General features: G+C 42.9%; 1 long non-coding RNA gene across 1 annotated transcript; it reads right to left on the reverse strand.

The window, feature by feature from the left end:
• Positions 1-23,832: 23,832 nt before the first annotated feature.
• LOC115460726 lies at positions 23,833-39,437 on the reverse strand. Its single transcript, XR_003940545.1, has 3 exons — positions 39,427-39,437; positions 37,439-37,446; positions 23,833-23,904 (listed from the first exon to the last, which is right to left on the reverse strand). It is a non-coding gene; the product is annotated as an uncharacterized LOC115460726 (long non-coding RNA).
• Between the last annotated feature and the right edge of the window lie 22,221 nt (positions 39,438-61,658).

Raw genomic sequence — 61,658 nt, forward strand, 5'->3', positions numbered from 1 at the left:
CCTGTTTCTCCAATATAGCATCCTTCGTTACATTTTTTACACTGAATGATATATACCACATTGGAAGATGAGCAAGTGAAAGATCCCTTTATGTTGAATATCTTTCCTTTGTGGATGACTTTGGGGTCCTGTGAAATATTTTGGCATAGTTTGCAACTGGATAAATTACAGGGAAGTGTGCCCTTCTGTTCCTTTTCAGTCTGTGAAGGAAGTTTACTTCTGATTAGCTTGTGTTTTAAATTGGGTGGCTGTCGGAAGGCCAGTACTGGTGGGGATGGGAATATCTCTTTCAGTAATTCATCCTCCTGGAGTATAGGTTGTAGATCTCTTATGATTTTCCTCAGTTTTTCCAGCTCTGGATTGTATGTCACTACAAGCGGGATTCTGTCTGTGGATTTTTTCTTTTTGTACTGTAGCAGATTCTCCCTGGGTGTTTTGAGGGAGGAGGCAATATTCTTGGAGATTATTTTGGGGTTGTAGCCCTTCTGTTTGAAGGATTCAGTCAGGGTTTTAAGGTGTCTGTCTCTGTCCCCTGGGTCAGAGCAGATACGGTGGTATCTTGTGGCTTGGCTGTAAATGATGAATCTTTTTGTATGTGAAGGATGGAAGCTGGAGTTGTGGAGGTAGCTACATCTGTCTGTGGGTTTCTTGTATATAGATGTTTGTATACAGCCATCACTGATTGAGACCGTGGTGTCCAAAAAATTGACTGCCCGCTGCCAGCGCTGATTCTCCCCCACTGCCACCGAGACTTCTGATGAAGTCTTGGAGGCCGCCCTTGTAAGTCTCGGCGGCCATTTTGAAGCACGATCCGGCAGCAGGGGAGAGTCAGCGGTGGCAGGGGGCAGGCAAGACTGTCTGCCCCGAAGAATTTGAAGGACAAGGCAGGGTGACTCAGAGTCAGGTCAGTGAGGGACCAGATCCAGAGGGAGGGAGGAGGAGGGAGAGAGGAGAATTCGCTGAACAACTCGGGAGGGGGTGGCAGGGGAGAGAAGGGTCACTGGGTATGGGTGCATGCAGGGCAGGAGAGAGGAGGGTCGCTGGGTATGGGTGCATGCAGGGCAGGGGAGAGGAGGTCACTGGACATGGGTGGATGGAGGGCAGGGGAAAGGAGGGTCACTGGGTATGGGTGCATGCAGGGCAGGGGAGAGGAGGGTCACTGGGTATGGGTGCATGCAGGGCAGGGGAGAGGAGGGTCACTGGACATGGATGGATGGAGGGCAGGGGAGAGGAGGGTCACTGGACATGGGTGCATGCAGGGCAGGGGAGAGGAGGGTCGCTGGGTATAGGTGCATGGAGGGCAGGGGAGAGGAGGGTCACTGGGTATGGGTGCATGCAGGGCAGGGGAGAGGAGGATCACTGGACATGGGTGGATGGAGGGCAGGAGAAAGGAGGGTCACTGGGTATGGGTGCATGCAGGGCAGGGGAGAGGAGGGTCACTGGGTACGGGTACATGGATGGCAGGGAAGAGGAGAGTCACTGGGTATGGGTGCATGCAGGGCAGGGGAGAGAAGGGTTGCTGGACATGGATGGATGAAGGGCAGGGGAGAGGAGGGGACAGAGAAGGAATGCTGGACATGGATAGAGGGGAGGGAAGAGTGAGGAAGGAGATAAGATGAGGGAAAAGGAAGAGAGGAGGAAAAACTGCTGATGGATGAAGAAAATAGGCAGAAGCTGAGGACCAGAAATGAAGAAGAAAGGAGGAAAGGAAAGAAATAAATGGAAAGGAAAGCCTTGAAACGGAGTTAAGAGGACAGAGAGCAGCAGAATCGGATACTGGGCCAGTATGATCAGAAAAACAGTCACCAGACAACAAAGGTAGAAAAAAATCATTTTATTTTCATTATAGTGTTTGGAATATGTTCACTTTGAGAATCAGGTGCTCAACATTAAAAGTTTATATTTATTTACTTATTTATGGCATTTTATCGCACATTAAACATGAATTAGTTTGGAACCTGGGATCATTTATTTTTTTTTCCTGGAGTAATGCATTGCCACCCCCCCCCCCCCAAGCTCTCTCCTCGGCTATAGCCAGCTCTGCAATTTGGGGGGGGGGGGGGCGCAGAGGGGGACCGGGGAGAGAGCCTGTTGTTAAACATTTACCAGCACACCCCTGGAAGTAACTAACTTCTTAGTCTCACTCACACACACAAAGAGTGACTCGAGCTGCATATACAGCAGCAGGACTTGTTTATCCATTCCTACCCTAGCTGAGATAATATTTAACCATCTCTCTGACCTCATGTGCAACTCTCTTTAAATCAATCACCTTACTTTCTAACTCTTCCTACTTTCTTACCTATCTATATGTTACATATTTGCTTTATCCTTCACTATCAATTATAATGTTCTATTACGTATCGTGTTGACACTGTAAGTAGTATACCATGCCATACTTTGTATTGTTTTTTAATATTTTTACCTATTGCTCATGTTTGATCTATTCTGACTGTACACCGCCTTGAGTGAATTCCTTCAAAAAGGTGGTAATTAAATCCTAATAATAATAATAATAAATGACTCAATGGTGCTAAAAAGGGCAAAGCACCAAAAAAATAAAGAGGGCAAAAACCCGACCAGGTCTCAGGCCTAAATGTGGCCTAGCAAGCACAGTAAAAGAAAGAAAACTTTAAAACGAGGAAAAAAATAATCTAAGAAAATACAGGGAAGGAATTAAATGGAGAAATTCCAATAGAGGTATAAAAATAACAAAAAGAAAATGGGAAGGCATAAAAAAAGAAAAAGACCGAAGGCCGAACCAGCTATGAGGACTGGGAAAAAACGCGTCCTCTCCTCACTATGGAAAAAAAGAGAACTGCCGGTTCTGAGCTCTCACGGTAGGCTGGAAGGCACTTGCCTATGCATAGTGGAGCATGTCTCGCGCTCAAAGACCTGTTTAAAGCTTGGTGCAACTCCGGACCGGCAACATGGACCTGCATTCCCACATGTGAGAACAGTGATTGCCAGATAAATCCTTTATTTATTTAGTTTTCTTTTTGAACAGATTCTCTGCACAAAATAATGTTGGAGGATAAATGATGAAAGTCTATTTTTAACATGCTTTTATGTAAAAATGGGGACTTATGATTACAACAAGGTAAAAACAGTTTCTGTAAGTGAAAGTGCTGAATTTATTGGGCATGATATATTGCCCCTTATATGATGGTCCCACCACAATAAATAAAATATAAAATAATTTGTATAAGCATTATTATGATTATGAGGGGTTTTTTTTAATAGCACATGTTTTATTTTTTGGAACTTTAATATGGCTATTTATAGCCCCCATAGTGCATCGATATCAATGCACATATTTACACCTGCACTGAAAATGGTGTAAGTTTATATGTGTACTCTACAAGCATATATGTGTATTTTACAAAATATTTTTGTATAGTACAGCTATATCTCCACCCTACTCAAACACTTGAACACCAAGACACAACACATAAAAATCATCACACCCTTTCCATGTACATACTTTTTATGCATGTATGTGGTCATGCAAATATAGAAAATCCTTTTCTATGTGTAAAACAAGTATATACAGAAAAACATTTATAAAATTACCCCTGGGAAAAGCCTTATAAAATTAAACACCACATGCGGATACCTTAGCTTTTTTAAAGTTTATGTGCAAAAACGATGCCAACTAGATAATGAGATGCAGAATTAGGGAAAACAGCTTATAATTTAGTAGCACAGTGATAAAGTATGTACACTGACTGCTTTGCAAACGCCTTATCAAGAGAAAATTAACTGCACCTCAGGAGGTATGGTAAGGTTTTATGTGATAAAGTCTGTTGGTAAAGGCTGAATATATTTTACTGTCAGGATTCATTTGCATGTCATTAACATCGCCCATTTATATGTGCAATAAATGCACATTTATATACATTTTAGGTGACATTAATCACGATATAATATACTGACCTCAAAAGCTCCTGCTTGCAGCTGAGGGATGGACTGAAAGAAAATGTTTTTACTACTTTGAGAATAACAAAAAAAAAACAACAATTAAAAAGCATAAAAAAGGTTCTTCCTAAACATCTCAATTTCATAATATTTATCTTATTCTCTTGGTGCTACAGGTATTGTGCAAAACATAATGAGAATTCTGTGCTTTAATTTGATCATATTTTATGTTTTCAATGCAAAATGAATCCTATTATGTAAATATTTCTCAATCTGACGTAGTAAATAAACTAGGGCTTACTCTGCAAATACTTTTCAGTTTCTTCACAGGCACTGTGGTTCTAAGGAATTTCTTGGTGGTGATTAATCCTTTCTATATTTATCACAGAAACAGAAAACAAGGTGGCAGATAAAGACCATTCGGCCTATCCACGCCAACCACTCAGCTTTATAATGCCTTCCTCTCCCTCTAATCTTCTTCCATACTTTCTTAAATTCAGGTACTGTCCTTCTGTCCACCACTTCCAGTAGGAGACTGTTCCATGTATTCACCACACTTTCTATAAAGAAACATTTTCTTAGATTTTAGATTATTCCTGAGTCTGTGTCCCTTCATTCACATCCTAAAACTGCTTGTCCTAGAGCTTCTTTTCAACTGGACGATGTCCAGCTCCTGTGCATTTATGCCATGGAAGTCTATAAAAAGCACTGTTGTGTCTATCTTAATTCCAGAGTATACACATTTAGATCTTTAAAGGGTGTAGTTATCAACATGGGCTAGTATTACTGTTAACCCCAGTTATTAGTAACTATGTCTTACTGCATAAAATGAGACTTAAGGTAGTGGTAAAATAACACACCTTAACGGTAGCCCTAGTTGATAATTATGCCCTTATAGCTGTCTTTTTGAGCTTTATAATGAAGACCACAGACCATTTTGGTAGCATCCCCTGGACCAATTCCATCGAAATATATATCCTTTTGAAGGGTGGTCTTCAAAATTGCACTGGCTTTGTCTTAGGGCGGCCCCCGACATCATTCCAATTTGTTTTTGCTGTTGTTGTTTTCGGTTTGGGGTTTTTTTTGGGGGGGGGGGGGTTGTTGTTTTTTTTTGCCACTGGATGATGCCGTGGGTCTTGCATTGAAGAACACTGCAGCAGTTCGCTTCCTCCGCCAGCTGGCATGCCTCAGGAGTAGCAGGTACATCTGCAGGCCAGGCCGCTCCTCGGTTTCATCTGAAAAAAATGTCATGCTCCACAGAGACACACTGCATGCTACGCAGGACTGCCTTCTTCTTGTGGAAGATAGGCCCAGGTTGGGGCTATGCAACTTGACTCCTTGTGAGTACTCTACTGTGATCAGTATCACATTGCAGCCACCTAATAAACGCTTTTCCCCCAGCATTTCACATTTCCTTTGTTCATGCTATGCATGCAGATTTAGGAGATCAGAGATCTAAGTGGCTGCTCAGACTTGCTGCTAATGTTTGGCTTGGGGGGCTGGATTTGGGGCTCAGAGATGCCAAGTCTCAGGCATTATTGGGGTAGGATGTGATGGATTTAGGGGAAAAGGCAGATTTATTTTATTTTTTGTTACATTTGTACCCCCGTGCTTTCCCACTCATGGCAGGCTCAATGTGGCAGGCAATGGAGGGTTAAGTGACTTGCCCAGAGTCGCAAGGAGCTGCCTGTGCCGGGAATCGAACTCAGTTCCCCAGGACCAAAGACCACCACCCTAACCACTAGGCCACTCCTCCACTCCAGATGAGGAAATCATCTGGAATTCAAGTGTAGAGGCCCATACACAAAAACCTGATAATTAGAACCTGATAGTTAAAAACTAGAATAAAAGTGAAAACTAAGAAGCAGCTCTGCAAGTTGTGGTAACCGTAAAGAAGAACTATATTAAAAAAAAACACCACTGATATAGAATACTGTGTGAAAATAATCATGAATATAAATACCACACTGTCACAGACAGCCTTTTTAAAAATATGTTGTGACAATAAGGTATTCATGTTCATGTTTATTTTCAGACAGTATTCTATACTACTGGGGTTTTTTAAATATAATTCCTCTTTAGGGTTATCACATCTTGCAGAGCTACTTCTTAGTTTTCACTTTTATTCTAGTTTTTAACTATCAGGTTCTAATTATCAGGTTTTTACCAACCGGCTTTCTTTTTTTACCATGTGGTTTCACAATCTATTTTATTACCTGCCATTTTGCCTTTTTCTTTTAAAACATTTTTGGATCAGCGGTGCTTTAAACACCATGGCATCACCTTCATAACATAGTACACTTAAGTTTATATTGTTTCACCAAACAAGAAGTTCAGTGTTCTTTCTTATTTTATATTCATTTACAGTATTCAATACATTTCCTTTTGGGGGGCACCACTGATTTCCAATCCATTCAGCAGCAGGTTTCATTTATAGTCAATGTTCTTTTTCAGTTACAACCTCTATCATGCCCTTCATACATGTGTATCCCCAGCCACATTTATTATGATATCACATTGCAGACAAATGTTGTCTTCCTAATGTATGTTAATGTCTCTTTTTTTTATCCATCTGCATGGTACCTTTTCGTTTGTTTTTTTTTTTTTATTTATTTATTTATTTATTATTTTTCATTTAAACATCCATCTATTAAAACAATAAATGTTGGATACAGAAATATAGTAAAATAACAAACTTATTGGAAAATATTAGTTTCATTTAGACCACAACAACTTGAGACAAGATACAAGGTAAAAATAATAAAAAGAAAAAAGAACAAAAACTAATTAGAGCAGGATCAAAGAGGCAATCCGCAGCCAGACTTCAGCGAGTCCTTCTACCCTATTAGGTTACCTGGGTCGAACATGGTACACTTTCTTTTGAAATCAAAAATTCCTTCAATTTCTTGGGATCCATAAACATATATGTAACAGATTGTAATGTTATTATACAACGACAAGGAAAAACTAATTTAAACAATCCTCCCAAAGCCAAAATTTTGGATTTTAAACCGAGGAACTCTCGCCGACGGGCTTGAGTCTCTCTGTTTAAATCTGGAAAAATTCGAACGGTATGCCCAAGAAATTTACTGTTCAAAAATTTAAAATAAAGCTTAAAGACATTTGTTTTATCCATTTCCAGTGCAAATGAAACAATAAGAGTAGTTCTTTCCGTAATTAGTTCCAATGAGTTTTCAAGAAACTCTGTAATATTAAATTCTGGTTGCTGTAGCTGAGGGTTCAGCGGATTCACTGTTCTCCCAGTTATGTACTGTGTTCGGGTAATAGGCGGAAATCCCTCTGCTGGTATACCCAGAATTTCTCTAAAGTATTTTCTTAACATGTCCATAGCTGAAATTAATGGCGATTTGGGAAAATTAATAAACCTCAAGTTGTTTTTTTTCCCCTGATTCTCAAGAAATTCTAGCTTACGTGCCAGAATCTCTCTGTCCTTCGCCACATTTCCCGCAAAATTTTTTAAAGTGGAAAGTTCAGTTCTCAAAGACTCAATTTGCACTGCTTGAGTTTGAAAATTGTCCACAAGTTGATTTTGCTGGTGCTTTAATTATCAATATTTTGTGAAAAGTTACTCGTTACTTGAGAAAGCATAGCGTTCATTCCCTGGATAACATCCCATAGGGCATCTAAAGTTACTACTTTAGGTTTTTTTACCTCCAGTAAAACCAGGGTATTGCTCATCGGAGAAGGGGTAGAGGTCATCAAACCCTTTTGCTGTTCCGCTCCGATTGGGGAAAGACCACCGTCGAGGCCTCCTGAGGGCAGGGGAAAATCAGCCACTTCGGACGTCCCTTCCGCTCTCACCGTCGGGATCACTCTACTTCCTGGTTGTGGAGGATTGGTGTTCCCAGGCGGACTAAGCGATAACGCCTCCTCGCTGGTCTCCGGCGATGTTATTGCGGAGCATTCTGTGGCGGGTTGCCGCATGATCAGTGGCTGAACCCCGAATTGTTCCAGAACCGTTTGTCGCGAGGAGGGAACACTCCCAGGGAGTAAGGAGGCCGACTCCCTGGGTTTTCCTTTCCGCTTCCCCATGTCCTGCACAAGGAAACGAACCTCCTAACGTTCAACGGCCTGGTAAGTCAGGAGCTCAGACACATGCGTCTGCTCTGATCGGCCATCTTGCCCCCCTTTTCGTTTGTTTTAATGCATATGCTGTCCACTATTTATTCATTTATTTATATTTGTACAATATTTTTTATTCATTTTTTATTTATTTTTTGTTTTGTTATTTGATCAACTCATGTTTATTGTATGTATGTACTTTTTGACAAATATTGTGCTTTTTTACAGATATTATATATTTGACTCCTGAGGCAGGCGGTCCCTACCACCGAAAAACGGCCCCGTGTCGGGTCTCCGGTGCAATAAAGGAATTGTGATAGACACTCCCTGTGTTGAAGCTTGTGTCACACTCTCTATTTCTTCATTCTTCTTATTTTAGTGCTGGCCACAGCCTTTTACAAGACACGTATTGTCATGGTTAGGTGGTAGTGCCGAATATATGTGAGTGCTCCCCGCCAACAACATATGGTGACAATATTCAGCCATTCTGCATATAGCTAAGCACATTAATTTAGGACAGCTGTTTTTTCCCCTATTCTACATTAAACCACTCAGCTCAATGGATAGCAGCTGATTATCACTGTTACTGTATATCTAGATGAATCGCCCTCACTCCAGATAGTGGCAGAGTGTTTTGAGGAAATTTTCAGCAGCACTCTCCATATAGCGCTGCTGAACACTTACAGATGGGGACTTATATTTAGCAGCTGCCATTAAATATAGCCCCTTCTAATACCAGTCCACTCGTTTGTTGTGCAAGGGGAAAATCCTAAATCTTACAGCAAAAGGTAATAAGTATATCTCACTTCTGTACATCTGCACAAGTTAGGACAGAAAAACAAACTGTCCTAAGTTATATCTATAGGTTCCTGCCTGGTTAAACCCCACTGAGCTAGTTGGCCGCCGATATTCAGCGGCACTTATTTGGGTTGTTCTGTTGCATCTCTCTGCTACCTGGCCATTCCCTAACTGGCTACAATATGAGCAGTCCAGGGAGGAGCTTGGGTGGAGCTAGCACTTAGCCAGTTAGTGGCCATATTCAGTCCACTAATGGGCTAAGCATGTGCATTAATTTAGGACAGCAAAAAGCTAATTCCTTGTTTAGTGCACAAACCCAGATATTCAGAGACGAGAACCGCTTGTGCCCCAGCACTGAATAGGCTGAATATTACCCCCATAGTGGCTAAATACTGCCACTATACTTATACCCCCTCATTCTTTTTTCTTTATCATATTTACAAAGAACAAAGTCTGTATAAGTCACAGAGCACAATAATCAACAAGGCCAACAAAGCACAGAATCAAATACAAGAAACAATAGTTTTTGTTTAAATGCCCCCTACCCCCCCCCCCCCCCCCCCCCCCCAAAGAACAAAACAAACCACAATCTTAAGCATTCAGGATGTGGCTGCAGATCATCAGTGTCAAAGCGTCCCAGAAGGGTGCCCAGACCAGAAGGAAAAGTTCTCCTTTAGAGGAAGCTAAAGCCGGGATACCTCTGAGTTCCAAAACACAAAGCTGAATATAGTTGCTCTTCAGTGAGATACTGCGGGGGTATGCACAGGAAGCCATAATTGTAGGAAGGCATGCATCCCTGAAGGAGGATCCCCCCACAGCCAAAAGATATCAAACAACTGGCAACAGGAAGGAGTCCAACAAAGTTTCCAAAAGGAGGCAACATGGGAATTGAGTTGAGTCCAGAAGCGCTGTATGGCCGGGCAAGATCAAAACATATGTCCCAGGTAGGCCTCACACCCTTGACACTTAGGACACAAGTCATCCTTCTGTACTGTCACTCTAAAAGCCTGGTATGGAGATATATACAGTCTCAGAAAATTTATAATAAAGTTCCCATAAAGAGGCACTGTTAGTAGTACAATAAACATTCAGTAAACAAGTCTTGACCTGGTGAAAGTTGAGTGACATCAGCAGTTCCCCCGCTCACTTAACCACTAGAATATTATAATCACATTCGGGGAGATGCTCTCGAAAGTGCCCATGATAATATTTTAATGAGATAGAAAGTTGTGCATCCAAACCATACATTGTATCTAAAAGGTCCCAAACATTTTCGAGGTGGCTCTGATTGAAGAGGAGGGAGGCCACCTCCCTCCTCCAACAAAGGTAGGGGTGGGGGTCGGGAGGTCACTGGGTCACTCTCTCTCCTTCCAACCCCTCCCTAAAGGGTCCGGCCCGGAAGCCTTCTCTCTGCAGTGAGTGACCTGCCTATGTGGAAACAGGAAGTCACAACAGAGAGAAGGCTTCCGGGTTGGGCAAAAGCAGCATGCTTACATTGCTAACACTGCCGGCAGCCCAGAAGATAGAAAGGCTGCAGCAGGAGTAGAGCAGAGAGGAGGAGTGACACCAGACCTTCCCACCACAGTAGCTCTCTTATGCAGCAGCCAGCTGAGCCAACAGCGATCTCCACAGGTCTGCTCCAAGACCTTCTCTCTGCTGGAACCTGCCTTCTAATGCAACTTCTTATTTTCGCTAAACAGGAAGTTGCATCAGAAGGCAGGACCCAGCTGGCAGAGATAAGGTCCTGGAGTGAGCTTGTGGGGGTTAGCTGAGCTGCAGGCACAAAGATGCCGGATCCATAGGAGGGGTAACTGCAACTTTTTTTTTTTTTTTTTTTTTACTGAGGGAGCAAATATTTTTACCATTCCCACAGAGCAGTAAAATGTTTGAAATGGTTGAAAGATAGGAAGCAGAGAGTAGGATTGCGTGGCCAGTATTCTCAGTGAAGGAGGGTAGTTAGTGGGGTCCCGCAGGGGTCTGTGCTGGGTCCATTGCTTTTTAATGTATTTATAAATGACCTAGAGATGGGAATAACTAGTGAGGTAATTAAATTCGCCGATGACACAAAATTATTCAGGGTCGTCAAGTCGCAGGAGGAATGTGAACGATTACAGGAGGACCTTGCAAGACTGGGAGAATGGGCGTGCAAGTGGCAGATGAAGTTCAATGTTGACAAGTGCAAAGTGATGCATGTGGGTAAGAGGAACCCGAATTATAGCTACGTCTTGCAAGGTTCCGCGTTAGGAGTTACGGATCAAGAAAGGGATCTGGGTGTCGTCGTCGATGATACGCTGAAACCTTCTGCTCAGTGTGCTGCTGTGGCTAGGAAAGCAAATAGAATGTTGGGTGTTATTAGGAAGGGTATGGAGTCCAGGTGTGCGGATGTTATAATGCCGTTGTATCGCTCCATGGTGCGACCGCACCTGGAGTATTGTGTTCAGTACTGGTCTCCGTATCTCAAAAAAGATATAGTAGAATTGGAAAAGGTACAGCGAAGGGCGACGAAAATGATAGTGGGGATGGGACGACTTTCCTATGAAGAGAGGCTGAGAAGGCTAGGGCTTTTCAGCTTGGAGAAGAGACGGCTGAGGGGAGATATGACAGAAGTGTATAAAATAATGAGTAGAATGGATCGGGTGGATGTGAAGCGACTGTTCACGCTATCCAAAAATAATAGGACTAGAGGGCATGAGTTGAAGCTACAGTGTGGTAAATTTAAAACGAATCGAAGAAAATTTTTCTTCACCCAACGTGTAATTAGACTCTGGAATTCGTTGCCGGAGAACATGGTACGGGCGGTTAGCTTGACGGAGTTTAAAAAGGGGTTAGATAGATTCCTAAAGGACAAGTCCATAGACCGCTATTAAATGGACTTGGAAAAATTCCGCATTTTTAGGTATAACTTGTCTGGAATGTTTTTACGTTTGGGGAGCGTGCCAGGTGCCCTTGACCTGGATTGGCCACTGTCGGTGACAGGATGCTGGGCTAGATGGACCTTTGGTCTTTCTCAGTATGGCACTACTTATGTACTTATGTAAAGGGGTCAAATTTTTTTCTTATACAGTGGATTTGGTTTACAGCAGCTCCCTGTCCCCGGGTTATTCTCTAATTTGGACGTGGTGTGATCAAATGTAATGGAACTTTGCAGGGACCATTCTCTCATTGTGGAGGAGGTCAATGACTCCTTTTGGTTGAAAAAACAGTGGTTCCTGCCTGCAACAGCCTGCCTATCTCTCTGACTAATCAGACTGTGGCATTCAATAGTATACAGAACTACTGAGCAGCTGATTGTGAACAAGCAGAAAACATGTACCTAGGATTTCTCGAGAGTGCTCAACAATCCATTTGCCTCAAAATCTGATTGAATGCAATATCACAGTTCCAGTGCAATGCTGGGTACCTCCACTACTGTCCAATAAACATTTAGCTTTACTTGACTGGTTTATTCAGTCTGAAACCAGCACTAGCATCGAGTTGATATTTGAATATTTAGGTTTACACTTGTAATGGTATCTGGCATTTTAATCATATTCTATGCGTCATCAGACAAAACAAGAAGTAATAAGATCAAATGGCATTCACAGTTTGAGGAATATGTCAGAAATGCAAATAATTCCACTATTCTACATTAGAATTAGATGGCTTCAGGTATATAAGGAAAAAGAGGCCACAGGAGGAGACTGGCAACAGGTGATTTATTGACAAGAGACCCAGGTACATAAGTACATAAGTACATAAGTAGTGCCATACTGGGAAAGACCAAAGGTCCATCTAGCCCAGCATCCTGTCACCGACAGTGGCCAATCCAGGTCAAGGGCACCTGGCACGCTCCCCAAACGTAAAAACATTCCAGACAAGTTATACCTAAAAATGCGGAATTTTTCCAAGTCCATTTAATAGCGGTCTATGGACTTGTCCTTTAGGAATCTATCTAACCCCTTTTTAAACTCCGTCAAGCTAACCGCCCGTACCACATTCTCCGGCAACGAATTCCAGAGTCTAATTACACGTTGGGTGAAGAAAAATTTTCTCCGATTCGTTTTAAATTTACCACACTGTAGCTTCAACTCATGCCCTCTAGTCCTAGTATTTTTGGATAGCGTGAACAGTCGCTTCACATCCACCCGATCCATTCCACTCATTATTTTATACACTTCTATCATATCTCCCCTCAGCCGTCTCTTCTCCAAGCTGAAAAGCCCTAGCCTTCTCAGCCTCTCTTCATAGGAAAGTCGTCCCATCCCCACTATCATTTTCGTCGCCCTTCGCTGTACCTTTTCCAATTCTACTATATCTTTTTTGAGATACGGAGACCAGTACTGAACACAATACTCCAGGTGCGGTCGCACCATGGAGCGATACAACGGCATTATAACATCCGCACACCTGGACTCCATACCCTTCCTAATAACACCCAACATTCTATTCGCTTTCCTAGCCGCAGCAGCACACTGAGCAGAAGGTTTCAGCGTATCATCGACGACGACACCCAGATCCCTTTCTTGATCCGTAACTCCTAACGCGGAACCTTGCAAGACGTAGCTATAATTCGGGTTCCTCTTACCCACATGCATCACTTTGCACTTGTCAACATTGAACTTCATCTGCCACTTGCACGCCCATTCTCCCAGTCTCGCAAGGTCCTCCTGTAATCGTTCACATTCCTCCTGCGACTTGACGACCCTGAATAATTTTGTGTCATCGGCGAATTTAATTACCTCACTAGTTATTCCCATCTCTAGGTCATTTATAAATACATTAAAAAGCAACGGACCCAGCACAGACCCCTGCGGGACCCCACTAACTACCCTCCTCCACTGAGAATACTGGCCACTCAATCCTACTCTCTGCTTCCTATCTTTCAACCAGTTCTTAATCCATAATAATACCCTACCTCCGATTCCATGACTCTGCAATTTCTTCAGGAGTCTTTCGTGCGGCACTTTGTCAAACGCCTTCTGAAAATCCAGATATACAATATCAACCGGCTCCCCATTGTCCACATGTTTGCTTACCCCCTCAAAAAAATGCATTAGATTGGTGAGGCAAGACTTCCCTTCACTAAATCCGTGCTGACTTTGTCTCATCAGTCCATGTTTTTGTATATGCTCTGCAATTTTATTCTTAATAATAGCCTCCACCAGGTATTGCTGCAAAAGAAATGGATTCTTTACCTCAATGTTCACAAAGATAGAGGTGAAAGCAGATACATGACAAAGACATAAATTTCTCAAGGGGAGTACAGAAAACATGCAATGAAATCAGACTGCCTCAGAAGAGGTAATCGAGAAGTTACAACATCTGAGAACTGGCAAAGCTGCGGCCCTGATAATATTCCTCCAGGAATTTTGAGGAAAGCAATAAAAAAAGAAAACACAGGAAAGAAATACTTCAGCCTTCCGGGATTGTCGAATGAGAATTCTGTCTGTCATGTTATTTATGGCCTGCTGATAACATGGCATTCTTTAATAAGAATGGGCTCTCGTTTGGATATGACATGAAATTACTAATACTTGTTTCTTTTCGTGTCATATCCAAAATGTGTTAATTAGAGGTCTGGAGATGCCTCTCCTAGTTTATAATTGGAAATTTTTGCTCCCTTGTTACTCTCCTTGGAGTAGAAGTTGGTAGGCCTATGCCTACATAAAGCAAAGTATTGTTTTAATGATGCTGTGGCCATTGTGATGTGAATGAATGGTTTGGGCATATTGTTCAATAAAGATCTCTATAATTTTTTTTTTTAAATCAACAACAAATCTTTGCTTCATTTTTTCATTTGAGGGCACGCTAAAATGGCAAACTAAACAAAGTGAAAAATAACCCCAAAGCAAAATGGCATAATTTTTCCAGCACACCTCTATGCTTTAATGATGCATGTTATTATTTCAATTATCATGCATTGTTTTTGCACAGTTTTATAGTCCTTCCACTCCTTCTTTGCATTATTCTCTTGCATTTAAGATCTGTCTTCCTTGTTGATCCACCCTTCGGTGTAAAGACTGATGCATTTTCCCATTTCTGCCATCCCCCAGGCATAATTACAGAGCACCGCCGCCACCCCCACCCACTCACCGGATTGTTTTTTCTTAGGACCTCAGCAATGGGAAAAAAAAAAAGAAAAAGCCTTTTCTTTCTGATAGCCCAGCTTGTGTGGTCACAAATTATAATTCACTGGCTAGGCTTTAAAAGTGAATGATTCTCATCCCCCAAATTCTCTGATAAAAACAAAGTGGTATCTGTTGGGCACAATTTGACAGTCCATTAAAGTCCACCTTTAGCTACCAGCAGAACAATATCTTCTATAGCCAACCTTATGTTTAAAGAAAATGTAACCCCCCTCCTCCCAACCTGCCAATGTCTGTTGCTAGGAGTCACAGATAACCTTGGGGCTGTTCATGCTGTAATGAACATGCTTACAAGCTCACAATTTTCATTGTCCCTTAACGTTTCCATTATGTAAATCCAGCCTTGGCTGTTTATCATGCCTTGACACCTACCTACCAGCTGTTCCCATATGGAATCAAAATGTATTGTAAAAACATATTTTTAGAACTGTATGTCTTCAAATACATCTGACGTTTACAGGTTTATTTTCCGGCATGCACTGCAGTTTGGGGAAAGAAAAGATAGATACTTTAAATATATATATATATATATATATATATATATATATATATATATATATATATATAGCATAAATTGTTTTAAAATTCAATCAAATGAATGCTGAAATGTAACACAAATAGATATATTTTTTTTAATATCTGAGAGAAAGGCCACCACATTACAAGACCTGAAATTCCACATTAAGGCAATAAGGCCCACTTGTCTGTATGACTATACAGGGAAAAATAAGAACCTAAACAATTACCTCTCTCACAAGCATGAAGAAAAAGAAGATCCTCAAGTATAGACAGCAAATGCATAGAAAATGAGGTAGAAAAATACAGAAAGTCTCCCAATTGTACTATGCAAAACCAGATTAACTAAAAAGAATTTCCAAGCACATCTTGATATGTGGCCTCTGCATATTGTGAGCCAAATGTAAGTGTTGAGATGAGCATTAGTATTGGATTGGAGAGCTTGAGATCGTCTATAACGTGCCCTGAGATACAGATATGAGGTTCATTCTTGTCATGAAATGTGCCCTATCAGATATAAAAATAAACTCCCTGGTGTCTAGTGCATTCCCTCCCCCTCCCTCCCTCCTCTTCTCCCAGTCCCTGGTGTCTAGTGGTATCACTCTCTCTCACCCCACCCTACTTGACTTAAAAAAAAAAACTCCCTGGTGTCTAGTGGTCTCCGCCCCACCTACAAACCCTCCTCTAGGCCCCTAAACCTCCGCACCTTAAAGAGGTAGAAGCAATGCCCACTTGCTTCTTTCTCCACACCTCCATCTTGAAAAATGGTGTCACCCAGTCCAGGACGGTGTCTCTATTTGACATCCATATAAGGGAAAAGTATTCCTTATATAGCAGACTGATCCCACATGGTGCATCCCAGAATGCACTATGCAGGTATGAGTTCTGTTATTTTCAAATATGGCAGCACCAAGGCAGGAGCAAGTGGGCATCGCTCCTGACTCAGGCACAGGGATCTGGGAGGGGGTAGGGGGCCACTAGAAACCAGGGAATTGGTTTAAGTCATCGGGGTTGGGAGGGAAGGGTGCCACTAGATACCTGGGCTTTTTAAAGTCGGGGAGGGCAGAGGAAGGTGCCAGTGGGAAGGAGGGGTGCCACTAGACACAAGGGAAGTAGGAAAAGAGGGGTTGGGTTGGGTCAGGAGGGTAGAGAAATCAGGACCAATGCAAACCAAAAGGGACTTTTTTTTTATATTGTCACCCTTTTTGTCAGTGCCTGATCTAATTACCACTCAGGCACTGGCAGGAAGGGGGACTTTTCGCAATGAGCTCCAGATTACTGCCTCCTTTTTAATATGGCAGTAGTTTGTATGCTCATTGCTTACAGCATCCTGTGGTAATTTTAGGCTGGTAATTTCATGGTAGAACTGGTGTGTTGAGCCGGCTCTACTGTGTGTCTTTCTGCATTGGTTCCAAAGTGCCAGCAGGGTGCCTAAGTGCTATTCTGTAAAGGCATGCATATGTAGCATAGTGCATAAATACAAGGGGGTATATACAGGGGCAGGACATGGGTAACTCCCACTTTCACATGCAAACACCCCCCAGGTCCTCTACTTGCGTTGGAATCATTGGCTGGCAGAAAGCAGCGATCGAGAGAGACTGCTCTGCTGGCCATGGGTCCTTCTTCCTGCCATGTCCCGCCTCCTGTCCTTCTTCCTGCCACATTCTGCCTATGTGGAAACAGGAAGTTACTTCACAGGAGGCAGGAGATGGCTACTGAAGCCTATGTTCACACCCGGGAAAGCAGCAGAGAGTCTGGCACAGGAGTAGGAGACTGAGTGAAGCTGCTAATCTCTAGGTACTGGCTCTTCTCTATATGCAAAAAAAAAAAAAACTTACTTTGTAACAGGATATTTATTTATTTAAAATGACATTTGTATCCTACATTATCCCAGAGTTCAAGTTTAATGTGGCTTACAATCCAGACATATTATAGTTATAAATCTTCTGATAAAGAAAAAATGTTGAGTAAATCTTCTATATATAGCCATATGAAACTTTACAAAAATTAGTTTATGAATTATTTTACAAGACTGCATTGTATAACAAACATTAAATTATAAGCAGTTTTACAGGATAAAGTTTGAAACAGCATTTTCCATAAATGTGGTTATTCCTGTCTTCAATTATCTTGGTACAGGAACTTTTTGAAAAGAAAAGTTTTTTTAATAATTTCAGAAAGCAACTGAAATCATGTACAGATCTAACAGACCTTAGAAGAAGATATAAAGTTCTGGACCATTCTTTTAGGAGTTAGTGTCAACTGACCGGGGGAGGGGAGAGGGGCTCTTAGGATTATATCGCCAGGGCCGCAGGAAGACAAAGCTGGGTCCAGGGTAAAGAAAGTGCTGGTGCCTGCATAGCTAAACATCCAGATAGGATCACACAAAAGGCTGTCCTACCTTTGACTGCTTATCTATGCAGGTGCTGGCACTGAATATCGGCTGTCCCCGCATAAGTACATAAGTACATAAGTAATGCCATACTGGGAAAAGACCAAGGGTCCATCGAGCCCAGCATCCTGTCCACGACAGCGGCCAATCCAGGCCAAGGGCACCTGGCAAGCTTCCCAAACATACAAACATTCTATACATGTTATTCCTGGAATTTTGGATTTTTTCCAAGTCCGTTTAGTAGCGGTTTATGGACTTGTCCTTTAGGAATCCGTCCAACCCCTTTTTAAACTCTGCTAAGCTAACCGCCTTCACCACTTTCTCCAGCAACGAATTCCAGAGTTTAATTACATGTTGGGTGAAGAAAAGTTTTCTCTGATTTGTTTTAAATTTACTACACTGTAGTTTCATCGCATGCCCCCTAGTCCTAGTATTTTTGGAAAGCGTGAACAGACGCTTCACATCCACCTGTTCCACTCCACTCATTATTTTATATACCTCTATCATGTCTCTCCTCAGCCGTCTCTTCTCCAAGCTGTATAGCCCTAGCCTCCTTAGTCTTTCTTCATAGGGAAGTCTTCCCATCCCCGCTATCATTTTAGTCGCCCTTCGCTGCACCTTTTTCAGTTCTACTATATCTTTCTTGAGATGCGGCGACCAGAATTGAACACAATACTCAAGGTGCGGTCGCACCATGGAGCGATACAACGGCATTATAACATTCTCACACCTGTTTTCCATACCTTTCCTAATAATACCCAACATTCTATTCGCTTTCTTAGCCGCAGCAGCACACTGAGCAGAAGGTTTCAGTGTGTTATCGACGACGACACCCAGATCCCTTTCTTGGTCCGTAACTCCTAACGTGGAACCTTGCATGACGTACTGTAGCTATAATTCGAGTTCTTTTTTCCCACATGCATCACCTTGCACTTGCTCACATTAAACATCATCTGCCATTTAGCCGCCCAGTCTCCCAGTCTCGTAAGGTCCTCTTGTAATTTTTCACAATCCTGTCGCGATTTAACGACTTTGAATAACTTTGTGTCATCAGCAAATTTAATTACCTCGCTAGTTACTCCCATCTCTAAATCATTTATAGCTTCTTAATACTGTAATTTATGCACACTGTCCATAGCTACATTTCCACAGTTATGCCAGTTGAATGGCTGGTGTAACTGTGGGGGTGTAAATGTAAGGCACACTGATACCGGGTTATGCTAGTATTCCATAATGGATACATTATAGAATTAGATCCCACCATGTGCACAAAAGTGGAGACTCCCACTTATAGAACTGCCCCTAAATTGTTCTCTTGTCCCTCAAGCACTGGAATGTTAATACCAGAAGGTTAAATGATTATTTTGCTCATTGGCAGCCACGGATAGGTGAGCAGGGCCGGTGCTAGAGAGGGGGCCCCAAGCTTGCTTGCAGGTCATTTCTCTTTCAACTTCAGGCAGGTTTGGGGCCCTCTATAACATGGGGGCCCTGTTTGCCCTGTAGGTGGGCATTAGCTTCCCTCCTTTTTCCTATTACTACAATATTCTGAAGATTTCAGCCAGATTAGTACTTTCCCAGGAAGACCAGTGAGTGACTCTATGATCTCTGCACGCATTGCTAATTGGACAGCCACCTGATCTAAAAATGACCTCAGCTAATTGACCAAATATAGCTTTAGATAAGCATGATGAAAACCCACAGCGACCCAAGACTCCAGTGGATCATTAATGATCACTTCTAGCACACAGGTTCTTAGCTTCCTTTATACAAGGAATCATTATTCACTCCATCGTAGGTCTTACTCACACCCAGCCTGCCAGTCCATCAAAGTGAGAATCACCTTCAAATTATGTACCTTTATCTTTGAAATCCTAAATGGCACAGTTCCAGACTATATGGTACCATTAATAAACTTACCTCAAAGAAACGCTAAATTTGAGGCAAGAAACTATCTCAGACTACACCTCCCAAATTGCAAAAAAGTGATCTACAAAACTGTCCACTCTGCAGACTTCACTTACCTAGGAACCAAATGGTGGAACTCCTTACCACCCAAAACAAGAAATATACAGCAATATAGTAGAATTCACAAAATCCTCAAACCGTTCCTATTCAAACAAACCCTCACAAAGAACGACCATATCTCAAACAATTAATTATGACCTGAATTGGTTATTACTCTATTTACCATTAACTTTCTCTTTGCTTCATGTACAATTTCTCATTCATAATAGATTTTCTAAATGTTAAACATCCATAGCTACCCCAGTACGTTTATGATACTGTATTGTAAAATTGGATTGTTACAACAAATTACTTTCTTATGCATTATTCTTTGTTATGTATCCTATACTGTTTATTGTAAGCCACATTGAACTCAAATTTGTTTGGGATAATGTGGGATATAAATGTCACAAATAAATAAATGAATAAATCTTACCCACAAAGAAAGCTTAGGACTTAGCAGTGTTTGCAGTTAGTTGACTTCCCTTTAACCATATCGCTACCTCCTCCAAACAAGTGTTTAACCTACCCACTACCAGATCAGGATGTTTACACATAGGGGCTATAGCCTATAAGTCATCTGCACAGACATAAGAAGCAGCTCCAGAATACTATATGGTCTTCTCCCAAGAATACAAAACCAAGTGGTAAAACAGCAGTGGGGATAAGGAGGAGCTCTGGAAAACACAGCAGTGCATTTCATTCCACTCCGAAATCACAACATTCACTTTTACCCTCTACTTCCTTCCAACCAAGAAATGAGCTAATCCAGTGCAACATTTCAGCAATATAAAACTCCTCCATTGTATCTAAATAGTAACAGATCTCAAACATTACAGCAGTGAACTCTGCTCCAAGGCAGACCCTGCCTGAAAACCAGCCTGGCGCTTACCATAAGGTATGATGCAATACTACATATTTATACTTGATCTTGATCTGCCCTCACCATTTTCAGGGCACAGACCGTAGAAGTCTGCCCTGCACCTCAAGACTGCTATTACTTTCCAAATATTCCCCCCTGCATCAGCTTTGAGATCTCTATTGCCCTCTTAGTCAGAAGTAGAACCCAAGAGACATTCAGATAACCCAAAAAAGTTCCTCCCAGGTTGGGGATACAAGAGAATTCTTTAAATAAACTACTTTGGGAAGATTTATATTGGTGAAAAGGAGTGTGCCCTTTGGTTTGGTTAAAATAGTATCAGAACTGCTGTTGGTTTGAAAACTTCTATGTCACTTCTTTGACACTGTTCTAGATTAGCTCCTGTGAGAAGCTGTGGATTGAATTATATGATGTATGAGCCATTATCAAGAGAATGCATTTGAAGGGATCAATGTATTGTGCTATAGTGTCAAATATTTCAAACTTAAAACAATCAATTCAAGACCAGTGTCTGAGGGAGCCAGACTCTTAGCAGAAAACTAGCTCTGAAAAAATATTGTTTATCTGTGAAAAGCTGTTACAGAAGCTCCTTGGGAGAAAATCAAGCTGCAGTACTGGTGTCCTCTTTGGAGGACTCATCTTTCTGGGGAGCAGCAACTTGCGATGACACTAGCACAGTGGGAGTGCACAGGGGCTGTTTGCATTACGCACTTTGAACAGACAATGCACAAAGTGGACCATGTAACACATGAAGAGCAATTCTATGAACTAGGCACTTCCATTTATGAGCATGATATGTACTTAAATGTTTAGAATTACATATACACATGTATATACCAGAAAGCTGCTTAAGTGCAATTCTGCAAATAGCTGTTTAACTTACATAGTGCATGTTTGCAAGGGGGGATACATAAGGGTATAGCATGGGTGGTACATGAGATGGTTTTCAAGGGTTATGATGCAGAGGAAATGAAATAAATCTCGGTGAACCTGGAAAATGTACTGAGCCAAATCAACAAATTAAAGAGTAGTAAATCACCTGGCCCAGATGGTATGCACCCTACAGTACTAAAAGAACTCAAATATGAAATTGCATATTTGCATATCTGCTGTTAGTGATCAGTAACCTGTCGTTAAAAATCATCTGTAGGACCTGAAGATTGGAGGGTGGCCAATGCAATGCCTATTCTTAAAAAGGGATCCAGGGATGGTCCAAGAAATTATAGACCCAAAAGCCTGATGTCAATTATGGCCAAATAGTGGAAACTATTATAAAGAATAAAATCACTGAACACATAGACAAATGTGGTTTAATGGGACAGAGTCAGCATGGATTCAGCCAAGGGAAGTCTTGCCTCACCAATTTGCTTCACTTCTTTGAATGCATGAATAGACATGTAGATAAAGGTGAGCCGGTTGATGTAGATTTTCAGAAAACATTTGACAAAGTCCCTCATGAGAGACTCCTGAGAAAATTTAAAAGAGGGTAATGTTCTGCTGTGGATTAGGAATTAGTTGATGGATAGAAAACAGAGAGTATGGTTAAATAGTCAATTCTCTCAGTGGAGGGAGGTGAATCGTGGAGTGCCCCAAAGACCTGTACTTAGACCGATGCTATTTAACATATTTATTAATGATCTGGAAATGGGAACTACGATTGATGTGATTAAATTTGCAGACGACACAAACTATTCAAAGTTGTTAAAACACATGTAGATTGTTAAAAATTGCAGAAAAACCTTAGGAAGCTGGAAGATTGGGCATCCAAATGCAGATGAGATTTAATGTGGACAAGTGCAAAGTGATGCACATTGAGAAGAATATTCCAAATCATAGTTACCTGATGCTAGGGTCCACCTTGGGAGTCAGCACCCAAGGGACAAAGTTATTCAAAGTCGTTAAATCACGGGAGGATTGTGAAAAATTACAAGAGGACCTTACAAGACTGGGAGACTGGGCATCCAAATGGCAGATGACGTTTAATGTGAGCAAGTGCAAAGTGATGCATGCGGGAAAGAGGAACCCGAATTATAGCTATGTCATGCAAGGTTCCATGTTAGGATCTAGGTGTCGTCGTTGATGATACGTTGAAACCTTCTGCTCAGTGTACTGCTGTGGCTAAGAAAGCAAATAGAATGTTAGGTATTATTAGGAAAGGAATGGAAAACAAAAATGAGGATGTTATAATGCCTTTGTATTGTTCCATGGTGCAACCGCACCTCGAATATTGTGTTCAGTTCTGGTTGCCACATCTCAAAAAAGATATAGTGGAATTAGAAAAGGTGCAGAGAAGGGCAACAAAAATGATAAAGGGGATGGGACGACTTCCCTATGAGGAAAGGCTAAAGCGGCTAGGGCTCTTCAGCTTGGAGAAAAGGCGGCTGAGGGGAGATATGATAGAGGTCTATAAAATAATGAGGGTGAGTGGAACAGGTAGATGTGAAGCACCTGTTTACACTTTCCAAAAATACTAGGACTAGGGGGCATGTGATGAAGCTACAATGTAGTAAATTTAAAACGAATCAGAGAAATATTTTCTTCACTCAACGTGTAATTAAACTCTGGAATTCGTTGCCAGAGAATGTGGTAGCGGAGTTTTAAAAAGGTTTGGACGGCTTCCTAAAGGAAAAGTCCATAGACCATTATTAAATGGGGAAAATCCACTATTTCTGGGATAAGCGGTATAGAATGTTTTGTACTTTTTGGGGATCTTGCCAGGTATTTGTGACCTGGATTGGCCACACTGTTGGAAACCGGATGCTGGGCTTGATGGACCTTTCCCAGTATGGCAATACTTATGTACTTATCGAGGTGGCTAATGCCAGTTTCCAAGCTTTCTATCTTGCTGCACTATGTGCATGGAGCAGCCTTCCAGCATTGGTGCATATTACTCTAGCTCTGTAACATTAAGCGTGTGTTTACTATAATAGTTAAGTAATTACTTTAAATTATTTTTCTTGACGTGTATCTCCACTAGCTTGTAAGCTCCTGGATGTTATATATCTATACAGCACTGTAAACATCTAGTAATGCTACAGTACTGTTAAATAGTAGTAACAATAATCATCAAAGGGAATATATGAGCATAAAAGGGAGGCAGAATATGCAAATGCTTTTCAGGCATATTCATGGTGGATATCCTAAAAACGTGACTGGCTGGTTGTGTACTGAGGACTGGTTGAGAACACCTTCTCCAAAAGATGGATTATTCAATTTCCAAAACCAATCAAAATGTACAAAGAGAAATCAGGGAAACAACAAAAAGGAAAACAATGGTAACCCCAACCCTCCCTCAGTCCCTGCACCAATAAAAGGGTTACTACCTTGGTGAGGGATCCTAAAGCTAATAGAAAGGACAATGGGCAACAGGCCAGTAGCAGTAGATCTCAGCCAGACTGAGGGAAAAGGATCCAGAGGACAGATTGTGAGCCTCATAGACAGTGGTGTATCTAGACAAAAATATTTGGGGTGGCGACAGGGAAGCCAGCCAGATAAGTGGAGGGAGAGAGCCAAAGTGACATTTTGATATATCGTTATTATCTCCCTACACCTTTAAACCAGCCATGAAAAGACACTATAAGTTCCAAGGGACTTCTATGCATAAAGAATCCTGCCAGCTAGTATCAGCCACCCAGAAAACTACCATTGTAAATGACATTGCCAAAACACAGTCTGTGTTGGGTTGTTCTCATTGAATAAAGACCTGCTGCCAACTGTCATTCACTTCGCTGTTTTTTGTACATCATTTGTATTGTGCGGAGTGAGTTGCCTTGGTTTTGTTGTTTACCCTGGAGGCACCCCAGCCAGTCAGGTTTTCAGGATACCCACAATGAATACTCTTGAGAGAGATTTGCATGCAAATCTACCTCATGAATATTCATTGTGGATATACTGAAAACCTGACTGGCTGAGTTGCCTCCAGGACCAGGTTTGGGAACCACTGCCTTATGGATAGAAATTCCATGTGTGAAGGAAACAAGTACACTGGTAAGGCTATACTACCATTTTCCAGAACATAATGAAAATAAAAGATGAAAAAAATGTTAACAGAAAATAGGAAAGCTGGCAAATTAGGCAACAGTATCATAATGGCTGATTAAATTACCCCACTATTGATTGGTTAAATGTCACATCAGAGAGTACTAGGGAAGTAAAACTCCTACATGTAATAAATGACAAGAGGGGGCACTATTTTAGATCTAGTCCTTAGTGAAATGCAGAGTTTAATACTAGAGGTAATATTGTCAGGTCTGCTGGGAAACAAAGATCATAACATGATCAAATTTGAGCTAATATCTGGAGCTGCATTTAATTTTCGAACTATGAAAAAATGAGAAAATGGTTAAAAAGAAGCTAAAAGGATCAGCTGCAAAGGTTAGGACTTTAAACAGACATTGTTTAAAAAGATCAACTTGGAAGATCAGATGTATTCCACGTATTAATAAAGGTGGAAAGAAAAGCAAACGACAGCCAGCATGGATTAAAGGTGAAGTGAAAGAGGATATTAGAGCCAAAAGAACAACTTTCAAAAAATGGAAAAAGGATCCAAATGAAAGCAACATAAGCAGTGGCAAGTTAGATGCAAAGCATTGATAAAGAAGGTAGAAAGAGAACATGAAGAGAAATTTGCCACAGAAGCAAAAACTCATAGTACATAAGAACATAAGAGTAGCTATACTGGGTCAGACCAATGCAGTGACGTTCCTAGGGCGGCTGACACCCGGGGCAGATCGGCGATGCACCCCCCCCCCCCCCGGGTGCAGTGCCCCCCCAGCAAAAGGATGAGGCAGTGTGTCTGTATTGAGTTTTAGTTGGAATGCGTTTGCCCATGAGCCCAATTTGTCAGAGCCACAAAGAAAAGTAAACACATTCACTATCAAATCAAGTTTTATCTCTCTCACTTGAGCTTGGGCATAGGCCGGGGCTGGATAAAAGTCCAGAAGGCTGTAGGGTTTTGAGCTGGGGCTTTATTTCTCTATACTCTCTTCTCTTTCCATTGCCAGTCCAGGAGCAAATAAGTTTCACTCTCACTCAAAGAAAAAACTCCAAACCAGAGTTATGAAAAATAAACAAACTTTACTGAATATTCTGCAACAGGCAGTTCAAATCCTCTTTCAACAAAACAGCCAATTTTGTATTCCAACTTGATAGAAGATGCAAACTGTAAATCCAGAGCAAATTTAGGGATATGATGTATCTTCTTAAATGCCATTTATAATCCTACAGTTTGTACTTATTTTCAGCTCCTCCTGCCAATACCTATCCCTTCTGGGTGAAACAGTCTAAGGCTGTGTCTGCAAGCAGATCTTCTTTTGGATCAGGCCTCCCTGTCTGTCCACACTCTTCCAAAGGAGTACTTCTCCGGGCTACCACCTTTGGCTCCAAACAGCTCTTCACTGTTCCTGCTCCCAGGCTGGGATCCCCTATTTCCCACCTGGAGTACTCCTCCTCATTCAGGTTAATGCTGGAATTTGCAGAAACTACCACCAGGACTCCCCCTTCTCCTCCAAGGGTCCCAGTGGGGGTACAGGCAACCAAAGACCTCGTGAACTCCCCATCAAGATTATTTATTAACTCCTAACTCCTCCCATTCTGTCATTCAACAACCAGAAACATTTTCCTCTGCAACTTACCCAGGAATCCACCCCCTTGGACCGGATCCTTTACCACCCACAACCTCAGAACCTTCCCCTCAGTAACTCTGGAGAGTTCTACATTCTATCACCTAGTAATCCCCATTATAATGGGGGATTACACATGTTTCTCAGTCTCCAGTTTCTGCTTTCCTCTGTCTTTTCTTAATTTTCTTTCCAGGGTCTCCCCATCTGCCACTTCTCCTCTCTTTCCATCCTCTTCATTTCCTCTCCTGCATCCAAATCTGATTTTGATCTTTTCCTTTCAAAATTTTCCATTTTTCTGCCTATCTGCTTAGATTTCTTTCACTCTTACTAATCAGTCTTCAATCTTTGTTTTTACTACATCTACCTGCAGTTTTTCCATCTCCCTCACCCTAACCCTCCTATTCTTCATCCTATGATTCCTTAGTTTTTTATACTAACACTCCCCTATCCCCCTCCTTCCAGCATCACCTCTCCCTCCCCTCCCCTCTATCTAGCACCTCATCTCTCTCTCTCTCTCTCTCTCTCTCTCTCTCTCTCTCTCTCCCTCTCTCTACAGTACCCCTCTCTTTTCCCTCCTTTGCCCAGCCTCTCCTACCACCCCCCCCCCCCATCCAACATCTCTCTTTCCATTTTGGAATCCCTATGGATTGAAATTCCACGTGTAATGGGGGGAAAGGACAGTGATAGGAGTGTATAACTGTCCACCTGGTCAGGATGAAGAGACAGATGTAGAAATGTTATCAGAAATTAGGGAGGCTAACAAACTGAGGAACACGATAATAATGGGTGATTTCAATTTCCTTGATCTAGACTGGATAAATGTAATATCAGTGCATGCTAGAGAGGTGAAATTCCTTGTTGGAATCAAGAACTACTTTATGGAGCAGCTGCTGGTTCAGCAGCCATCAAGAGGAGAAACAATTCTAGATCTAGTCCTTAGTGGAGTGCATGATCTGATGCTGGAGGTAATGGTGCTGGGGCCTCTTGATAACAGTGATCATAACATGATCAGATTTGATATAAGCTCTGGAGTAAGTACAAACAGGAAATCCAATACGTTAGCATTTAACTTTCAAAAAGGAGACTACAATAAAATGAGAACAGTGAAAATAAATGTAGAAGAGCAGCTGCAAAGGTCAAAAATTTACATCAGGCATGGATGCTGTTCAAAATACCATCATGGAAGCCCAGGCCAAATATATTCCGTGTATTAAAAAAGGAGGAATGAAGACTAAACGAGAGCCGGCTTGGTTAAAAAGTGAGGTGAAGAAAGCTATTAGAACTAAAATCCTTCAGAACATGGAAGAAAGATCTGACTGAAAATAATAGGAAACTGCATAAAGATTGGCAAGTCAAATGCAAAGTGCTGATAAGGAAGGCAAAGAGAGACTTTGAAAAGAAGATTGCTTTGGAGGCAAAAATGCATAGTAAAAACTTTTATTAGGTATATTAAAAGCAAGAAGCCAGCAAAAGAATCAGTTGGACTGCTAGATGAGCAAGGGGTAAAAGGGGCACTCAGGGAAGACAAGGCCATAGGAGAGAGATTAAATGAATTCTTTGCTTCGGTCTTCACCCTGGAAGATGTGGGAGAGATACCGGTGCCAGAAATAATATTCAATGCTGACGAGTCAGAGAAACTGAATCAAATCTCTGTAAACTTGGAAGATGTAATGGGGCAATTTGACAAACTGAAGAGTAATAAATCACAGGACTAGATAGTATACATCCCAGAGTATTGATAGAATTGAAAAATGAACTTGCAGAACTATTGTTAGTAATATGTAATTTATCTTTAAAATCAAGAATGGTACCGGAAGATTGGAGGGTGCCCAATGTAATGCTGATTTTTTTTAAATGGTTCCAGAGGTGATCTGGGAAAATACGGACTGGTAAGCCTGACGTCGGTGCTGGGCAAAATGGTAGAGACTATTATAAAGAACAAAATTACAGAGAATATTCAAAAGCGTGGATTAATGAGACAAAGAGGGGCATAATCGAAGGGGACACCCAAGTTTTTCTGAAGACTTCCTCGAAGGACGTCCCCATGAAGGGGCGGAGAAACCTGTATTATCGAAACAAGATGGACGTCCATCTTTTGTTTCGATAATATGGTCGGGGATGCCCAAATCTGGAAATTTAAGTCGACCTTAGAGATGGTCGTCCTTAGACTTGGTCGTTTCTGATTTTCGGCGATAATGGAAACTAAGGACGCCCATCTCAGAAACGACCAAATCCAAGCCCTTTGGTCATGGGAGGAGCCAGCATTCGTAATGCACTGGTCCCCCTCAAATGCCAGGACACCAACTGGTCACCCTAGGGGGCACTGCAGTGGATTTCAGAAAAAGCTCCCATGACCTCACATCGGGCTTTGATAACAAGCTTGTCAGGTACGAATGCAGAATCAGTGGGTCACATCGAGATCATGTGATCTCACACCAGGCTTGGAAACTGGGCTTCTCAGGTATGAATGCAGCACAAGTGGGTCATGTTGGGGGGGGGGGTCATGTGACCTCACACTGAGCTTGAAATTGGGCTTGTCAGGTACAAATACAGAACTAATGTATTGCGTTGAGAATCACGTGATCTCATACTGGGCTTGGACATCAGGCTTGAAATGTATGAATGCAGAACCAGTGGGTCAAATGATCTCACACCAGGCTTGGAAATTGGGCTTGTCAGATATGAATGCAGCACCAGTGGGTCCCATAGGGGGTCACATGACCTCACACCAAGCTTGTAAATTGAGCTTCTCAGGTACGAATGCAGAACCAGTGGGTCACATCGGAGTCACGTGATTTCACACCAGGCTTGGAAACTGGGCTTCTCAGGTATGAATGCAGCACAAGTGGTTCGTGTTGGGGGGGTCACGTGATCTCACACTGAGCTTTAAATTGGGCTTCTCAGGTACAAATGCAGCACCAGTGGATTGCGTTGGGAATCACATAATCTCATACTGGGCTTGGAAATCAGGCTTGTCAGGTACGAATGCAGCACCATGGGTCCCATATGGGGTCACATGACCTCACACCAGGCTTGTAATTTGGGCTTGTCAGATACAAACGAGCCTAAAAATACAGTATAGCGTTCAAAATAACATACTTGCAGATAGTAGTGTCAGCATTTCCTCCTGTATCATGCAAAACACAGATATGAAATGATGCAAATTCAGATTCCCAAGTTGGCATCATCATATCAATAAACCTAAAATTAAAAAAAAAATTACCTTTATTGTGTGGACAGATCAGTTTCTGTAGCCCATGTTTCTCACATTTTGCAGGAGCTGAGCTATTATATTCTGGCTGCAGAATGTGCCTTGAGGTCCTGCAGGGACTTGTTGATGACACTGCTTCTCCCTTGGAGGCATTTTCTATATGTGTGTAATCCTCCATTGTATGGGGAATACTGAGTGGTGTCAGTTCTCTAGATGTTACTGGGGGGCAGAGTTGGGATGTCCCTGAGTGGAAGGAAGGTCCAGGCCAAGAGGAGTGGTGTTGAAATAAGTTGCAGAAAGAAAATGGGTTTAGGAGTTGATTGAAAGGGGAGGTGGAGCTACTGTTAGAAATATGCAATCTGTCCCTAAAATCGAGTGTAGTACCGGAAGACTGGAGGGTAGCCAATCTTACTCCGATTTTTAAGAAGGGTTCCAGAGGAGATCCGGGAAATTATAGACCGGTGAGTCTGACGTCGGTGCCGGGCAAGATGGTGGAGGCTATTATTAAGAATAAAATTGCAGAGCATATACAAAAACATGGACTGATGAGACAAAGTCAGCACGGATTTAGTGAAGGGAAGTCTTGCCTCACCAATCTAATGCATTTTTTTGAGGGGGTAAGCAAACATGTGGACAATGGGGAGCCGGTTGATATTGTATATCTGGATTTTCAGAAGGCGTTTGACAAAGTGCCGCACGAAAGACTCCTGAAGAAATTGCAGAGTCATGGAATCGGAGGTAGGGTATTATTATGGATTAAGAACTGGTTGAAAGATAGGAAGCAGAGAGTAGGATTGCGTGGACAGTATTCTCAGTGGAGGAGGGTAGTTAGTGGGGTCCCGCAGGGGTCTGTGCTGGGTCCGTTGCTTTTTAATGTATTTATAAATGACCTAGAGATGGGAATAACTAGTGAGGTAATTAAATTCGCCGATGACACAAAATTATTCAGGGTCGTCAAGTCGCAGGAGGAATGTGAACGATTACAGGAGGACCTTGCGAGACTGGGAGATTGGGCGTGCAAGTGGCAGATGAAGTTCAATGTTGACAAGTGCAAAGTGATGCATGTGGGTAAGAGGAACCCGAATTATAGCTACGTCTTGCAAGGTTCCGCGTTAGGAGTTACGGATCAAGAAAGGGATCTGGGTGTCGTCGTCGATGATACGCTGAAACCTTCTGCTCAGTGTGCTGCTGCGGCTAGGAAAGCGAATAGAATGTTGGGTGTTATTAGGAAGGGTATGGAGTCCAGGTGTGCGGATGTTATAATGCCGTTGTATCGCTCCATGGTGCGACCGCACCTGGAGTATTGTGTTCAGTACTGGTCTCCGTATCTCAAAAAAGATATAGTAGAATTGGAAAAGGTACAGCGAAGGGCGACGAAAATGATAGTGGGGATGGGACGACTTTCCTATGAAGAGAGGCTGAGAAGGCTAAGGCTTTTTAGCTTGGAGAAGAGACGGCTGAGGGGAGATATGATAGAAGTGTATAAAATAATGAGTGGCATGGATCGGGTGGATGTGAAGCGACTGTTCACGCTATCCAAAAATACTAGGACTAGAGGGCATGAGTTGAAGCTACAGTGTGGTAAATTTAAAACGAATCGGAGAAAATTTTTCTTCACCCAACGTGTAATTAGACTCTGGAATTCGTTGCCGGAGAACGTGGTACGGGCGGTTAGCTTGACGGAGTTTAAAAAGGGGTTAGATAGATTCCTAAAGGACAAGTCCATAGACCGCTATTAAATGGACTTGGAAAAATTCCGCATTTTTAGGTATAACTTGTCTGGAATGTTTTTACGTTTGGGGAGCGTGCCAGGTGCCCTTGACCTGGATTGGCCACTGTCGGTGACAGGATGCTGGGCTAGATGGACCTTTGGTCTTTCCCAGTATGGCACTACTTATGTACTTATGTAAGGTGATGTGGAGGGGCATAATCGAAAGGGACGCCCAAATTTTGCTGAGGACGTCCTTGCAAAATTGTCCCAATGGAGAGGCAGGGAAGCCCGTATTATTGAAACAAGATGGACGTCCATCTTTCGTTTTGATAATACGGTCGGGGACGCCCAAATCTTGAAATTTAGGTCGTCCTTAGAGATGGTCGTCCCTAGACTTGGTCGTTTCTGATTTTCGGCGATAATGGAAACCAAGGACGCCCATCTCAGAAACGACTGAATGCAAGCCTTTTGGACGTGGGAGGAGCCAGCATTCGTAGTGCACTGGTCCCCCTGACATGCCAGGACACCAACCGGGCACCCTAGGGGGCACTGCAGTAGACTTCATAAATTGCTTCCAGGTACATAGCTCCCTTACCTTGTGTGCTGAGCCCTCCAACCCCTCTCCCAAAACCCACAACTGTACACCACTACCATAGCCCTTATGGGTGAAGGGGGCACCTAGATGTGGGTAGAGTGGGTTTGTGATGGATTTTGGAGGGCTCACAGTGGCGTACCAAGGGGGGGCGGTCCGCCCAGGGTGCACGCCGCTGGGGGGGTGCTGCGCACCTGTCGGCTCTTCGTTTTCATGCTCCCTTTGCCACGGAACAGGTTACTTCCTGTTCCGGGGCAGAGGGAGCATGAAAACAAAGAGCCAGCAGGCGCGCGGCACCCCCCCCCCCCCCAGCGGCATGCAACCTGGGGGGGTTCTTTCGCCAGGGGATCGGGAGTTCTTTTGCCGGGGGTGGGGGGCGTCGCGCTGTTCCGGAGGGGCGCTGCACCCGGGGGTGGGGCGCATCGGCAATCCACCCCGGGTGTCAGCCCCCCCTAGGAACGCCACTGGCTCACATTTACCACCACAAGTAGGGGGGGATAGGCCTGGGTCTGCCTGCCTGAAATGCACTGCACCCACTAAAACTGCATCAGGGACCTGCATACTGCTGTGATGGACCTGAGTATGACATTTGAGGCTGGCAGAGAGGCTGGCACAAAATATTTTTAAAGAATATTTTGAGGGTGGGAGGGGGTTAGTAACCACTGGGGGAGTAAGGGGAGGTCATTCCCAATTCTCTCCGGTGGTCATCTGGTCAGTTCGAGCACCTTTTTGTGACTTGGTCGTAAGAAAACCAGGACCAGGTAAAGTCGTCCAAGTGTTCGTCAGGGACACCCTTTTTTTTCCATTATGGGTCAAGGACATCCATGTGTTAGGCATGCCCAAGTCCCACCTTCACTACGCCTTTGACACGCCCCCGTGAACTTTGGCCATCCCTGCAATGGAAAGCAGTTGGGGACGTCCAAAATTGGCTTTCGATTATACCAATTTGGACAACCCTGTGAGAAGGACGCCCATCTTTCGATTTGTGTCAAAAGATAGGCATCCTTCTCTTTTGAAAATAAACCTGAAAGGCTCCTGTTTGGGGGGAGAAGGCCCAGGGATCTTTGGTTGCCTGTATCCCTGCCAGGACCCTTGGTGAAGAGGGGGATCCCAAAGTGGCTGAAAAAACTCAGGCTGATTACGAAGTAGAAACTGTGAAAGTGTCAGAGCTGAGGATGGATAAGGGGAACCCAGCCTGAAGCAGGAATCTGGACAGGGGAAGCCAGGGTGCAGCTCCAGAAGTGCATCGCTGGAAGGAGGACAACCTAAAGAATCTGTGCCTGAGGGAAGCGGATTGAGGCCAGAGGAGTTAATAACAGCCTTGGATTATTATCAGCCCTGGGATGGTTAAAGGACAGGGGTAAAGTTCTTGTAAATGTGTAAATACTAAACCTTATTAAGAAGATCAGGTTGCAGACAAGCATGGTTTGAGAATGTGGTTCACAGTCTCAAGGGGACAGGCGAAGTAATACTGTACGTATGAAATTACACAAACTGTTTGGCTGCCGTTTGCAGAAAGTTCAGTTGAATTGCATTAAATCAACATCCTTGGAGTGTCGTGTGGTTCTTGAAAAAACGGGTGTGAAGATGCTTGCTTCTGGAACTGGTAAGACTATACAAAGAAGCCTCATGTAATTTTTGCAAAAGCCCTGGATCTCTATTCCAGACCATTTACTCACTCCCAAGCTTGAACTGAGAGAACTAAGTTGAATGGAGAGTGCTGTGTGAGCAAGAGCGTGGCATAGGAGAGTAGAGAGTATCCCTGTGATCCGGGTCATTGTGGAATGAGCTGAACTGGTGCTGGAGTTTGCCGAGACCTGACTTGCATATGCATTTGAACGTATAAAGCCTGGGCTCTTCCGTTAATTCCATGGGTCTGTTTTAGCTGACAATGGAAAAGGTGCCAGTACTTAGATTCACTGAGTACTCCAAGCAAGACAAGTGAAGGCAATGGAACGCTGGACATGGAGGGGAGGACAAAATTGAGGGACATCGAAGGGAGGGGAGGGCAGGGCAGAGGAGAATCGACATGGATGGGAGGAGAGGAGAGAATCGTAGGACATGGAAGAGAGGGCAGGGCAGAGGAGAATCGCTGGACATGGAGGGGAGGCCAGGGCAGAGGAGAATCAATGGACATGGAGGGGAGGCCAGAATCGCGGGACACCAAGGAGAGGGCAGTGCAGAGGAGAAATCGCTGGGCATGGAGGGGAGGCCAGAATCGCGGGACACAGAGGGGACGGCAGGGCAAAGGAGGATTGCTGGAAATGGAGGGGAGGCCAGAATCACTGGACATGGAGGGAAGGGCAGGGAAGAGAGGAGAAATCGCTTCGACGAGAGCCTTAAAAACATAATTGCCATTACAAGATCGCCTTGCTAGCGCCTGTTTCATTTTTTGGAGAAATGGGCCTTTTTTTTTTTACTAGTACTCCATAAATGGAGCTCCACTCTCTCTTTGCACCCTGGAATTTACTTGAGACAAATACGTGCATCCAACATGTGTCAATTTGGAGTTACCACCTGGCTACCACGTGGCCCGTGCAGTAATTTCATTTTTGATGCACGTCCGCTACGCGCACCAGAAAATCGGGCGGTAACTCCAAGTTGACGCGCGTAGGCAATTACTGCACAGTTAACGCGAGAGACATTACTGCTAAGTCAATGGCTGGCGGTAAGGTCTCAGACCCAAAATGGACGTGCATCAATTTTTATTTTGCCACACGTCCATTTTCGGCAAAAATGTTTTAAAAGACCTTTGTTACAGGAGCACTGATAAATGGATCTGCGCACACCCAAAACATGCTACTAAACTACCGCAGCCCATTTTTCAACACACGTTAGTAAAAGGACCTCTGTATTTGGTATTTAAGTTGCAAGCTACCAGGATCACGCTGCTTCAGACTGTCAGGATAGAAATATTTCAAAATAAATAAACTCTCCTAAATAATTACGGTACATGGATGACATATGGTAACGGAATTGCCCCACCTCTGAATATTCAGCTGTTGGCAATGAGCACTTTCTAAATGCTGACTACCTCAGGCTAAAATATATCTAGATATTCATTTGTGAGCCATGTCCAGGCCACCGGTTTTGAATAACTGGGTCTACACCGATACCAGGAACCTATGTAGGTACGGCCAATATTCAGTACTGGACTCACATATCTAAACAGGCAACGTTAGTACTGCTATTTACACAGATACCAGCAATATTCAGTGCCACTGCCTCTGTATAACATCCAGGACTGCCCCAACTCCACGACCAGACTGCTCTTGAATTAGTTCATGTAAACTCTTTTGCTATGTAACAGTCTCCGATCTGTAATTTTCTAGACCTTATTCTGTCAAATACACATTCCAACATAAATGGGACCAGAGAGAGACAGACCCTTGCTGTGTGCTTTCCCCTTCTTTCCTTGTCCCTGTGAAAAACTCCTATAAGTCAAATCTGCCAGGCACAGAGAAAGGCTTCTCCCTGCCCCCAGATCTCTCTTAATGGAGGATGTAATGCTTGTCACTGTGTGCCATCAGGGAAGGGATCATCCTCCTTTCCATAACGTACACGCCAAAAAAAAAAGGTGTGATTTTTATATTCATAGCAGCAGACCACGCAGGACTATGGCATAGGCAAACTAGCCTTGTGTCTAGAGCCCAAATGTTTAGGAGACCCTCTCTGAGGCATAATTCAGTGGCTTCCAAGGTAGATTTTTCCATTAGAAGTCAGCTACTGGCAAAAGCCACCACTGCCCACTATCTGCATATGGCCCTGCAGCTGGCAGGAGGAATCAGCACTTCTCAGCTGCTGGGGGTTTTTGGGTTTTCTTTTTTCCTCTGCAGTCAGAATCACCCAAGGCCTGGTTTGTGGCTGTTTCAAAATGTATTTATATTATGAAGAGGAGTCCAGCATGTTTTCTTTCCCCTTAGGGCACACCAAATAGTTAATCCTGCCCTAAGAGCAAGAGGAAAAAAACAAGAGGAGAGGGAGAAACCACAAAAGCAGATATCGTAGCTTCATTAAAGAATTGAAAATATTTTCCTTGTACAACACTCTGGATCTTTCATCCCCTAAAGATGGCAAACCAGATGGTGTATTTTCAGATTTTCAAAATCTCTCCCTGCTTTGAAGTGTTTGTTTTCCTGGTTCATCACAGATTTGTTTTTAACGAATGCCTTGTATGCATTCTAGACATTTTTTGTTAATGTGTACAAATTAATGCACAGGTTTACATTTGTTCAATTGCTTCACAGGCACTAAAAAATTTTAAACACCCAAATGAAACAAATACACACTATACAAAATGCACTTCCTTGGAAAGATGCAAGCAGACAACGTTTCACAGTAGTTAATTCTGGATACAAATCTCTCTATCCATTTGCTTGAGTCCTGTACTGCTTTTGCCAGTAAAGGGAGAGTGTGTTTCCTTTTTCTCCCTGTGCTATTTTTAATACATAAGATAAAATTAAGGAAAAGCATCTTAGCAAACCTTATAGCTATACGCCATCAAAGGTGGCCTGAAAAAAAGGACAGGAGGGATATTTTCACAGAAGGTGATACACAGGAAAGAGATCATGGAGATTCTATACCATATATTCGTACAAATAACAGTGACAACCGTGTCAGTGGGGGCAGTTCTAAAGCTTATGGAACAGGAAGAATCAAAGAAGCTACAGCTCTGAACATTGTAGGGCATCTGACAATAGGCGTTGGGACAAGATGTCAAGCTGAAGCCTTCATGCCCATCACAGCATATTGGTATCAGCTGAGGACAATGCAAGCAGTGAACAACAATTTTCCACACCGGGAAGGGGCTATTTTCTATGCCCTTTGATGCACTGCGGCAGACAAAACAGTAGTGGCTTTTGGGGTTTCTTGTCAATGAAACCGATAGCAAAAAGATTTTGTGCAAAGGAGATTTTGTTCACATACGGTTTTTGGCATGCTGCCTCAATTTAATTATTCACAGTTTGTTCGATGAGGACAGAAGTATCAAAGCACTTGTGTTAGGATGACAAACAAATTCATTTTGGTCACTCACTGAAAGTATACTAACACCCTGCCACTATCCCTACCTATAGAATTAATGCTACAAAATTTGGGTGACTAACTATCTCGTATGCCCATGTAAATTCAACAGACTGGCTTGCTGTAGCTAAGTGCTCTTAAGCACTTATTTAGAAAATGTCCTTTCATAAGTACATAAGTAATGCCACACTGGGAAAAGACCAAGGGCCCATCGAGCCCAGCATCCTGTCCACGACAGCGGCCAATCCAGGCCAAGGGCACCTGGCAAGCTTCCTAAACGTACAAACATTCTATACATGTTATTCTTAGAATTATGGAATTTTCCCAAGTCCATTTAGTAGCGGTTTATGGACTTGTCCTTTAGGAAACCGTCTAACCCCTTTTTAAACTCTGCCAAGCTAACCGCCTCCACCACGTTCTCCGGCAACGAATTCCAGAGTTTAATTATGCGTTGGGTGAAGAAACATTTTCTCCGATTTGTTTTAAATTTACTACACTGTAGTTTCATCGCATGCCCCCTAGTCCTAGTATTTTTGGCAAGCGTGAACAGACGCTTCACATCCACCTGTTCCACTCCACTCATTATTTTATATACCTCTATCATGTCTCCCCTCAGCCGTCTCTTCTCCAAGCTGAAAAGCCCTAGCCTCATTAGTCTTTCTTCATAGGGAAGTCGTCCCATCCCCGCTATCATTTTAGTTGCCCTTCCCTGCACCTTTTCCAATTCCACTATATCTTTCTTGAGATGCGGCAACCAGAATTGAACACAATACTCAATACTGAACTATGTAAATTGAATTTTTTGGATCTTTGGAGTGTCTCATTTCTTTGGGTTCCTTTGCCCGAGGAATTATTACTGTTCATGCAGCTTTGCCCTTCTAAAAGTGCCTAGGGTTTTCTTGCCACTATTGATGCTACTTTTTCCCCACTATTGATGCCATGTGGTCTTCATGTCATGATTACTGTGCCATTTTTCAACCTTCTGCTGCCTTGGGGAGTTTATACCACTCTTCTTTTGTTATTCTCCTACGAACGGTGTCCTTGGAGTTTGTTGCCAGTCTTCCTTCTCCTTCTGCTTTGCTTCATTTCTGGGTGCTGTGCATTCTTCATTAATGTACTTCCTACCCCTTTCACCCTCTTTTTGTGTCTTGGAGGTTTGATACCCCTCTTCTTGATGTGTTGCTCTGCTATCAATGTTTTAACAGGTTCATGCAGTCTTCCTTCTTTTTTCCATCTCCCCGCCTTTTAGGGGTACTCCCTGTGTAGAACAGGAAGCCAATCTTTTTTCAGTCGGGAAACACCAGATGGACAGTGTTTGCATATATGACACACTGTATCTATTATTCTCATGAACTTTTGGTCTGACACAGTATAACAGTTCTTATGATTTTCCAAAGTCTATTAAGCAGAGATGGTGTCCATCTCTTCCATAGAAATGGGGGGGGGGGGGGGGGAGAGGGAACGTCTGGAAAGCTGTGCATACTAATGCCCATAGTATGAGATATAAGGTTCTGGATCTAGAGGCTGTGATGGAAAAGTCTGACTTGGATTTAGTGGTGGTCACAGAGACATGGTTTATGGAGAACCATAACTAGGATATAGTTATACTGGGCTATAATCTACTCAGGAAGGATGGGGAAGGACAAAAGATAGAAGGAGTGGTGTTATATGTTAAAGATAATATTAAAGTGATGGAATTGCAGGACTAATGGGAGAAGGAGGAGGCACTATGGGTTCATCTGGAAAGAGGAAATGAAAAACTATTTGTATTGATGTGATATGCAGGTCCCCTTCACAGGCAGAAGAAGTGGACAAATATTTAATTGAAGACATTCACAATATAGCTACAAAAGAGAAGAACCACCCAAATCCTTCCCTTTAATAGCCTCCACCACCTCTTCACCTTTTATTTTCCACCTTATCAGAGGCAACAGTGTAGTTATACCTGAAATCCATACAATTTCTGTCTTATCTTTGTTCAAAACAAATCCACTGGATTCAATCCAGTGTACCATCTTGGACAATTTAAAATTGATGGACTGGGATTAATATAGAAAGTTAATATTTGCTAAATTTTCCCTTTCCATTCTATTCCCAAATCTCTGGGTCTGATTCGTTTCAGGCAAAAGAAGGGCCAATGGGTAGATATTGAAAGAGGTTTAATTAATAGCAAAATAAATGTCTTCACTAACAGGAACTGTAAAATAATACAAAACCTGAAAAAAAATACTAACAACATACAAGTAGCAAAAATGTCATACAACAGCAGTGAGTTTTTTCTAGCAAAAAAGGTACCGGTACTCAAATGCCAGGCCACCCCTTCAGGGGTGGGGTAATCACTGAGGGACCCACCCCACAATAGCAAGGCCCCCTGCAACCAGTCACAGAATCTATGGCAAGGCAGAATTGATGTGTAGAGCCTGAGTTCTTTCATTAAAACTTGGGGACCATGGGTCAATTTTAGCAGACAATGGAAAAGGTGCTGGTACTCAGTACCCCTCAAAAAAAGCCCTGTACAACAGTAGCACTAAACCTATGATTCAAACTAAGGACGGGCATTCATTTGAAAAGAATGCCATTCAGGGTCAAGAGGCAACACTGTGGGCCAGATTCTATATAAGGCCCTAAAAAAATCTGCGCAGTAAACATTTCCGCCTAAGCGGCACCTAGATTTAGGCGCGAAATACCCTTTGTTGATATTTCAGTCTAAAACTATGCATCTCCATTTACACCAACTAAAATGTGGCGTAAATCCCTGCACGTAGATTTATGCACACTGAGCCATATTCTATCACTACGCGCATATATTTTGAACTGCCCACAAAACATCCATTTCCCTGCCCACAGCCACGCCCCTTTTGAACAGCACACGTTAGAATTTAGGTGCAGTTCATTGCAGAATATGCTTACCGAGTTGTGCACGTAAATTCTAATTATTACCAGTTAGTGCTCATTATTGCTTGTTAACTGCTGTTATCAATGCTGATTAGCTTGTTAAGCCAATTAAGTTATGCATGCTATTATAGAATAAGCAGATCACTAGGCATGCTATATAGAATCCAGAGATATACGCATATAGTGCATGCTCTCTTTAAACAGTGTGCGCTATTTGCACATATTGCATGATCTTTCCCAATAGAATGCGCATGCTCAACAGTTTCCACATGCATGTGCATTGGAAAAGTACATACTGGGGTGAATTTGTTTTTTTTTTAATTTTATATTATACAACTCTTTGAGTGATAATACAAGAAATTGGAAAATAACCTTAAGGAAATTTTCAAAACAAGATGACTAAAAGAAAAAAAGCAACACTGGGCCTTCAAGACTAGGACAACAGGAGTACTTTATTAGCCAAAGACCCAACCGGTTGGAGTTCTGTTCAGAGGTCACAGGCCAGTGAGGCCTGCTGGAGAGTGGGAGCAGAAGCCTCATCTTCACAACACACGGCCCGTGTCGGGTCTTTGGCTAATAAAGTACTCCTGTTGTCCTAGTCTTGAAGGCCCAGTGTTGCTTTTTTTCTTTTGGTTTCTCTGATTGTATACTGTATTACCCTCTCTGTCTGTATTGTACAAAACAAGATGACTGAAATTATTCATTAATTATCGTTCACTATACTTTTAAGTAATTTAGATCCAAGAAAGGAAAAAAAAGAAGATATATATCTTGTAATTAATTAAATTAAGTTAATGCTACCCAGGTTGCTTACCCCAGGCTATCATACAGTGTATCATCTATGACAAGACAGTTACATTAACCTCTTCTTTGCTTAAAAAACATTCTTCTAATTGTTTGGGATCAAAAAATTGAAATTGCTTAGATTGAAATAATATACGACAGATACAGGGAAATTTAAGTACAAAATTTGCACCTAACGCCAAAGTCCTCGGGCGTAAAGCTAAAAAAGCTTTACGCCTTTTCTATGTTTCTCTGGACAGGTCAGGATAAATTCTTATTTTAGATCCCAAAAATAGGGAGTCCAAATAATGAAAGGAAAGTTTTAATACTGCATCTCGATCCATTTCCAGAGCAAAGGAAGCCAACATATTTGTTCTCTGAGTTATGACCTCTAATGAGGATTCCAAAAAAGATGTGAGGTTCATTACTTCTCCTCCTTGGGCCTGTAAAGTTCCTGGTAACATCTTAACATTACTTTGTAAATATTGCGCCCGGGTTATGGGTGGTAATGAATCCTCTGACATACCTAAAATTTCAACCAGGTATTTTTTAACCATTTGTATCGGTGTAATTAACGGTGATCTAGGAAAGTTAGTCAACCTCAAATTGAGCCTCCTAGATTGATTTTCTAAATATTCCAAGCGTCTAGAAGTAAAATTTTTCTCCCTTAAGGAGACTTGTCCCACAAGTTCCAACTTCTGAATCCTTAATAATTTCACTTCAGAAACTTGTTGAGCAGTAACCTGTGCCTGGATGAGAGCAGCTTCGGATAAAGTCTTAATTTCACTAGAATTTTTAATTATCAATGATTGCAAAGAAGACTGCATATTAAATGTCAAGTCCCAGAGTGACTCCATTGTCACTATGGCTGGTTTTTCCATTTTCCCCAAAGAAAAAACAGGAAGAGAGGCATTAGCAGACTGTTCCAATGTACTCACTATCTGTGAAGACAGTACAGGTACTGCTGTTCCTTCCTCCAGCCTGTTAGTGCTTGATGCTCCTCTCAGCGTGGGCAGCTTCCCTCCCTGTTCGCACAGGTCTCGACTTGGAGCCTGGGCTGCAGGACTTGATTCCACACTGCCTTGTCCTGGCTGGGGAGGAGCCGCTCGTTGGACGGGGCTCAAGGAAACCCTGCCTACACTGCTGGCAAGCACCGATGCGCTTGCACCGACAGCGGGGGTAAAAGCTTGCCTGGGACCCGGCGTCACCCCAAATTGTTCCAGAGTCGTCTGCTGGAGAAGGTGAGTCCTGATAGGGGTGGAGGGATTCTCCCGAACCTTGCCTCTCCTTTTCCCCATTTCACAGCGAAAAGAAAAGAGCCCTCTTCAGCAGTGTTTAGGTCACAAATCTGAGCGCGTCTGGAGCAGTTACTCACAACGCCGCCATCTTGGATCCTTTACTGGGTGAATTTTATATTTGGCTACACTGCTAAATGTGTGTGTGTCCTCGTCTCATCCACACAAACATTTCCACGATATCTCCAATCTCATCTCTATTCCCCTCCTCCCCCCTCCTCCCTCCCCTTCTCGTGTGCCCTGTGGAATGCCCGCTTGGTCTGCAACAAACTTTCCTTCACCCATGATCTCTTCATCTCCCGCTCCCTTCAACTGCTCGCCCTCACTGAAACCTGGCTCACCCCTGACGACTCTGCCTCAGTCGTGGCCCTTTGCCATGGAGGTTATCTTTTCTCCCATTCTCCCCGCCCAGTTGGCCGTGGTGACGGCGTCGGGCTACTACTGTTGCCCTCCTGCAGTTTTCAACCTCTCCTCCTACCGCAGTCTCATTGTTTCTCATCCTTTGAAGTTCACTCCATCCGTCTATTCTACCCGCTACCACTCAGGGTTGCAGTCATTTACCGCCCCCCTGATAAGTCCCTCTCTTCCTTCCTTACCGATTTCGATGCCTGGCTCTCCGTCTTTCTTGATCCCTCATCTCCATCCCTCATTCTTGGCGACTTTAACATACACACTGATAACCCATCCGACTCATACGCTTCTCAGTTCCTCACTCTAACCTCCTCCTTCAACCTCCAACTGAGCTCCACCACCCCTACTCACCAATCTGGCCACTGTCTTGACCTCGTCCTCTCCTCTACCTGCTCACCCTCCAATTTCTGCACCTCAGCTCTTCCTCTTTCTGATCATCACCTGCTCACCTTCACACTTCATCACCCTCCCCCTCAGTCCCGCCCAACACTAACCACTACTATCAGGAATCTCCAGGCTGTCGACCCTCCCACCTTATCCTCCAGTATCTCTGATCTCCTCCCTTCCATCATGTCCTCTGAGTCTGTCGACAAAGCTGTCTCCACTTATAATGCCGCTCTCTCCTCTGCTCTGGACACCCTTGCACCGTCCATCTCCCGTCCCACAAGGCGTACTAATCCCCAGCCCTGGCTGACCCCTTGCACCCGATACCTTCGCTCCTGTGCCCATTCGGCTGAACGCCTCTGGAGGAAATCTCGCACCCACACTGATTTCATTCACTACAAATTCATGCTATCCTCCTTCCAGTCTTCCCTATTCCTCGCCAAACAGGACTATTACACCCAATTGATTAATTCCCTCAGCTCTAACCCTCGTCGTCTCTTCGCCACCCTTAACTCCCTCCTCAAAGTACCCTCCGCTCCCAACCCTCCTCACTTTCTCCTTAATCACTGGCTGACTTCTTCCGCAACAAGGTGCAGAAGATCAACCTCGAATTCACCACCAAACCATCTCCTCTTCACCCTATAACCCACTCTCTCAACCAACCAACCCAGGCCTCCTTCTCCACTTTTCCTGATATCACCGAAGAGGAAACCGCCCATCTCCTCTCCTCCTCGAAATGCACCACCTGTTCCTCAGACCCCATCCCCACCAACTTACTTAACACCATCTCTCCTACTATTACCCCCCCCCCCATCTGTCATATCCTCAACCTCTCTCTCTCCACTGCAACTGTCCCGGACACCTTCAAGCATGCTGTAGTCACACCACTCCTCAAAAAACCATCACTTGACCCCACCTGTCCCTCCAACTACCGCCCCATTTCCCTCCTACCCTTCCTCTCCAAGATACTTGAACGCGCCGTTCACAGCCGCTGCCTTGATTTTCTCTCCTCTCATGCCATTCTTGATCCGCTTCAATCCAGCTTTCGCCCCCTACACTCGACAGAAACGGCACTATCTAAAGTCTGCAATGACCTGCTCCTCACCAAATCCAAAGGTCACTACTCCATCCTCATCCTCCTAGACCTATCTGCCGCTTTTGACACTGTCAATCACAACTTACTTCTTGACACACTGTCCTCTTTTGGGTTCCAGGGCTCTGTCTTCTCCTGGTTCTCCTCTTATCTCTCCCATCGTACCTTCAGAGTACACTCTCATGGTTTGTCCTCCACCCCTATCCTGCTATCTGTTGGAGTTCCTCAGGGATCTGTCCTTGGACCCCTTCTTTTTTCAATCTACACCTCTTCCCTGGGCTCCCTGATCTCATTATCATGGCTTCCACTATAATCTTTATGCTGACGACACCCAGCTCTATCTCTCCACACCAGACATCACTGCGGAAACCCAGGCCAAAGTATCGGCCTGCTTATCCGACATTGCTGCCTGGATGTCCAACCACCACCTGAAACTGAACATGGCCAAGACCAAACTTATTGTCTTCCCACCCAAGCCCACTTCTCCTCTCCCTTCACTCTCTATCTCAGTTGATAACACCCTCATCGTCCCCGTCTCATCTGCCCGCAACCTCGGTGTCATCTTCGACTCCTCCCTCTCCTTCTCTGCCCATATCCAGCAGATAGCCAATACCTGTCGCTTCTTCCTCTATAACATTAGCAAAATTCGCCCCTTCCTCTCTGAGCACACCACCCGAACTCTCATCCACTCTCTCATTACCTCTCGCCTTGACTACTGCAACCTACTCCTCACTGGCCTACCACTTAGCCATCTATCCCCCCTTCAGTCCGTTCAGAACTCTGCTGCACGTCTTATCTTCCGCCTTGATCGAAATACTCATATCACCCCTCTGCTCAAGTCACTTCACTGGCTTCCGATCAGATACCACATACAGTTCAAGCTTCTCCTGCTAACCTACAAATGCACTCGATCTGCAGCCCCTCCTTACCTCTCTACTCTTACGTTCCTACCCGTAACCTCCGCTCTCAAGACAAATCCCTCCTTTCAGTACCCTTCTCCACCACTGCCAACTCCAGGCTCCGCCCTTTCTGCCTCGCCTCACCCCATGCTTGGAACAAACTCCCTGAGCCCATACGCCAGGCCCCCTCCCTGCCCATCTTCAAATCATTGCTCAAAGCCCACCTCTTCAATGTCGCCTTCGGCACCTAACCACTACACTTCTACTCAGGAAATCTAGACTGCCCCAACTTGACATTTCGTCCTTTAGATTGTAAGCTCCTTTGAGCAGGGACTGTCCTTCTTTGTTAATTTGTACAGCGCTGCGTAACCCTAGTAGCGCTCTAGAAACGTTAAGTAGTAGTAGTAGTAACTTTAGGCACCATATATAAAATCTGGGGGACTATGTGTAAATACTGCACACTCTTTAATGAGAGCGTGCATTATATGCACATAGTGTGCGCTCTTGACAACATTCATTTGAAAAAGAAAAAAAGAACACAAAAGATTTTTGGGTGCTCATCCCTAAAAACAGGAAGAATATTACCTATGAACAGGCAGCACTACAAATATTACACTGGCCCTAAATCAGCAAGACACCTACTGTTCTGCCCTCAGTTGCATGAGAGTAGACCTAGCAGTCTGTGTGTAGCAAATTACATTATCTGTATACGTACTAAGATGTAGAAGTCTCTGTAGTTTGATAGTCCTTAGGTGATTGGCTCTTTCTGAGCACTGAACTCTTCCCAGTGTCTTATGGGATCCTTCCTGTTAGCTTGGCTGCCCTCTGCATGCTGAGAAGAGCAGGTTCCCCACCACCACCATCACCAAATGCCTGCCAGACTGAGGTTATGGTTTATTCTTCGAGGACAAGCAGGCTTATAATTCTCACAAATTGATAACATGGGTCCTCGTTGCTGGTCCAGAGCTTGTAACAAGCTTAAAAATAGTCTTATAGTGTGAGACCCACTCCATCGCGCATGGGTGAGTGCCTTCCTGCCCGCCGCGAGAGTGCGGGACTAGCAGTTCTATTTTTTCCTCAGTGAGGAGAGGACATGGTTTGGTTGGTCTTTTTGTACCTTCCTTTTTTTCTCCTTGCCTTTTTTCCAAGTTGTCTTTGTTTTTACTGCATTCACTAGGCTGCGTTTAGGCCAGAGCTCTGGTCAGGTTTTTCCATTTTCTCTTTTTTAGTATGCTTCTGTTTGTTTAGCACCATTGACTCGTTTGATTTGGCCATGGCTGTTTTACCTTTCATGTCTTCAAAGGCTCCCAGTGGCTTTAAATGATGTACTTGGCACAACAGGACCATCTCTGGCAATGACACCCATTCTTGATGTTTGGGGCCTCATCATACACCTACAAACTGTACTCTCTGTGTTCATATGAAGAAGAGAACACAGTTGGCCAGAGAAGCTCAGAGAGAGATTATTCTGGAAGCCAGGTCCGAAGTCTTGACGGTGTCAGAGGTAGTGTCTTCAGCATTGACATCGGCATCGGGTGCACTGGTCCATAGGGCTGCGAGACCCTTGCACTCTGGGAGTGACCATGCATTGAGTGGTCTCCACGTGCTTCGATGCCAGCCACTATGCAGGCCCCCAGGACCGATCGGTGTCGGACTCAACCCTGAGGCGAATGGAGGACTCAATGTCATCTTATTTGGCACTGGGGAGCATCGATGAAAGGCAATGGAAGAAGCATCAGCATTGACCCCCTTTGATGCAGGTGTCTGGTGCTACAGGCCACTGAGGATTTCACTAGTTCCAGAAAAGTGTAGGTGCTGGGAGGACCCTTCCCCCTCTATATAGGAGATGCCGATGCATGGGTCTCACACAGCCAGGACCAGGCACAAGCTTCTACCCTTCAAATTCAGCAGCCTGTTTCTACATCAGCACCCCAGCCTTTGTACAGTTTGATTGAATTGAAAGGAACAGTTGGGATTGACAGGGAACCGGTTATCCAACATGCAATAGTCTTATCTGGATTTAGGATGAGTCTGTGATCTGAAAGCCAGGACTGAATAGTACAAAGACAAGACTGAACAGGAGCAAGATTGATCTGAAATGGGGAAAAAGGAAAAACCAAAAGAATGCTGTCTGCATAGATATAGAAGTTAACATTAAGATCCTGGAGAAGGAAAGCAAGTGGACCAAGAAAGATGTTAAACAAAAGGGGAGACAGAACAGAACTTTGAGGAACACTACAGTGGAGAGGGATAGGGGCCGAAGTCGAAGATCTAAAAGAAACAGAGAAAGTGCACCGAGAGAGAAAAAAAGATGAGAACCAGGCCAAAGCTATGTCAGAGATACCAACATCAGAAAGACGCCTGAGAAATGATATACAACATCAAAGGAAGATGAGAGGCCCAGTGAAATAAGAAGGAAAATATTGTTTTTGTCCAAAGTTGAATGTAAGTCACTAACCAAAGAAGTCAGAATGGCTTCAGTATCATGATGACGTTGAAAACCTGCTTGATAAGAGTGAAAAATTAGGGTATCTTCAGCAAAAGAATAGAGACGAGAACAAACAACTCGTTCGAGCAGTTTAGAAAGAAAACATACGTTTGAAATAGGGCGATAATTGACAGGGACACCTGGGTCAAGAGAAGGTTTTTTAAAGATAGGGTATACTAGGGCATACTAAGGCATATTTCCAACACATTGGAACCATTCCAGAGGATAAGCTGGCATTCAACATCACCAGTATGAAAGGCAAAAGATTGTGATAAGGAACTGAGTACCAGCTAGGTGGTAAAGGATCAAGTGGGCTGAAGGCATGTTTAGTACTGGAAACATGTAATTTGAGAGAGGACAATGAGAGAACTGGGAATGAGGAAATAGAAGAGGTAAAAATAGAGACAGATTGATCCATAGGCTGTGAAGCAAGTGTCTTCAACAGTGCTGAACCAGTAGTAGACTGAGGGAGAGAAGTTAAGAGAGAAAAGGTCTTTTGTGAAAAAGTAGCAGCAAGAATATCAGCAGAGGGATATAAAGGTGAGACTAGGTTGGAACGCTGGGAGGTTAAGCCAGACGCGAGTCTGAAAATGGTTTTAGCAGGATTACCTGAGGATTTCAGGAGATCCTGAAAAAAGATTTATTTGCTTTACTAAGCTGGGCATTATAAATGCGACGTTCTTGTTTACAGACAGAAGGTGATTCAGGGGTACGGTGCTTACACCAAAGATGTTCAGCACATCTAAACTGTTGCTTGAAAGATCTAAGTTCAGGGTTGGCACATGCACAGAAGAGTTTCATGGTAAGCTCAGGTCTTGTGCACATGCTCCAGGCAAACTTGAAAGTGAAGCACACATTAGCACCTGTTTTCTGTGTCTTTAACTATAAGCTTCTCAAATGTTTTATTTATTTATTTTTTACTTGGAAGGCTTACATTTAAGTGCAGGAAACAGATGCCAATGTGTGCTTTCACTTTCAGGTTTGCTCTGACTCGCACACATTTGTCTCTCACTACCAGCGCTTAGGGGCTTGCATGGGCTTCCTACTGCTTCCAAATTAAATAAAAACCGGCAGATTTTAAAGAAAGAATCATGAGAAATCCTCCCTTCAAACGCCTGCTCTGAGCTGGTGTTAGGTTTTCAGCAGTAAGGGTGGCTTTGTTTTGTGCGCTGTTCTCTGAGCATTGGGAGGGAATAGAAAATGACCTCATTAACATCCGTTTGACTACATTTGCATGTTATTTGCACTAATCTTTGGCGTGTACATTGCCTCCTGCGCTAGAGCCCTCTAAGCATTCTAATCACCTCTAACACCAGCGTTAACATTTTGAGCAACGGCCTCTAGGTTATGGTTGCTCAATGTCGATCCTCGAGGTCTGCAACCCAGTCGGGTTTTCAGGATTTCCCCAATGAAGTTGCATGAGATTTATTTGCATACAATGGAGGCAGTGCATGCAAACAGATCTCATGCATATTCATTGGGGAAATCCTGAAAACCCAACTCAAGGACTGACTTGAGCACCCTTGCTCTAGGGTCAGACATCCCATTCTGGGTTCCCCAGGGAAACTGAGCCTCTCAGATCCTCCTGCTGTACAGCAGAGGAAATCACAAGGGAAAGTAGCTGAAAGCACTTCTCTTCTGCCTGCTGCTCCTGCCTTCTTCAAATTCCTACTGCTTGTGAGAGATAATCACTAGGCTGAGGCAGGGCCAGTTCCACTTTCAGGTACATTAGGCAGTCACCAAGGGAGGCAGATTCTGGTTGGGAGGTCGACAAAGAGCAGCTGCAGTCACAGCAAAACAACAGGTCCTGACAGTCACACTGACTTAGAGAGCCATCCGTGTGAGCTTTTAAACAACAGGGAGAGTAGTTTTCAAATAGTCCATTTCACCAAGTAAATTGGTTTTAGATGTGCTCTCATGGAGACTAATTTTGTAATAGGGAACCTTGGCAGGGAAGACACATAGACATATATGTTGTGCCTATTTTATAAAAGCAATATATGTACCTGTGTGCAGGTATACCTGCTCTGCATTACTCATAAGTGGTGCTTATGTATATGTTTAATGAGAAAATTAAGCTCTTTTCAATTCATGCACTTCTGTGAAATTTTAACATGCATATAAAACATAAATGATATTGAAAGGAAAAAATCTTTCTAAGCACCCTGGAGAAGGATGTGGTTACAGTGGTTAGCATATCTGGGTTTAAAAATAGTTTGGACAAGTTCCTGGAGGAAAAGTCCATAGTCTGTTATTGAGTGTGTGTATATATATATATATATATATATATATATATATATATACACACACACACACACACTAGGAAAAAAGGGCCGTTTCTGACACCAATGAAACGGGCGCTAGCAAGGTTTTCCTCGGAGTGTGTGATAGAGAGTGAATGTGTGAGTGTGTGTGACAGAGAGAGTGAGACTGTGTGCGAGTGTGTGTGAGAATGAGAGTGTGTGCCAGGGGCCCCCTCCCTCCCTGCCTTCCAGTTTCATTGTCTGCCCACCCCCCTTCCAAGTTCCAGAGTCTGCCCCACCTCCAAGTTCCAGAGTCCGCCCTCCCACCCATCCAGTTCCTGGGTCGTTGTCACCCCCTCTCCCCCTCCCTCCCAGTTTCATGGTCCGCCTGGCCCCCTTTCCAAGTTCCAGGGTCCAGCCTCCTTCCCACCCACCCACCCATCCAACCAGTTCCTGGGTCATTGCCCCCCCTCTCTTCCTCCCTCCCAGTTCCAGGGTAGTTGCCCCCACCCTCCGTTCACCCTGCAATGTTTAATTGAACAATTAGGGAGCTGTGATTGTGTGTGTGTGTGAGAATGAGAGTGTGTGCCAGGGGCCCCCCACCCAGTTCCAGGGTCCGCCTGGCCCCCTCCAAGTTCCAGTGTCGTGGCCCCACCCCTACCCACCCACCCAGTTCCAGGGTCATTGCCCCCCCTCATTCCCTCCCTCCCAGTTCCAGGGTAGTTACCTTCCCCCATATTCCCCCCCCCCCCTTCTATGCACCCTTTGATTTTTAATTTGTATATTTGTGAGCTGTGTAGTTTTAGAGAACGCACCTGCAACAGTGTGAAGCTGACTCCGTGGCTTCATTGAAGTGAAGGGTTAGTAAGTTTCTTTATCTCCGTAAATCTGTAACCATCTTTCTCGGCCCCACCCCCGCAACTCTGATAGGTCTGCTGCCCTCGACGTCTTAACATGATGACATTGCGAACATCAAAACATGCTGACGTCGAGGGCGGTGGACCTATCAGAGTTGTGGGGGCGGGGCCGAGAGAGATGGTTACAGATTTACGGAGGTAATGAAACTTACTAACCCTTCACTTGAGTGAAGCCAAGGAGTCAGCTTCAGAACGTTGGAGGTGCTTTTTATTATAGTACATCTCTATCTCTATCTGCTCACTTTTACTGCCCTGAAGCACCGTTCTCCCTCCAGCACTGGCAATTCCCATAGCCAGCCTTCTGCCACCATGCATCGTCGAAGCCTCTTCTCACACGTGTCCCGCCTACTCTGCAACTTCCTGTTTTGCGCAAAGGTGGGACGCAGGAAGTTGCAGAGTAGGCGGGACATGCCTGAGAAGAGACCCCGACGACGCGCGCTGGCAGAAGGCTGGCTATGGGAATCGCCGGTGCTGGAGGGAGAACGGCGCTTCAGGGCAGTAAAAGTGAGCAGACCTTGCGGACAGGGAGAGCAGGCAGAAGAGGCTGGGCGGGCCTGGAGCAAAAGTGGCTGGGCCTGGGCCCGTCCAGGCCCACCCGTGGCTACACTCCTGGATCAGAGAGGTAGTTTGGTGGCAGGATGACCACCTTGACGTTAGACAGCCTGACATCATCACTGTGTGCAGCACAATTCTCACAAAGCAACAAAATCTGACGCTTTTGTGCCCGCATTCTAGTGTCTAACGTCTTTAGCCACTGCTTCCAAATTTCCCCAGTCATCCATGAATTTGAGTTAGCCTCGTATGACACAGGAAGTCGCTTAACATTCTTGAAGCAACGGGGCTGTTTGCTCTTTCCAATGATGAGTGGTTCCAACTTCTCACTTTTAGACCCCTGAGGAAGGCCTGCTGGCCGAAACATGGACCGTGTAGGGTCCTATTAAACTTTTCTGGCACTCTAACTCCCTTGTTTTTGGTCTGTTTTGGGTTGTCTTCCACCTTTTTTTGTGTTTTGATTTGTCTTCACGGGAGATTTGGACTTCTCTTTTTGTATGCTTTCCAACTTCTCACTCCCATCCATATTGCAGCAAAGGAGGATCGTCAGTCGGTCCTTCGACGTTTTACTTCCTGTAGTTTCGGCTTGTTTGAATGCAAGTGTTCCATTAGGAATCGCTCGCCAGTAGAGACCGTTTTTGTCAGCATTGAAAATGTCACGAGGTGCAAACTCGTTCAAGATGGTAGGAAGAACTGAAACAACCCAATTTTCAGCACTAAAGTCATCAGTGTCTTGTTTTACACCATGCTGTTTCTTGAATTTTATGTTGTTCCTCTGCATCCATCTTTCCAACCATCCAACAGTGGCTTTGAATTCAGTTAGTCCAAGACTTTAGTCCAAGACTTTCAGCTAGCTGATTAGCTTTCTCCATAAGCAGTGGACCATTGACAGAAAACTGTCTGCTCCTGACATGAGAAAACCACCGAAGAAGAGCATCTTCTACATCCTCAGCTTTTTCTGCCCGTTTACGTTTCCGGTGTGGATTTGTATTGTTTTGCCAGTCTTCCAGAAGCTGGTATTTCTGCTTCAAGATATGTGAAATTTGACTGGGATTGGCACCATATTCTTTAGCAATAGATGCTTGACTGTTTTTTTTCTAATTTTTTAAGAACTTCTATTCGTTCAGACCAGCTTCTGGAAGACTGGCAAAACAATACAAATCCACAACGGTAACAAAAACGGGCGGGAAAAGCTGAGGAGGTAGAAGATGCTCTTCTTCGGTGGTTTTCTCAAGTCAGGAGCAGACAGTTTCCTATCAGTGGTCCACTGCTTATGGAGAAAGCTAATCAGCTAGCTGAAAGTCTTGGACTAACTGAATTCAAAGCCACTGTTGGATGGTTGGAAAGATGGAAGGATTGACCTGACACAGACCATGTTTCGGAGCATACTGTGACTGCTTCAGGGGTCAAACTGATACTCTTGAAAGCTCTTTTGTGCTTTTTTTTTTTTTGCTGCAAACTCTTGAACAGAAAATTAAAGCACTAAACAATCAATATCAAAACTCACACTCTAGAGAGGTATCTACAGAACTCATTAACTCCAAATATAACTACAATAAAATAGTCAGTTTACAAGCTGGCCATGATCTCTTTATTCATAGATCTCGCTATTATTCTGGAGATAAGGAGGCCAATAAAATGCTTGTGCAATTTTTTAAGGGAAAGAAAAAACAGCAAATTGTCTCTATACATGACTCTAATGCAAATGTCATCTTAAAAGGATATTGAATTAGAATTTGTTCATTTTTTGGACTAACAATACATTTTTTGATTAGCTTTCAAAGGTAACCCTTCTTCAGATCAGAAATGAGTAAATGTTGACAAATATCAGAATATATAAGTGAAACACAAAAGCATTGCAATGACAGTCTCACAGGATGAGGGTGGGGTGGGTTAGATGAGAGAAAGGAAGAGATGGATGGCTGGTAAGAGGGTAACAAAGCAGTATCATTTTATGGTTTATAGTGGGATAGAAAACCTAGATACTTGTTAAGTCCTGTTTGGTGAGTGTCAAAATATTTCATCATTTTGACTTCAGAGGTCTTACTTTCCTGGATTATCTCAAAATTTCCTTTTGGTGTTCTTACCATAAGATCATTGATGCAGTGTTCTGGTTTTGTAAAGTGCTGTTCTACACAGGTGACATCCTGGTTGGCATCGTGATGTCTAATATTATGTCTATGTAAACTGATCCTCATCTTCAGCATCTGGCTTATTTCTACAATATAGCACCCTTCTTCACACTTTTTGCATTGAATGATATATACTATATTTGAAGATGAGCATGTGAAGGATCCCCTTATGCTGAATGTTTTTCCCATGCAAAAGACTGTGGGATCCTGAGAAATGTGTTGGCACAGTTTGCAGCTTGGTATATTGCAAGGACGTGTGCTATTCTCTTCTTTTTGAGCTTGCATTGGGAGCTTGTTTTTCACTAATTTGTGTTTCAAAGTAGGTGGCTGTCAGAAGGCTAGCACTGGAAGCTGGAGTTGTGGAGATAGCTGCATCTGTTCATAGGTTTCCTGTATATAGATGTTTGCATGTAGCCATTTTTCTGATAAAAACTATGGTATCTAGAAAGTTGGTTTAAAAAAGTCTCTTCTAGTTCTGCCATGAAGAGGCTAGCATATTGTTGTGCCATCCTGCTGCCCATACCAGTCCCCACAATTTGCAGGTAGATATCATTGTTAAAGTGAAAATTTATAAGATTGCTTTGTCACCCTCTATCACCCATCCACCTCTCCCTGTCTCTCACCCATTCCACTGCCCTCTTCCTCTGAGTCTGTCATTGGAATGATTTTATATTTCAATTATATATTATGATAGTTGTCAACATTTGCTCATTTCTGATCTGAAGGTTACCTTTGAAAGCTAATTAAAAAATGTAGTCCAATAAAAAAGTGTATCATCTTATTTTCTTTTCTATGCTTTGTTTTATTTCTATTTATTAACTTCAAAAGTAAACTAACTTGGCTACCACATCACTTTACTTAACTTTTATGAAAAGCTGTTTTAATCAGAATGTCCCCACAAGGAATAACAATTTCTAAAGAAATTATCCCAACTTACTCTAACACCCAGTCTATAAAATTGCTGAGGGATCATCAAGGAAACACTATATACAATTAGAATTCTCCCTAACATTAAAGCCCCAAGGCCTGATGGCTACACATCAGAGTTCTACAAATCCTTTTAGGTATTGCTTGCCCTCCTACTTGAACCACTCTGAGACTTTTCAATTTGATCCAACCATCCAACAAAACTTTGCACACAAGTGTGCTGATCCCCATAGAAGGTTGGGATCCTAATAAAACAATTTGATTCATCCAAACCAAGTAGGCTTCATGAGCAACAGATACATTGATGATAATCTGTGTCTGTTTTATCATCTTAATTATATAGCCTCGATATAATTATAATTATTTTATCATCTTAATTATATAGCCTTGATCCCATTTATTTCAGGTTTTAGAGTGGTTCAAAATGGGACAGGGGTTCTCTGAATGGATACATATTCTATATCAACATCCCTAACTCTAGGATTGTCAATAAAAAATCTAACTCAACCCTTATTGTTAAGCAGAGGAACTAGACAAGGTGCCCTCTTTCCCGTCTTTTGTTCAGTCTTGCATTAGAACCCTTCTCTTAGCAATTAGACAGAATCCGTGCATAAAAGGAATCAGTACCCCTAACACAGAAACAAAAGTCACAGCATATATAGATGATTTATTATTATGTCAGATCCAACCCTTTTCGTTGAATATCTGATTACCACATTAGATGAATTTTCCAGCTTTTCTAGCTATAAAATTAACTGAGATAAGTCAAAAATAATGTTTTTGAACACTTATATCTCCCAGTCTTCCATCAATATTAATAATTTAAATGGTCCTTTTGCAGCTGAAATACTTGGGAATATGGTTGCCTTATTTTCAAAAGTGATGGGCGCCCAGATTTCGACCCAAATTGGGAGATAGGCGCCCATCTCGCAAAGGCGCCCAAATCGGTATAATCTAAAGCCGATTTTGGGCGTCTTCAACTGCACTCTGGTCACGAGAACGAACAAAGTTGATGGGGGCATGTCGAAGGTGTGGTCAAGGCGGGACTGGGGCGTGTTTATCGGCCGAGCAGAGATGGGCACCTTCGGCTGATAATCAAAAAAAGAAAGGCGTTTTTATTGCGAATTTGGGTCATTTTTTACCCTTTTTTTTCCACAAACAAGTCCCAAAAAAGTGCCCTAAATGACCAGATGACCACCAGAGGAAATCAGGGATGACCACCCCTGACTCCCCCAGTGGTCACTAACCCCCCACCATAAAAAAAAAAAACTTTGACAACTTTTTTTCCAGCCTGTATGCCAGCCTCAAATGCCATACCCAGCTCCATGACAGCAGTAAGCTCTTTGAGCAGGGACTGTCTTTCTTCTATGTTTGTGCAGCGCTGCGTACGCCTTGTAGCGCTATAGAAATGCTAAATAGTAGTAGTAGTAGTAGTAGCAGTATGCAGGTCCCTGGAGCAGTTGTTAGTGGGTGCAGTGGACTTCACCCAGGTGCACCCAGGCCCATTCCCCCACTACCTGTTACACTTGTGGTGGTAAATGGGAGCTCTCCAAACAGCCCCCAAAGCCCACTGTACCCACATGTAGGTGCCCCCCTTCAGCCATAAGGGCTATGGTAATGGTGTAGAGTTGTGGGCAGTGGGTGTTGTTGGGGGATTTGAGGGGCTCAGCACCCAAAGGAAGGGAGCTATGGACTTGGGAGGTATTTTACTTTTTTGTTTTTTTATTTGTTACAAGTGCCCCCTAGGGTGCCCGGTTGGTGTCCTGGCATGCGAGGGGAACCAGTGCACTACGAATCCTGGCCCCTCCCATGACCCAATGCCTTGGATTTGTTCGTTTTTGAGCTGGGCACCTTCGGTTTCTATTATCGCTGAAAAACGAAACCGCCCAGCTCAAATCCGCACAAAACCGATGCATTTGCCGGGCACAAACCATATTATCGAAAGATGGGCGCCCATTTTTTTCGAAAATACAGTCTGTCCCACCCCTTCACGTACCTGTTCTCGGACATAGACGCCCATGGAGATGGGCGTTCACGTTCGAGTATGCCCCTCTATGCTTCTTAACACAAAAAAATCATTAATCTTATTGATGAAGCCAATACCAAGTGGTCTTCTTTAAATATATCCTGGTGGGGCAGATTAGACAAGATCAAAACGACTATAATTCTCCAAATCAACTATATTCTCATGATGCTCCCTGAAAAATGCTCTATAGACGTCTAGAAGAAAATTGACTCCAAGCTTTCCAAGTTTCTTTGGAACAGTATAATCCCATAAATAGAATTACATAGAAACAGAGAAAAGTGTAGACAGATAAAAACCATATGGCCTATCCAGTGCCATCTACTCTATCACTCTCCTAGAGATCCTATGTACTTATCCCAAGCTCTCTTGAATTCAGAAACTATTTTCATTTCCACCACTTCTACTGGGAGGCCGTTCCATGAATTTACCACCCTTGCTATGAAAAAGTATTTCCTCAGATTACTTCTGAGTCTATCCCCTTTCAACTTCATCGTATGCCCCCTCATTTCAGAGTTCCCTTTCAATTGAAAGAGACTCGCCTCCTGTGCATTTAAATTTCTCTATCATATCTCCCCTCTTCCACATTTCTTCCAAAGTGTAAGTATTGAGATCTTTAAGTCTGTTCCCCTATGCTTTATCATGAAGACCACTGACCATTTTAGTAGCCACAATATTCTAAATAAGGAATCATCAGAGTCTTATAAAGGGGCATCATCACCTCCGTTTTCCTACTGTTCATCCTTCACTCTATGCACCCAAGCATCCTTCTAGCTTTCGCTGTCACATTAAAAACTTAAAAAAAAAACACCTAGAGATCAAGGTGGTGTTGATTTCCCTGATTTTCATTCATTTTATTCTGCATCACTTTTTTTTTTTTTTTTACATTTGTACCCCACACTTTCCCACTCATGGCAGGCTCAATGCGGCGGGCAATGGAGGGTTAAGTGACTTGGTCAGAGTCACAAGGAGCTGCCTGTGCCGGGAATTAAACTCAGTTCCTCAGGACCAAAGTCCACCACCTTAACCACTAGGCCACTCCTCCACTCCACTCCATTCTTTTAAGATATGGGGCACACTACATAGCAAACAATGCTCTATTTGACCCAATTCCTTGCTTATGCTTTTGACATTGAAGTTTCTCTCAAATCTGAAAGATTAAAATATTGAAGAACGCTCAAAATACTCATAACTCTGGGTAGCAATTTGCAATCTGCACAATGGAATGCTTTAGACATTGACATTTGGAACAACCCAAAATTTAAAATTGGTAATGTATGTATCAATTGGACATTGATAATCTCTAGGAAAATGGTCCCTAAAGCATATACAACAGAATCATTCCTTCTGTTCATTTCAGAAACTCTTTGTTATATGATTTTCCACATCTCAATATTTCAATTGGCTTTTCTATGAAGAAAAGCTCAATTTCCATTGCCACACTCCAAGAGCAATCATCCCTTTACTCATTATGCAACAAATCTCTCACTGAAAGTAAAACTATTTCTATCATGTATAAGTATATCCATAAATCCCTTTTTTTCAATTTTGAAAGGATCTATAATTCCTTGATATGCAGAACTGAATTTACAAAGTCAAGATATAAATTAGTCATATTTCTAGTCTAAAGTATCCAGACCAACTCATTCTTCTAGCCTTATACAGTCCCTGTATTTTGTGGCACATAAAGCATTATGAACTCCAATGGGGAAATGGAGGGCTAGTCTCACAACCTCAAATATCTGCTGGTACTGTGACAAAGGTCAATGGTCCTTCTGTACGCTATTTGAATGTCCACATAATAAATTGCTCTGAGAAAACATATGGTCAGCTATACAAAAAATTGTTGAATATAAAGGAATCACTTTCACTACCCTTAATTATATTGAAATCAGTATTACAATCTTTAACCCTCCATCACTCATAGAAACCTTTACTAGATATACACCTATTGAGTGCTATCCAATCAATATGGGATACTGGAAAAATTCTATACATGTCAAATACACAAATTGCTTCTTTTGCTTATTCATGTTTCTGATATGTTGTTCTAACGGTGAATCTGGGTTACTCTGTTCTCTTTACATGCTTGTGATGACAAAGATACTTAACATAAAAGTCTCTGAAAAAAACAAACTTCCACCAGAAAATTAAACAAATTTTTTCCAGTTGCTTAGCTACAGGTGGGCACAGGCCCACCCATTCTTTCCTCTGGCCCACACAGTTTAGTGACCCCCAAAGTACCTCACTGGTGGTACCTCACACTTCTCTCTCTTGCATTCATGGCAGCTGCCCATCTCTCTCTAAACTCCCCACCACTGTCCTCATCTACCTTTGAGCTATCACCAGCAGAGATTCCTGTAAGCAACCTGAGCCTCCTTCTACTGCGTCCAGCCCTCGATTACATAATTTCCTGTTTTTTCACTAGTGGAGACGTGGTAGAGGGAAGCCTGCAGGGGTGGTGCAGGCTGCTTACTGGAATTGCTGCCAGCGACATCTTGGAGGTAGACCAGGGAGGGAGGAAAAGAGAGAAATGGATGCTGGCTGGGGGGGGGGGGGGGAAGAGAGGAAAGGATGCTGGGGGGGGGGAGGAGGAGAAGCATGACAATAGCATGGGTCAAGGGAAAGTTAACAACAACAAAAAAAAAACTATGTATGGACAGGGGTGGGGGTGGGAAGGGTCCACCTGAGTTAACTCAGGACCACCTGAAATAACAGGTCTGGCTACAATCCTGATTTCATCCCCAATGGAAACTTCTAATATATATTTCCACTGAGAGACATAAAAGATTGCTTGTATAAATTACTTTTATATGTTTACTGTTTGTAAAGTACTTACAATTTTCAATGAACTACAAAAAGGAGTGAGCTAATATATAACATTGCAAAAAACATAATTAGCATAGATACAAGGCATTCACACAAATAGCATACATTTATAAAATTCAAACATTAATATATGCCACAAAAGGCATGTATTTAATTTCAAAATGCATGAATATATAGAAATGTAGGCTATAATCAAGGCCCAACAGATTCCTCTAAATAAGAGAAAGAAGTAGAGTTCATAGAGAATCTTGCCCATGATGCTGCTTTAAATGGGTTGCTCAAGGTCACAAAATAAGCCGACGACACAGACCACACTGAAATTTAACATCTCTCTGGGATTTATTGCTCTGTGTTTTAACCTGTAGGACTATTGCTGTAGGTGGTGATGGATTACCTTTCATCAGAAAAAGCCCACTCAAGACTTCAATAAACCTACAGTATGCTGATGGCTTGGCTTAGAAAAACAGAGCAAATAAAGAGGATACAGAAATGTAACTCTTTTCCTCATTCTTCCACCTGCACTAAAATATGCATCTGCCCCCCTCCCACCCCCTTCTTGGCCTTCATTTGAGTAGCTGCCAGTACTGGTCTTCTCTTTCAAGACTGTTTACTTCCAACCCTATCTTTTATCTCCAAGTTGAATAGTGCTCAGATATCTCAAATATGGAGGATGGAAGGACCTGACTTTCTTCATTCCATCAATGTTGCCATTTCGATCTTTCATTCACAGACTATGACCATCAGAAAGATAGCCTTTACTTAATTTACATACGTAGCAAGATTGAACAGAAAACAAGTGGTCCGTCAAATTCAACTTATTTCTGACTGCCCAGTAGCTCTTTTTATCCAAGGGAAGCTGAAAACAGACTACACATCTATAACCAATTCTGCAGTAGTGAAAAAAAAATGCCATGATAACTTCATATATGCTGATCGGTTCCTAACTTTCATATACACTGTATCATAACCTTTCCTTAAAATGCACGTAAAAATGTTTGAACACACAAGAGTTTCCAAGTTGAGAAAGGAAAAACCTGGTTTATATTATACAATGTAGTCCCAAATATTACATTTTCTTTTGACCATAAATCTTTCATTTGTTTTCTGGATTTTATAATAGCAAAATGATCATTTAACTAGCTGTCTTCTATCTATTTTATGCTCATTAGTAGTAGGAAATGTTTCCCCTCACTTCACAAGAGATGGAGAATTGCAATATTGCTGTCATTCATGAAAGTACTGAGGCATTATTAATCTGGCCTCCACTTGCATTGGACAAAGCAGTGAAACACAGTACTACTCAATATCACAATATATGATTGAACATTGCCACCCAGTGGCACAGAAGGATCAAGAACATATTATTGTGTATGTAGTAATAAATAGAAATAAAACAAACAAAAAAAGAAAGTAAAGTGATGCCCATAAGTACATAAGTATTGCCATACTGGGAAAGACCAAAGGTCCATCAAGCCCAGCATCCTGTTTCCAACAGTGGCCAATCCAGGTCACAAATACCTGGCAAGATCCTAAAAAAATACAAATCATTTTATACTGCTTACCCCAGGATTTAATAATGGTCTATGGACTTTTCCTTTAGGAAGCCGTCCAAACCTTTTTTAAACTCCGCTAAGCTAACCACCTTTACCACATTCTCTGGCAACGAATTCCAGAGTTTAATTACACGTTGAGTGAAGAAAACCTTTCTCTGATTCGTTTTAAATTTACTACATTGTAGCTTCATCGCATGCCTCCTAGTCCTAGTATTTTTGGAAAGCGTAAACAGACGCTTCACATCTCCCCGTTCAACTCCACTCATTATTTTATAGACCTCTATCATATCTCCCCTCAGCCGCCTTTTCTTCAAGCTGAAGAGCCCTAGCCGCTTTAGCCATTCCTCATAGGGAAGTCGTCCCATCCCCTTTATCATTTTCGTCACCCTTCTCTGCACCTTTTCTAATTCCACTATATCTTTTTTGAGATGCAGTGACCAGAATTGAACACAATATTCGAGGTGCAGTCACACCATGGAGCGATACAAAGGCATTATAACATCCTCATTTTTGTTTTTCATTCCTTTCCGAATACCACCTAACATTCTATTTGCTTTCTTAGCCGCAGCAGCACACTGAGCAGAAGGTTTCAACGTATCATCAACGACGACACCTAGATCCCTTTCTTGGTCCGTGACTCCTAACGTGGAACCTTGCATGATGTAGCTATAATTCGGGTTCCTCTTTCCCACATGCATCACTTTGCACTTGCTCACATTAAATGTCATCTGCCATTTAGACACCCTTTTTTATTGGACTAATAATACATTGTGGGGGCAATTCTGTAATATAGACACTAACATTTACACATGCATTACTTGTGTAAATGTCTAGAATACTAGAGAAACCTGGGTGGGGTTTTTTTAAGAGCTTGCCGAGGTGACTGCCTAATATATGCCCAAGAGCAGAGCAAAACCGGTACATAAAAAGATTTGTATTTGTTGGGACCAGGGCCCAGGCCTAGCATGCACCAGGCGACTAGAGGGAATTATCACACATTCTGCTCTCATCTGTCACTGAACAAGTCAGACCACTCCAGTAAATAAGTTCTGAACCAACTTGCTTACTTTAAAACTCTTGTTATCAAATAGTGGGACAATAATAACGGCAGCAGCAGCGGTCAACTAGACAAAGACAGCAAGCAAAACTATTTACAAAGTCCTCAATCTCCTTCTAACAAATATTCCTCTGAGTGAAAATATGTGAACATTCTCTACATAACTCTCCTCCAGAACAGTGTTTCACTTAGTATTTATTTTATTTATTTTGTTGCATTTGTATCCCACGTTTTCCCACCTCTTTGCAGGCTCAATGTGGCTTACAATACATCATGAGTAATAGAGATACATGAAAAAGTATAC

This window comes from Microcaecilia unicolor, chromosome 1, assembly GCF_901765095.1.
Source record: "Microcaecilia unicolor chromosome 1, aMicUni1.1, whole genome shotgun sequence".
Taxonomy (NCBI): Eukaryota; Metazoa; Chordata; class Amphibia; order Gymnophiona; family Siphonopidae; genus Microcaecilia; species Microcaecilia unicolor.